General features: G+C 40.1%; 1 protein-coding gene across 3 annotated transcripts; it reads left to right on the plus strand.

Moving 5' to 3' along the window:
• Window positions 1–10,827: 10,827 nt before the first annotated feature.
• tfpia (tissue factor pathway inhibitor a) lies at window positions 10,828–59,857 on the plus strand. Of its 3 annotated transcripts, none has more exons than XM_080290541.1 (7): window positions 10,828–10,987; window positions 32,596–32,799; window positions 50,633–50,809; window positions 53,273–53,326; window positions 54,050–54,124; window positions 57,267–57,449; window positions 57,846–59,857. In XM_080290541.1, exons 1-7 carry the CDS (start codon window positions 10,909–10,911, stop codon window positions 57,932–57,934), a joined length of 861 nt encoding a protein of 286 aa, XP_080146667.1. In that variant the 5' UTR covers window positions 10,828–10,908; the 3' UTR covers window positions 57,935–59,857. The 3 variants fall into 3 exon arrangements, with proteins under 3 accessions (XP_080146667.1, XP_026000906.1, XP_080146668.1); XM_026145121.2 differs by having other exon boundaries at window positions 57,282–57,449; window positions 57,846–58,558; XM_080290542.1 differs by lacking the exon at window positions 54,050–54,124 and having other exon boundaries at window positions 57,282–57,449; window positions 57,846–58,083.
• Window positions 59,858–61,372: the final 1,515 nt, after the last annotated feature.

The following is a 61,372-nucleotide window of genomic DNA, read 5'->3' on the forward strand; positions in this document are numbered from 1 at the left end:
AATCCCACCTGAGCTGAACTTTGATCCAAACTGGATCTGACAGAATGAAGTGGTTTTGAGTAAGCCTTTATCCAAGTCCTCTGCAGAGAATGGCAGCAAGAAAATGAAAAGGAATGATGGTTTTAAAAACTCAGACTTCAGCCCACTGAACACCCACAGATGCTGAGCAAACATGTTGGTTAACTATATGTATCACATCCTCTAACCCAAAAGCACACGCTTAATGTTTAGAAGCATACAAAGTGTCTTCAGGGGAAGGTGCTTCAGTATTTCGGCAATACATAATAAAATATATTAAAAAATACACATATCCACCCGTGACATTATCCATTTATCTATGTTGTTTCTAGTTTCCTGCTGTGAAACCTCAAGCTGAGGTCATTGCCATAATGACTTTTCAGTCGAGGCATTAAAGAATATGCTTTTTGGCTATACTAAATGGAAGTCTTCATAATAAATAAGACTTGAAAGTAGTGGCCATGAACTCTACGAGAAAGCAGTGGAGACATTTTTTTTAAATTGATTTTTATTCTTTTCTTTCCATTTTGGATTACAGGAATAACCTCCTGCTGACCATAGGAGAGAAATCAGGCAGAACTGATGACATCAACCAACCTACGGCTCCTATTGTGTTTTATTGTAGTTTTATAATACTTTTATTAGCACTAGTCATGTGCAGCAAGTTTTTAAAAGCTTACAATTTAACTATAGTTCATGGGCTCACCTTTTTCCAGACGCCATATATTTGAATGCTTCAGAAAAGAATCACTCCGGGACTAACTATACAAACAAATTCAGCGGGTGCACTGTTCAGGACTTTTTTTATAGCGAGTCATCGAAGCCAGAGGGCAGCGTATTAATGACTAACCTCGTGTAATAAATGAATCATCTCAGGGGTTTTCTCACTGAAGTTTGGTCCATTTGCAGTATCTTTTTCCTGCCAATGATTGCTTTAATCCCTGTCCTCACATTTTTATTGAGGGGAAACAATTATGTTTATCCTCCATCTTCCCTCATCTGTTTATACATTATCCTAATCATTGGTAGCCACCAGTTAGCACGCCATTATATGCTAGCTAGCCCAACTTCAGTGACCCTACAAACATCGCTGCTATTTAGTTTTCTCTCTTCATTTATGTCCAAAAAGCAGATAGCAGAACCGTACGTCCTGGTTCCTAAGAAATCCCTGAGTCAGAACATGGTATATCATCTTTAGACAGAAACTAGAACGCTAACTTCCTGCTACATCTTTGTCTGTCTTTTTCATGGATGCCTGGATGTTAAGCAGGATTGTAATACCTGGGAGAGCGGCCACTCTGATTATTTTATTGGAGATTTTAACTCTCAGTGATACCACAGTGTTTGTTTGAGTTTGGGAATCGAAGAAGAGTTTGGACTGGAAATGGCTAATGATGTTAGACTCAACCACTGTACATTGTACCTGAAATATCAAACATAGCTACACAAGGAACTGGGATGGAATGGTATGTGTATCAGTATAAAAAAATCCTAGTTGAGGCAGATTTAAGAACTTAATGTAGACATGAATAATTTAAATAAAAGATTTAACTTTATACAAAATCTGTCACTTCTGGGTACTTTAATTCTACTCACTCCTCATTAAGTCTGCAAAATGTTTTTTTACGAGTAGCCCCTCAGATATATCATATGGACCTTGATTTTCAACCTCCTGTCTGGGAAGTTGTATTCTAAAGGATGACAAAACCGTATGAGTAAAAAATTATGACAGCTGCAGTGGTTGCTGTAAAGCTGTGTCTTGTGTTTTATACCATGAATCATCTTTTAGCTAACTTCAGCAATCCAGTGGGAAGAGGAACCAAAAGCAGGACAAAAGAGGGTGAGTAAGAGTTCAAAATCCAAGTCTTAAAGTTGAGGTCATACGCAGGCGGTCGGGCGGTCTAGCAAAGAAAGCCAGCAGTGTCATGGCCGTGGTTTAAAACCTTGTTTCCTGTTTTGAATCCTTAGTTAATATAGGAGTTACTATTTGGGTTTTCCTGTCACTCCTCTGTGTAAAGTTTCGGTTTTTGTGTTCATTGTAATGTTTGGATTCCTGATTTGACTTTTCTGTTACTGTAGTCAAAGCTCTGGTTATACTGTGCCTCCTTTTTTTTTTTTTTTTTTTTTTGCCTGTCCCGTTTGGCTCTTTTGCCATCAGAATTATTGTCTAAAGGCAAAGAAAGATGCCCAACGGATTTACTTTACCAAATTGACCATCCCAGCCTTGCCATAATGGTCCATTTGATTCACCTTTTATTGTTTCTTTTATTTTCACTTACTGAATACGGGACAGACTTGACTGGAGGAAAGAAGGGGAGAAAGAAAGAGGGAAAGAGAAACAGCTGAGAAGAGGGATGGGGGAGAAGGGCAAAAGACAAAAACCAACAGAATGGACAGGGAAAAAAAAAAGAAAAAAAAAGAAAATGCATATACCAATCACCTGGATCACCTGCTGAGAAAGAAAAAAGAAAACAAGCAGAAGAGAACAAGAGTAATAGAATAAACAACATCACAATGATATATGGGAATATGACAGTAAATACTAAATATTAAACATTATTGTGCAGCGCATGAGATCAACAGAACACAGTGTGCTTTGAGGTAGGAGCCAAAAAGGGTGTAGTTTGTGGGTGTGATCACCCGTGTGTACACCTGTGAGCATGGACGCGCTTGTTTTTTTTTTTTTCATGTAATGATCTGCTAGAGGGTGTGGGGGGGCCACAGCCCCGTCCTCCAGGGCATGAAGCAGGTATGGAGGAGATCAAAACTCCAGACATCCAGAGGCCCCCAGAACACAAGAGACCAAGGAAGACCAACAGAGGGGCAGCCGCGCCACTGTCCCAGAAAGAGCTGAGGAGAGTCCCAGATGAGGGTTCACTCAGCAGCCGCGGAGCAGAAGCCAGGGGGAGTTTCAGTGACGCGCCCGTGAGTTCTGCCGGCAGCCAGCTGTGCCTGAGTGACTGAGCCCCAGGCCGAGAGGGGGGAGATAGACCTCCAAACCTTGGAGGGCCTGAGATGTCCCCAGAGAGGTGGCGTCTGATACCCAACCTGACATATAGACACAGACATACAGGCACACACAGATACAAACATCCATTCCCACCCTCATGCTCTCATATGCACTTACTCCACACTCAACCAACGTGGAGACAGACATAAAGAGACGCTGTACACACGATCACACTCCCCAAGCGTACTCTACAAACCGGGTCTAGGTACCCTTGCCCCTGGAGGGGGAACTGCACCCAGACCCAGGTGGTGTTACCCTTTTCCCTGCTGTGCCTCCTGCTGTTTTACTTTATAGTTTCTAGTTATGAGTTTTAGTATTTGTGTTCTGGTTCATGACTATTTTTAGTATTTAGCAGGACCTGCCTCTCCGGTATTTGCATCTTGGTCTCCTTTTATTTTCTTGTCTTGTACTTGTTATGTATGCTCTGTATTCATGTCTCCTTTAGTTATTTCCTGATTTCTTTGAGGATTTGTTTTATTTCAGGTCCTGTGTTTCCTTTTTTCCTGTTGAGTTGTCTAATTTTGCTCCTTTTATTTTCTTCTTTTTGTATCCACTTTTACTTCGTGTTTTCGACTTTGTTACTTTCCGTACTTTTACATGAGCCACATTAAAGATTTATGTTTGTTAAGTTCTCATATAAATACTTTAACATTGTTATCCATCCCTTATTTATTCCATAATTATTCCAGCATCTTGTTGTCTACACTATTAAACAATCTGGAAACATGCTATACATGCTGTTATTGTTTATAGTATCTGTCTATTCTGTTAAGTACATTGAGGGTCATTTCTGTATTCATATACTTGGTGAATAAAGTTTATTCTTATTATGCAGACAGATACAGCAAAATAAACAACTGTACATTTAATTTTTGTAAAATGTTACTTCATCACTTAATTCCTTTTGTAAATATACTCTAAACAAAGTATAAAAAATGTGAAATCCTGAAATTATATTCATCTTCAGACAGATATCCAGATAGTCCTTGAGAACAAAGCACAATGTCAGCCTTTCATCCTTTCATCTGCTAATGTCAGAGTTCTTCTTTGACACATTGTTCCAAGTGAGAAATATTGAGGTCATGATATCGTGGGAAAATTAGCATAAAGAAAATTCCATCAGAGCTTTCCTCCAGATTTGACCATGTGACTTTTACTTTCTTTCATTCTTAAACTTTCCACACAGAACGTGGGGGACTACAGAGACATTGCTTCCCCGAACAGAGTGAGTAATGGCTCTGCATGATTAGTCTCAGAGACAGGCACATTCTTGTCCACTGACATCCCACACATGTGAACAAATGCACAAAGCAACCACCACACTGGCTACGTACCAAGACTGTGGACTGTTCACTCGGGTTTTTCTGCCTTCAGGGCTCATTTTCTAAAAACAAGAGTGTATCTGCCAATGGCTTAAGATAACTCGCCTTTTATTTTCCCAGTGTGGTTTCTTTTGTTTCGGGAACCTTAGAAGTGAATATCATCATCAAGACTGAATGGGCGTCTCTTTATTGCATCTTCACTACAATAAATCCGACTGTTTGTTTGTGTGGTCTCCAAAGTAAGTCAACAAATGTATCGTATTTCTGACAGTAAAGAATTGTCTACTGTAGGTTAGGAGATACGGCTAAACTGTAACAAAACATTGAATATATGTAGTTCTTCTGAAATACGAGGCTTTAATAATAGTACTGACATTATAATATGTTTTAAAACTTATATATGTGCAAAATACTGCACTGGCACATGTTGATTGCAGAAATGAAAACACAGAAATGATAAAAAAAAAAGTTTAAGGAAATGATGTGGCATTGTGGCTGGAATATCATTCAACAGACATGGAACCATGCGAGTCATTCATCACTGGGGAAACTATTTTGAAAGCACAGAAGTGTAAATATAGTTTCCCGGTCTTTCTGACTGGAAGAAACTGGACGTCAGCAACTCTGTCCACTGGGAAAAGTGAGATCGATTAGCTAAATCCACAGAGAAAAATTAAAAAATGTAAAAATGACTATGTAAGAAACATGAAATATTTTAACAAAACAGTCACAGCCGAGCTCAACAAACTAAACTGAAATTGAAACCCCACTTTTCATGGGAAAATGCAGCTTTAGCTTTGGTTTTGTAATCAATTTCCATCAACCGATCTGAAACAAGAGTAGAGGCGGGTATATTGCTCCATATGGGATTACTCAGCCAGGCAACTTCTAAAACAGCGTGCAACAACTTCTCTGAACATTTGTTAATAAAGGTCAAGTGATGGTGGTGATAGCTGTCTGATTAGCACACTGCATGGACATGCCTTCACAACAATTAGGACGAAAGAAAACAAGGGGTGGAGTTGGTCAAAGATGTTTCAATTACAAAAGAGAATCAATTGCAAAACATTAAAGATTTTTTATGGTCAAAGTAGCTTGAAGTTTTATAATTTAACCACCCATAAAATGTCAGATTAGCAGTTTAACTACGTTAATATGCAAATAGGAATATATTTGCAGAGTAAATTTATGCCACAGCATTACCAAAATGATTTGTTCATGTTTCTGTAATGGTTAATCCACCGGTATGTCTAAGCTCTTTAATCAAAATGAAATTTTAATGCTAAAATGGACCCCAAAGCGCTTTACACATTCAGTCATCCACCCATTCACACACACATTCACACACACATTCACACACTGGTGATGCCAAGCCACATTGTAGCCACAGCCGCCCTGGGGCGCACTGACAGAGGCGAGGCTTACTATTATTATTGCTGTTATCGTTAATTTTCTAATTCTGTTTCATTAAAAAGCTGGATTTTTTTTCCTGAACAAAAAAAAGAAGTTTTAGTTTTTGAATGTTATGCCTGATTTATTTCTCAGAGAAGTTCAGTGTGCCACCTTAAAACTGGGTATAAAAAGTTTGAATCAGAGAAGTTAGAAATGTTTTGTTTTTGGTAGATTTGCAACAAGGTACGCATCCATGTAGTCATTCATGTGTCCATTTTTTTACAATAGAGTGGCAAATTTATAAGAAAGATGACAAATTTGCCAGGAATGACTCGAGACCCGCAACATCCTTGGATGAGTTTTTCTTAAACATTTTATAGCCCTTCATGCCCCGCCCCTTTTTTCCTACCTTCAGTGGCCCTTGGTGCAGCCATGGTAATGAACTTGTGTTGGGCCTTATGATTTGTATCTATCTATCGATATATATATATACATATATATATATATATATACATATATATATATATATATATATATATATATATATATATATATATATATATATATATATATATATATATATATATATATATATATATATATATATATATATATATAATTATTTATTTATTAATTAATTTATTAATTTTTTAACTTTAAAGTTGGGATTTATTTCATATATCCTAACTAACAGATCTATTCAGTGTATCCCAATGTACAACTGGAGCAGACAGGGAGGCCGCTTACGCACAACGTTTGAAGCCCAGTTTACTGATACTATCTCACTGGCACCGATTTCTGTGTGAATGAACAGCTGGCAGCTTTCACAGGCACATGCTGGTATGTCTTGTAAACCAGCCAAGTATGACATAAAGATCTGGTGTGATTGCAACATTCCTGTTGCCTATACGCAACTGAAATATATTATACACACTCTTTTAGTGTGGTTGGTTCACGTGCTGTGCCAAAATAAATAAATAAATAATCAGTATTTACATTTTTTTTTACTGTTGTGCAGACCAGCAGATGAACATTGGGCTCTACATTTGGTTCACTAGCTAGTTCCTCACTTGATCTGTCTGCTATTGTTGCTGGTTGTTGTGTATAGTTGGTTTGTGGATATTCTTCTGTGAAACAACTATTGCTGATATAATCAAGGTTGGATAGACCTGAGGTCTGTAATCTGAATATCGACTTATCCAGGTAACTTTAGGATTAACCTTGGCTTTTGTATAAAGAAGGTGGTGCACTACTTATAAGGTTACATTGCCATGGTAACATGCTGCAAAACTAACCTCTTTTTTGAACAGGTTATATTCCAGATTAGAGATCAGCAGGTATGAAATCACCATCAACTCACTAACCATGAAAATAGTATCACCACGCCTGGATGATCCCTCAGTGTCTGTTTTTGAAATATTGTCTAAAGTCTCTGTGTTTCCTCAATGAGCATAATTTTTTTTTTATTGTCCTGTTTGCTGAAAACTGTTCTACAGCATTTTCATTGAGCTATAAGCATTAATACAAAACAGGGCACCTACTTGTAGGCTATTTGTGGCTAGGCTAATTTGCGCATGGCCTGTTGTAAGCCTGCATTTATTGATATATTTATTCTTTGCTCTCAAACCACAGAGTGCCACAGAGGCTCCAGCTGAAGGAAGCAAAAATAAAACTGTCTTATGTACATTTAAAAATTAATTTTAATAATGGGTGATAGAGTAATGGGTGATGATAGATCAGGTTCTGAAATAGGACAAACTTTCTTATGACACTAGCTCTTTTTCAGTCTTAAGAGCTTAAAGCAAACACACATTCATACAGCACTTTTTATACTAAACTGCAGTGCTTTTCCTCTTACACACACACAAACACACACACTCTTGTAGCTACCTTGACTGCAGCTGCTGTGGTGCTTTCAGTCTGCATTATGTGCTTAACCTCTTCACCCCCGCCCCCCATGAAATAGTTTTATCTTCCTTTGTGCCGTCACCGATACAGTTGCCTATAATTGTGACTGGTCAGACACTGCTGGCACCTCCCCATTCATGTGTGTTAACTTACAGAGTTGACAACCACCTTCAAGTGACACTTATCCTGAGTCCAGATAATGGAAAGATACCCGGAGCATGCTGAGCTCTCTTCATAGTAGAAGCCTCAGGGAATAAACCATAAGAATGAGGGTGGGGTTCTAAAAACAAACAAAATGGGGAGGATGCAAACACACTCCTAGTTGCTAAGGAAAAATAAAAGAGCACATGAATGATTCATTTAATGCAACACATCAATCTTTCAATCGATATTAATGAAAATGCATTCACTTGAACCACATGCACAATATGTTTTGAATCTATGTGAAAACACAATGACATTGGTCTATGAAAAAGGAAATAGTCACAGTTTACTAAGGGTGTGTTAATGTCACATAGTCATACAGTTAATAGCATCTCCATAGGGGTTTCACCCTCAACTATCTTGGTTTGTTTTATTTTCATCATTTTATTGTGAAATAAAAAAAATCTTCCACTTTTCCCATTTTGCATCACACACATAAACTTCCACGCAGTCCCTCCAGGGAGCTGACCAAGTCTGACCACGATCCTGCTGCCGGCTGTTTACGAGCTCCATGGGAGCAACTGGGGTTTAGGAGGCTGGCTTGATGGCACCTCAGAGAACCTTTGGGGAGAAGAAACAAATATTAACTTTCCCTGCAAAGATTTTTCCAGCTGTTCTGAGGACTTGAACTATGACCCGCTGTCAAAGTCTTGTTCGGAAAAAAAAGTTTGTCTTGGCGACTGGAGAGAGCTCATAAAGTTTTAGTGGATCAGTCAGTTATGGAACAATGACAATTTACTTTTTGCTTCCTGCTTTCTAAACACTAATGTAATTCAGTTGATCAACTGCAAAATTTACAACACATATTTGTCTAAAAGCCCAACTCTCTAGTCAAGCCTTTGGGTAGTATGAAGTGTTTATGGTTGTAGCATTCAAGTAAATGTCTCCTATGCACAGATTAGTCATTAACACCAGTTTCTCAGGCTTCAGTATTTTCACAAACCATTTCCTTGTTAACAGTTTCCTGAAAGAAAAGCCAGAGAAAGAGTCATGCTGAATCACCTGAGCTCTACATTTGTTCTTTCAGCGATTCAAACTCATTGGTCAGACTTCTGTTCTGATCAAAATCACACCAGTTGCCACCACATTTAAAATAACAGAGTATGTTTTGTCAGTGTTCATGTTTCATGGCATGTTTGAACCTGAATCACAATCATTTCCTGAACCTAATCTAAATAGTTTTACAGTGTAAACCTCACCTGAAAAACAACTGGTGCCTAAACATCCAACGAAAAGCAAGAGTAAGGGGAGGGGGGGGGGGGGGGAATCAGTGAATCAAAAAGTCACAACAAAGCAAAATAAAAAAGCAAACATAAAACTCATAAACAGGACACAAAGTGTAATCTCCTGGCTGACAAATACACTCTGCTGTCACCTCTCTGTCAACCCTAATGTGGATTTTATCACCTCTTTAGAGAAGACCATTTCTCTGTAACCAGTATCGCCATGAGTGGTGCATTAAGACACCAATACCAAAGAACACCTTGTGCTTATCTATAATGGCCCTGAGGGTGTGAACTATAACAACAAAAAGGAAAAACATAATAGCATTCCAGAAAACACCAAGACATAAAAACACAACATTATTCACTTTACTTGAGAATTAGTTAAAAAAAATAAAAAATTCTTGTTTTTGGCTATTTCTGTTCCTGTGCTACTCTGAGCTATGCCCTGTGAAAGGATGGAAGAGTAAAGGGAATATTTTAACAAAAGACATTAAACAAACTAATGTCTGCAGAAAAAATATTTTTAAACCTGAAAAGAATATTCCATAGCTTAAAAGAAATGTTTCCAGTTTACAGCAGATGAGATGTGGTGTGCAGCAGAGTTCGACTCTCCTTTTGGCCCGAGCCTTTCTGTGTGGGGTTTGTGTGTTCTCCCTGTGTTTGTGTGGGTTCTCTCTGAGGACTCCGGCTTCCTCCCACAGTCCAAAGACATGCTAGACACATGTCAACGTGTTAACTGGTGATTTTAAATTGGGCATAAGTGTGAATGGTTGCCTGTCTCTCTGCGTTAGTTGTACAGTACAGTGCTGTACTGTCTCCCTATAGTAGCTGGGATACGCTCCAGCCCCCCTGCAACCCTGATAAGGATAAGCTGAAGAGAATGGATGGATCCTAAAACAACATAGCATCTTAAGTGTTCACAGCACGGGGCAAACACCTTTAATCTCTGACAGATAAAGAACATCTCCACCAAAGTGTTCTATGTGACAGTCAAAGCACTGATTTTTTATTGTTGTTGACCCCCCAACTGTGACTCAAATCCTCAGCCTTGGCAGCAGTGCAGCCACCTGCATTTAACAAAGTGTGCTTTGTACATAAATCCACTGGGGTATTTAATGCAGTGTAATGAATCCATCCAAGTTATGAACATTTGTGGGGAAAAGAGGCTTGCAGACTGTAATTTCAGGCTATATGAGCCAACTCAAAGCTCAATTACAGCTTGTGTCACCAGAAGAGGCCTGGAGGCGCTGGAAAAAGAAGTGTTTCAGAATCTTTCCAAAGGCTCAGGTACACATTTTCTGCATGAAGCAGACAGCTGAGGCTCTGTAATGCACTTCAGATGAAAATTTCTCATCACAGGGAGATGAATATGTGTCGCATCTTTGCAGCCCTTGAGGAGCTGCAAAGATGCAACCGGCTTGATGCAAGTTCATGATTCCCGAGCGTGTGTGTGAGAGATGGATTTTCTCCCGCTGTAAAGTTTCTGGCCAACCCTCTTATTACTCTTGTTATGATTACATTTATGTAACATTATTTACTTGAAAAACATGATAAGAGACATAATCAAATATTCCCATCTTCATACAATCCATTTCAATTCTTTGTAAGTGTTATGAGTCAGAGTTTATTCCCTTCTATCGATATATCCCAGGAAATTATTGGGAGTTTCAGTGACGTAGGCAGTGTCTACGGTCTCAGTGTTATCAAACGGAAGTACTCACCCTCCCATACACGTGCACAATCGTGAGCGCGCGCTACAGCACTTCAACTTGTTGAAGTTTCCCCCTGAACTTTACATTCCGCGCGGACCTGCCCCCCGTTCAGCAGCATGCCTCTCTCCAACAAGTGGTGGATTTTGTGCGCAGTTTTGCTCTCCTGCCTGGTCCGTTTTGGGTCTTGCAGAAAAGGTAAGACGAATAAGACAAAGTTTGTATGTGTATATGCATGCGGGTTCTTTTTTAAACTGGCTTTAGTTAGTTCGCAACTTGTTTTTGTTGCTATACGACCGTGCTTTAGGAGAAAGTTCTCCTCGCGAACCTCGTGCGTAAAATACGACTACGCTCAGGGTTTATACATATTCACTTTCTTATATTTATCACTTAAGTTTTATTCCTGTTGAAATACTGCATGGATGTGTTAGGCATTAATGCGTGTTATTGTGTACAGCAGTACAGTCCTGTCCTATATTCATATATTCGTAAAGATTGCAACAAAAAACATTTTAGAAATTACGCGTAAATGTTCAAATGTACTCAATAGAAACTATTGTCTTTTTTTTTATTTACTTTTTTGCTTAAGAAGTATTACGTGTAAAAATCCAGAAAATGTTGAGACGTGACCCCATACTTTAATCAATGTCTTTACTGAGGTCCTGGCAACAACGTTTGTTTTGCTGTGTGTGACCTTTTAAAGTCGAGATGTGGCGTCTGGAGAGGCCAAAGTCCAGAACAAATGCAGTTCTCATACTGGCCACGACCCACACCTGAACCGCTTGGCACCTCCTCTCGTTCTGTCACGTCGCAACAACAGCCTTGCGAGCTGTAATGAGACCGATGGGATTGGATGTCAGATACCCAACAAGCTGTGAAAGGTCTGAGTTGTGGCAGGTCTGGTCCAAAGTGGTGAAGAAAATGTAGCCTAATATTCTGCTTTCACTTCTCCTTTCCTGAAAGCAAATACCGGTTTGGGTGAACTGTAACATTCACTGTATATCTTTAATGTCAGTGTCTGCTTTCTTCCTATCTCTCAAAGACACACAGCTCCTTTTTGCATCATTTCCAAGCATGGAAGGGACATTTTAAAGCTATAGTTAGAATTTGTAAGCCAGACACTTTGTTATGTTGACAAACTTGATATTTCCCCTGATAAATACACGTGTACATTTAATATCCAAGCATTTTCCTGGCTTCTTGTAAGATTTACATTTTAGTGAAACCCATGGAACAGTTTGAAGATGAGGGACTGCCAGCAAAGTTGATAGACCTTAATTGCAAATAGACTACGATAAAATTTTTCTTTGTAAAGATTGAATAACAACAAACTTAAAAACTGCTCTTAATGGGTGGCAACTTTCTAGTCCTTTGTCCAGAGGTGATTCAAAGGACTAGAAAGTTGCCACTTAAAATGCACATACATGGAAGAATGCATTGTTCTATTCCGTAACCAGAAACTAAGTCCTATTCCTGCAATATAGTTTATTAACTTACACTCAATGTTGGTATTATAAAAAGCCCTGTACACTCTCAAGACTGTATTCATGAGATGTGCTGTAATCTGTGAAAAATACTTTGTTATTGAGGCTGATGAATATGTAGTGGGTCTGTAGCTCGACTACAAATAATTACAAAACAAACTGAGGAAGGAGAAAATTTTGACTGACTGGACTTTATTTAGTTGGAAATGTGTTAAAGCCCAGTAATTTATTTTGTCAGCCTTCAATTTTTTAGGTCTGTGGGATATAGAGTGGAACTCGGTTGCCACTCCCTGTGGGTTTGAATGAGAAATACAGTCATGTATCATCTGCATATAAATGGAAAACAACTTTAAATTACATTGCAGAGGGGCAGATTTAGACACGTTTTAAAACTCCAGAGTTGACAAAACACCAGAATCATAACCTCTGCAATGATATAATCAGAGCAAAACACCACTGATATGTTCCCGAGTGACCCAAAACATAATCTTTCCAATATAAGCTGCGAGAGAATACATTTCCCTCCAATGGTAATTGAGAAACTAATTTCACTTGTACAGAAGAATATTGTGGAAGCAAGACTTCTTATTTTTCAGATATACTTTTGACATTTTAGCGTTTACTGGACTGGATAGTAAAGAAAGTTTTCAGAAAAACGGGGAGAGAGTGTTTGGCATTGCCACAAAGGAAATGGTCTTGGGTTGGCTCAAACCAGTCACTCCAGTAGCTTTCAGCATATAGGTCACCTGCTTATCCAAGCGTCCTATATCAGTACCCATCTAAGAGACATTATTTTCCCTAAACCATCATTTTCTATTTATTGATGATTAACATTGTAAACATACAGGTCTTTTTAACCTTAAGGCAAAAACTTTAAAAATACTAAATGTTTTCTTAAAGCCATACAGATATTGTTATAGCAAACACGACCAGGGGCATTTTTATTTTTTAGCCACCCAGTAGTATGAGAAAGAAAATCTTCAGTAAATACAGAGAGACAATTTGTGTCTATTGCCCTATAGTGGCCTTCAATGTTTTGCTCACAGAAGAACATTAGCTTTTGCTATTTGCATATCATTTAGGTGCTCTTGAGAGGTAATGCAATAAGGGATTCACTGAGCCAGTTTGGGACTAAACATCGGTATCATTGGAGCACAGTTCTGGTCGTATCACTAATCGTCTCATGAAGGCGTAAACACTGTCTCATTAATTTGTGGAGGAATTTAATTAGAAGCTCGCTAGCTGTTTGAAGTGGCCCTTTTATTAGAGAGCCTCAGGCCATAGAAAGAAAACACTGTAGCATGTGCCATCTTAATTAGCGTCTGCAGTAAGGAGCAGACTTGAGAAAACTACGAGCCTTAGAATGTCACTAAAAACATTTTACCACAAGATCATTTCACCTATAACTGGAAAGTCTTCTCTGCACTGACTATTATTAGCTACAGACTAATGTTTCATGCTGGCAGTTTCTTTAATAAGGAATGTTAGTTTTGTCTTGACATGAAGCTCACCAAAAAGTGGCTCCACTGCAACATAACCAGCAGCCTTTCCTCAGGGTCATATAAGCATTAAAATGCAAGAGGCACGAAATCTCTCTCAGTGACGTAATTCATTGTTCTGCCTCTGTTCTCCATTTGTGGATGTACCAACTCCTAGTTTTTCAAACTTTATACTTTCGAGAGAGAATTTTTTGTTCTGTTTTTTTATGCCTAACTTTTATGTAATTTCACTTTGCCATGCAGACTTCGTTATTTCTTCTTCATAACTGACCCTTGTGGTCTTCAATGTCCCCACATACCAAATGCGTAATGGAAAAAGTAAACAAACTTACAAATTTTCTGCATCCGAACTTGCCGTGTACTGTATGTGCACACTGTATGTGTTGTATTTTTGCAGGAAATTTGGCCTCAAAAAACACACTGTGAAAAGAAAAAAGTGAAGTTGGCATCAAGACATGATTAGCTGGTCCTGTAAGAACGTGAGATTCTGGGTACATTCAGTTCTCATGAGAAAGCAGCAGCAGGAAGAATTTCATGGTTTGATCCATGTTGAAGCTGTATCACGACCACTTTTATACGTTTTCAGAATGTCAGTCAAGCAATTTGAGGTCTTGTTGGCAGATTTGCGAGCAGATCTTAGGAGGTAGAAAAATGATTTCAGAGAGCCAGTTGACCCGGAGCATGGTCTAGCTTTGTGTTTGAGGTAAAACATTATTGTTTTACTATTTCCAAATCACTGTATATTTAGTACTGGTGTGCGATTTGAGTTACGAATGTGCTTGATGCCAAATGTAGTGGTCTGATTGGTTAGATCTTTTTGTGCAGATCCAAAAAAATCAACCGTGTTTCTAAAAATTCTAAAATGTCGCAAATTCGTCCAGTGAAATTATGTGGTTGGTATGTGTGGCTGCATTAAGAAAGGTGAGTCTGAAAAATGTTTTTAATGCACAAATTATTCACACAGGTTTTAGATGTTTTTACAGATGTAACTGAAGCCAAAAAGTGAAAATCCTAAAGGGAACATTTCTTGTAGACCTGCAGGTAGTGAAGAAAGGCATTGCAAACTTTTGTTAACTTGGAAATTGCTGCAAGGCATGAATATTTAATAACATAAATGGGACTTTAAGAACATCTAAATTGCCTCCTAAAAACATGGAACTGCATCACCAACAGAAAAAAAAAAGATAGAGCTTAAAAGTTCAGATTTGGAAAGCTTAGCACTCTGAGGATGCACTGTAAAAACTTTATGGAAGGACATTTATATAGCACTTTTCCAGGCTTACTGATAACCTAAAGGCACATTCTATAATAGAGCCAAGTCTCCGTAAAGATGTGGGCACAACAGACTCTGATTTCCTGTGTCTGGGTCTTATTTCATCCATTTTATTTTCCTGTGATGTTTCCTGTAGGCTGGGCAGAGGAACAGCTTTAGGTCCAAGCTGACTTAGCTTAATTCTTATCCCTCTCTTTCTGGGTCGATCACACTGCCTGCAGGGATTTTTGGACTGCATCCTCTGCCTGGCTGGTCAGATGATAAAGAGGTCAGCGATGGGCTCAAAGTCTCTTAATCCAGTCTCTGAGGAAAATTTTCAGGTATCTAGTGCATTGACTGTATCTACGTTTTGTTGAGTTCGTAACTTTAGTGATACCTACACAACACTACAAAAGACACCCAGTACTGCTGTTTTAAAGCCTTTTCATCATTGAGAGGGAGTATTAGGCTCTTAAACTGAAAAACATTCACGATTGTACTCTGTCCTGACCTGACATGGATTTACTTTCTATAACACAATTTGAACGTCATGTAAAAGACCTTTGGATGGAGTTGAACTAGTCTAAAGACCTGAAACTTTCTCTTGAACATGCTTTGAGATATGACTGCAACCTGAGACTTCTTTCAGTTGCTCCTGTTAGGCATCACGGCGGCGGGTCATTTGCCTCCATCTCAGCTTATCCCGAGCATCCTCCTCTGTCACACCAACCCGTTACATGTCCTCCTTCACTACATCTGTTCAGTTCAAGTCAGTTTGATTGATATAGCGTCAAATACAAACAACAATCGCCTCAAGGTGGTTTTTACTATAAGGTAATAGTAGCCCTACAATACACAGAGTAACAATCATACAATCAGACAGCCCCCTATGAGCAAGAAGAGTTGGGAAGAGTTAATCTCTCCTTTAGTATTCTTAGCCCCTAGATTTAAAGTCCCCGCTCTCACTTCCATTGTCTTACTTTTCCCTCATTCTTGCTGCCTCTAAACATGCCTTCCTCTTTCTACTTCCTCTGGCTTTGCCCAACAACTTTAACCATCAAACTGATGGTCAACGTCAGGAGGATGCATTCATCCAGATCATCAATTTTATGCAAAAGTTATGCACAACAATTTTACACCAAATGTCCTTTCTGATGGGAGCCTCTCCATTTATCCCATCTTGAGACCAGCAGTAGTGCATTGGTGTGTGACCCCCTGTGGCTGGGTTCTAAAAGACCTGCTACAAGGCTTGAAAATGAGCCAAAAGATTTAAATCAGCTACAACTTGAATTTCTTGAAGACAGGGTTGAGGCATGTTGTCTGCCATATTTCCATAACACATTAAATTGTTCCAGCACATCTGTTATTGTGGTAAAATATTTAAATAAATTTGCTTTTGTGGTGCTTTCTGTAGGGCGTGTGGTTTAAATAATAATGGTCATTAGTGGAATAAGCTGTGTGAGTCATAATAACTGGAAGTTGTGCTGTAACAAGATAATTTCGAGCCCATTATTCGCAGCCCTTGAGTGTCTTTCCGGTTTTGTTACTTCAGCTTTCTGAGCGTTGCTGCCCTGTGCGACACCAAAAACATAAATATGTGACAATGTTCTGAAGTGGAAGCATATTTAATTAAATACGATTGTTTTATGTGGCCTACATTTTCAGCTTTCGCCCACCACAGTATCACTTTAAGTTAGACAGAGTGTTAAAATTCTGTTTGAGGTAATGCCTCTAGCTTTGCTGGTTGACTAATTAAAATGTGTGCCTCATCTTTTTCTGTGAATATACAGTGCATATCGCTAAGAAATATAGCATGTGTAATTGTAGCCTACACACCTGCTTGAGCGGGAACCATAAACTCATTGTGATACACAGTTACATAATTTAATTGGCTGGGAACAGCTTCTTATTTTATTTGACCTCATGAACTTTAGAAAGTCAGAAATTTCAGAGTTCAAAGGTCCTTGCTGATTCATCTGCTGCAGAATATAAAACACCTCAGCCTACATCAGAGCAGCAGGAACGCTAGTCGAGAGCCTATATAACACCCGCTTAATCTCTGAGCTTATTTTATATCTATGTGACAAACACCTTAATGAACACTTAAGGTTGGGTTACTTAGGCCTTGATCTATAAAAAATGAGGACACAATGAGACAACTCAGTCACTGAGGAAGATTTCATATATCCATGCAATTTATTATTTTTGAACAATCGTTTGAATTTTTGTATTGATGTACTTGTCTTGATTTCATCTGTGCAGGTGTTCCACACACTAACTCCTCTGACTGTAATGCTATGATATTTTACATTTGTACTTACTACTGGCTTGCTGAACATAAGGATTCCTCTCAGGTCATGAGTATTTGGTCTTATTTGGAACAAGTTCTGGATGTTGTGGGGCAAAGATTTATTCGCAGCCTTGTACATTGTTCGCGCAGTTCTGAGGTCAACCAAATCTTTAAATTTGAGAATATTTAATTTGATAAAAAGTGGTTTTGATGGTTCTCTTGAAGTAGCTTTATTTAAACACCGAACTCCAATAAATTTTCCGTACACTAAGAGTAAGTAACAGTAACACAACATTTCCACTTTTGATTTATGATGTGCAAAATACAGATACTTGGAAACCCAGAAACATTCCAGTGCAAAGTTGTTCTGGGCATCAGATCTTTGTGCCGCTATTACCCTATTTTCAGATAAAAAGCTGACTGCAGTGCGTTTGGTGAATATACGTGTCCTTTGAGAGAAAATACCTGTCCACTCCAGTTTGACAGAGCTGGGGGGAGATGATAAATGTACTCTAAGGAGCATCCAGCGCAGGTTAATCGGTGAGTCCTGTGCACTGTCACCTGTAGAAGCTGGCAAACTACACTACCTTGGCTCTGTATTTAGAGGGAAGATGCTGTCTCTATAATCATTTCTCAACTCACCTGACAATATTTTGCTAGTGTGTTCTTTCACAGCTACAGAGGCATAGCCAGAACATTTGGAAATGCATGTACCAATTGCTCAATAGGAGGAAAAAGTGGCTCACCAAGGGATAGAAACATTACTTTCAGTGTACTAGCTTCCCATTATAGGCGTCAGTGAACACATGGATGTACTTTTTATTTAAAACTGTGTTGTTAAGTAATTTTAGGGCCACCCAGAAAAGGTTTGTAAAGAGACTCAAAGTCAGAAGGTCTTTTTTCCATTACTGAATATTCACTACCTGAAAAAAGGAATTCGTAATGTCTTTATGGTAAACAACAAGCAAAAATTTAGGTCTTAAATTGACTCTGAAGACTGGGATAATATTCTCAACCTGGGTCAGATTCCTTAAAAAAAGACCTGTTGCTATTCATAATTTTCAGTGACTGGCACAGAGACACGAAGGGAAAAATGTGTGCAAAAGTACAGATATTTATCTGGAACATGGACTTGGTTATACTAATAATTTTGTAGTTTTGGGATGTGAAAGACAAAAAAAGGATATTAATATTTTAATAATATATTAATAATAATTTTAAAAAAAGAGCGTCCTAATTAGCTAACCTTACTTAGGGTCGCTGTACTCAGTAGGTTGATGACGTGAATTTGAATCAAAACAAATAATTTCAGTCGAAATGATCAAAACTGACTGTCTGCTATTATTTGTGAACAGACAGAGTAGCAAGTTGTTACTGGCCTGGATTTAACAACCATCTGGCAAACCTGATAAAAATAACTGGAACACGTTGGAGAAAAAGCTTTGTTTTGTCCTCCTGGCTGACGCTCCTATAATGACGTGACGTAACATCACAGCTCCGAATTCCACTGGTGTCACTCTGATGAATAAAGACCATCTGTAGTTACGTAGGTTGTTGTTTTTTTTTTTTTTTTTTTAACAAGACATGTTTAATTTCTGCCTTTTGTGTTGTTGATGGTGTTGTGTCATTCCAGGTACAAAACCAAACAAAGCTGGCCTTTTGTTCAAAGCTTTTCGTCCCTTTATCTGTCCCTGCACAGTGCGCTCTATCTTGAAGGAGTCTGCGGCTGATGGAGCTTCCTGCAAGCAGTAGCAACATTATTAACGTTGCTGTAGCTTGCAGGAAGCTTTAATCTCGCAAATGTTGAGTCATAATTGCCATTTTGCACAGGGGGTGAATGACACCGACATGGGAACTAATTAGGTCTGTAGCCTTATGCCTTCGTGAATGACTCACATTTGTTTGCTGAAAAAGATAGTGCTATCCTTTTTCCTTGACTCTGGAAAGTTTTTGTAGCCGAGCTCAACTGGCTGTCTGCAAGTGGATAAGGCTATGGTAGCATTTCCTGTTGGTGGAACTGACAATAAATGTAAGGTTTGTTTAAGGGGGAGTGTTTCAGGAAGTTATGCATCTCACAGGATGCTGAACTTGTGGGAGATAATGGAAGTGGAAATATGGCTTGAGATATGGGAATGGTGGTAAATAACTTGTGCTATTGCATTATGGTAAATGGCCTGTATTTATATAGCGCTTTACTAGTCCCTAAGGACCCCAAAGCGCTTTACATATCCAGTCATCCACCCATTCACACACAGGTGAGGGCAAGCTACATTGTAGCCACAGCCACCCTGGGGCGCACTGACAGAGGCAAGGCTGCCGGACACTGGCGCCACCGGGCCCTCTGACCACCATCAGTAGGCAATGGGTGAAGTGTCTTGCCCAAGGACACAACGACTGAGACTGTCCAAGCCGGGGCTCGAACCGGCAACCTTCCGATTACAAGGCGAACTCTTAACTCTTGAGCCATGATCGCTTGCATTATTTCGTTTTATATATAAATGCTGTATTTGTGTATGTTGGATTTATGTTGCTGGGGGAAAAAAGAAAAAAGAAGAAGAATCTCTTTTCTTAAGAAGGTGTGCTGACTTAACTGTGCTCTAGCATAGCAGCAAATATCAGCAGAGTGGACAAAAGGTTTGGGGAATAAAAGACAGAGGTGAACCAAGTCTGAACCTGTTGGAGGAGCAGTCAAGCAGAATGTCTGATGAAAGGCCAATCACTTCTTCTGGTTTGTACCAGTTCAGACAAGGCACATGTGGATGATGGGTTTCTTGTTTTTGACTGCTTGAGGTTGATAGTCACTGAAATTGAGCTTACGCCTCTTTCGCAGTCCCATGCTGCTCAGACTGATCTGATCTACTGAAACAACTCAAATGAAAGACCCGAATGAAATGTGAAAAACAACAGAGTGAGGTTGAGCTTATACCAACGTTTAAGGCAAACGAAGGCGTCAGCTGTCCGGGCTCCGGGCTGCAGTTGGGTCTGTTTTTGTTTACCTTCAGCCGTGCAACCTTTAACTTAAATATTGCACACATATCAACACGCAGAGCAGTGTCAGGTTCAGAGCAAGTCCGTCAAATGCAAATCCATCACAAAAATGAAAACACAGCACACTCTGCACGAGTACACTGTCTTTAAATGCCACCTGCGATCTTGGCTTTGCCCCACTGGTACTTTCAAATCAAGTGCAAAATCTTTACACAAAAACACAAGCAAACTGTAACAAATCTCGATACTGCTACTCGTTGATATTTCAAACATTGTTGAATGTATGAACTGGGAGAGTTAAAAACATGCAATAAAAGGCAATGTTTTATTATGAGAAATGTGGTATTTATAACTCCACACTGAGATTTGTGAATATGTGCTCAGATGAACAGCAGGATATTGGTATTTCTGGGCTTCTGAGCATATTGAAATATAACAAATAATAAATTATCAAGTTGTATCTGAACACACTGTTTCTTAAGCCTCCCACTGTGTCTTTCTGTCTGCCATTTCTCTAAAAAATGAGTTTTCCATTTTACGCATAGTGCAAAGTCAGACACAATCAGTTTTTCCTTTGTATTTGTAACACCTCTGACTTATTCCCTACAGCTTCTTTCTTTTCCATGCACTGTAATGTGAACAGATTGGTACTGCTCAATTTTGAGGAACAAAACATTGTTTATTTCTCTTGTTTGTGGTTTTGTTATTCGGTTTTAGTCATGGCAAAGCCATGACCGGGTCAGCCTGCTGGGCGCTCCGGACTGAAACATTTCATTGTCGTCTTGGTTGTTCCCACGATTGCATTATTTATTTATTTTTCCACCTGCAGTCTCACCATTGTTTTGAGTTTTGATTTTCTAGTTGATTTTGTGAGTAAATTATTTGCAAACAAAACTGAATTATTGTGGTTTAACAATGATGCAAATACATAAATAGTCATTTCAACTGATGAAAACTCCACTAGGTTTAGAAATCATTGAACAGTCACAGCTGACAAAGCATCATAGCCACAGATTAAACATGTAAAAGCGACTAGCATCACTGGCACTGCGCAGGGGTTCGAGGCAAAACAGCACCAGAAAATGTTCAGTGAGCTACATTTTCATTCAATTTGTGTCTTTGGTGGACTTTTTCATGTCTTGCATCATATTTATGGCGAATTCTTGCAGCTGTAATGATGTTTAGAGATAATAATACTTGAATAGGAAAAAAAATACTTTATACGTTAACTATGGTGACAACTATGAAAGTCCATTTCCACCACCAAAAGAAAAAAAAACAATTATCCATAACTCGAAATTTCGAGTTAGTGCTGCCAATCAGTTATCTATGTGAATGACATCATTTCCTTGTTACCCAGAAGTAGAAGTTACCCTCCGCTACAATTGCTACAGCTAACCAGTATTACAGCCAGTCATGAATGCACAAATTGCTGAGTATTTTCAGCATGGCTTCACAAATGACGAAATCCTTGTGTTATTAGCTGAATCGTTACTATCGTGGCGTTACTATCAGCAAATGTACTTTCAAAAGCGCCAAATTGTTGCCAACCCGGTTTTGAGTGTGCATTCCTCTGCGCCATATCCTTCCAGGTAACAAGAAAATGACGTCATTATCGTAGATTACTGATTAGCAGAGCTAACTTGAAATTTCGAGTTACTTTTCTCAAAATTTTGAGTTAATAGGTCGAAATTTCGAGAAAGATAATGAGTTATGGATTGTGGTGTTTTTTTTTTTGTTTTTTTTTTTGTTTTTTTCCTTAGTGGCGTAAACAGACTTCCATGCAAAACAGTACCGTGCTAAGTAGCTTGCAATGCTGTATAATCTCAAGGTGTGTTCACATAGAAACTGAAGTTAAATTGAATTCGCTGTAATGTTTGTATTGTGTTGCCCTTGAAAGTCATAAAGCTGATTCATTGGAGCCTAACTGTCACAGGGTGAGAGGCTAGTTACACCCTGGACAGGTCATCAGCCTGTCACAGGGCGAACACGGAGACATGCAACCATTGCTCACATTCACACTCATTGTAATTATAGGATAACTGGTTATCCTAACCTTATGCACTCAGTTCGCTGTATTCAACATATTTGAATAAAAAAAGAAATTCTGTCACAGTTTTTTCTGTGGAGCTTTAAAAAGACATCATGTCATTTGTTAACCTCCAGGTCATGACCAAACCACTTAGGTGCAAAGTTGGGTTCAGGTTGCATTTCAGCCACCTGCTAACCAAGCATGTGTTAATTTTGATTACTGTTAGAGAGACTTAACCAAACCCAAATCATGTAATGCAGCAGTCCCCAACCCCCGGGCCTCGGACCGGTACCGGTCAATGAGTCGTTTGGTACCGGGCCGCGAGAGTTGAGGCTCAGGTGTGAAATGTGTGGTTTTCAGGGTTTTTATTGGTTTTCAGCGTTATTTTGTTATCGTTTTTATCGTTAACTCTGTTTTCCTGGGTCTTTTCCCGTGTGTTATGAATAAATCTTCTTTTTCAGTACCGGTACTAGTTTTATTTTGTCCGCAACACCTTAAAGGCCGGTCCGTGAAAATCTTGTCGGGCATAAACCGGTCCGTGGCGCAAAAAAGGTTGGGGACCGCTGATGTAATGGAATAATAGTGTTTCACAAAGGGGACAGTTTGGATAGATGTGAACCTAAACATACAGGTCAATGGAGACCAGCTGGCTGTGAAGAGATTAAAAAATAAATTAGTAAATGATCTCATTTTTCAAGCTTAAAATGTCTCTTTGTACTGGTTATATTTTATTTTCTATAAAACTGGTCTGCCCATGCTGCCATCCATCTTGCTAATCTTTTCAGTTGATAACATAATGGCGGTGACCATGAAACCGTGGATTGAAATGGTTGCTGCTGATGTGAACAAAGTGGAAATAAAACAAAAGTGAACTTTCAGTGCCATTCGGCTGCGTTATCCTCAGGTGTCAGTGCAGGAGCAGCAGGCATAATCCTTCATATGAGAGCATGCTTTCAAACTTAACTTTTAGTCTCACTTTGGCTCTCCAATCAGCAATAGAAGAAGGACTTCCTTTTCTCTCATCTGTTTGTCTGAATTATAACCTGCACTGTAGAAAAAGGCTGCTGTATTGATCTCCTAATCTAATGAGTGTATCTACTGTACAATCGGTTGAGGATGGCATTTGCACAGATGGGGAATGAGCCACTTTCTCTCTGACCCATTGATTCAGCTGCACCATCACAACCACATCAAAGCCAAAAACATTAATGACCGTAGTCCTTAGAATCCTTCAGGTTCTTTTCAGTGCTTCATTGTACCTGGAATATTGATGCATCTGGAAAAAAACAAAACAAAAACTTTTAGCTAAGTTACTTAAAACAGCCAGTATAGCAAACTGTAAACCTGCGTCATGATTGTGATGTGCAGGCCAGCATTGTTTTTCTTCAGTCATTTACACCTTCAGCAGCTATGGGTTGTCCTTTCTAAATTATGAGCTGTTTTTATCTTTCTTTAGAACAATAAATCCTCATATTAAAAAATGTAAATATTTCACTTGTACCAAATATGACATTTATGAAATTTTACCTTCTTGAATGATGGATGTGAGCGTGATCAGGGCTTATAGCTATGAACCAACAAATCCTGTAGCGAAGCCTCTGTACCTCTTTTTCTCTTTAACCTATGTTAGAGTCATCTGATGTTGCCTCTGGTTCAGCTTTGATATTAGCAAAGACATCTGCATTTGGGGGCTCTTGATGCACTGACACTACCCTGTAAAATATGCCTGGCTTTCATTGTACGCACTCTGAGATAATCAGGTGTGTTTTGGTTTTTTTTGTGTTACCCTGAAATAAATAAATGAACTGATTTATTCAGATATATAGTTCTAATTGGTTAAAGACAGCAGTTACAAGTTTTAATCCAATCCGAATGTGTTATATCAGCGTGCCTTGTAATGAAAGTTTTCCATTACTGGTCTCAACGCTGCCATTTCTGAGAATGATTTGGTTGTCATTGCCAGTGACGTGATGAATAATTGTGAGTCTTTTTGTAGCTGGGACTTCCTCACTATGGCAGATGGTGCTGTTGTATTTTCTCCCCCAGCGGCTTTTGCAACTTATGTCGAACTTATGCCTGCATCATTGTCTGCCATATGCTCCTTCTGGACTGAGAAGTCACAGTCTTCTCTCGAATTAAAGGGACCAGACTATAATTTTGCTCGTACCGATGTAAACTTAATTTCTTGCAGTGGCACACACAGGTGTGCAGATAACTGTCACTAACCTGCGGTTCAGCTAATCACACACATCCTATTAAAGTGGCATCCAGGAAACCTGGTTTGTCCGGTTGATTGGCTGAGGACCGGCTGAACCAGACTCTAATTGGCACTGAGTGGGATTTTTTTGGGGTCGGCAGTGTTTTGGCTTTGCAAATGTCACAGCACGGAATTGGAAGAATCACTGAAGCGAGAGGGATTTGTGGTTCCCACTATTGTTTTATTATCAAGACCAAGTGGGAAACGGGTAGAGGCTCAACTTAGATATTGCCAGGAATAGATAATGCCTTTGCAACGTGGAGTGATTTCCACCACTGAACTGAAATAGGAGAAAAAGTCTCTTCAGGTTTGCAAGATATATGAAAAAGAGTTAAAATCATAAAGAAAAGGCAGACAAAGTTTTTGGGTTTATCTCACCAGGCTCTCAGAGAAAGAGAAGAACAAGCTAACAAAGAAAAAGTGGCCCTGGGTTAAAAAAAACAACAAAAAAACAAGGTAAGTGGAGATAAGTGTTAAATCTGGCTTGGCATGGACAAATGAGTCCACAAAAGCTATCGAGTTGTGGAGCAACAATTATCTTGCTCATTTCATCTCTCCTCCCTCCCCACCTGCCACGCCATTACAGAGGTTCTGATTAAAAATGCATGGATCCCACAAGCCTTTTGGATAATTAAGCAGGTTTTCTTGCAGCCTAAAGCAAAGCTCTGTTGCAATCTTTTTTAGCAACACCAGATAAAACATACTATACACCGAGATAAACAGAGCTCTGCATGATAACTTTGGTGTAAGTTTGGCGGTTTTGTAAGTTTTAACTTGGGTATCTCCAGCAGCAGTCAAGCCACCAGTTGTGGCAGGGTTTTGTCTATTCTCTGTGAACTGAGCGATACAGGGACCCAACCCATGGCTGCCCAAACATGAACTGGTTCACTACTCACTCTGGCTTCAGGGTAGCCCCCGGTTTGTTTCCCGACCACACAACCTGAACTTTCAAAGCTTTTATTGTTTGTAGAAATGGCAACACATTTGCCCCGGAGGCATGAACGTGTCAGTGTTTCAGGGGGATTCCTTTGATCTGCTGGCGAAAATACTTTAAAAGGTGCTTGAGGCCATCTTTGATCTCTCAGCATGAAGAGCCATTGGAGGAACTTCCTCCTGCTTCCACGATTGATGCAGGAATCAGGTCATCTTTCTGTGGCAAAGACCCAGGTCTGTTGCTTTAATGAGCTGAATGTGGAATGATGTGCAGGATGATTTTTCCTGTGCAACCCTCTTTTTTTTTTTTTTTTTTTGCTGACCCACCCAGTATCCTGCCGTTTGTAGCCTCAACCACACTAAGCATTAATTGTGTACACTTGCTAAAGTGAGCTCTGCTCTGTTAATAGATTAACCGAAAACAATGGTTCAAACCTGTTTGTGAGAGTGTAATTCAAAATGACATCATCTGCAGAACCACCAAATCCACCAGTTTGAGTCTGCAAAAAAAGCAATGCGGGTGTGTGTCAACTAGATGTCCTTCCCTGATTTGTCCCTTTTTGCCAGAGCTGACAAAGACTGTTAAAGACCTTGTGTGTTAATGCCAAAGCATTCAGGGAGCAGAGATGTATCCTTCTGTGCTCTAAAAAGAGAACGAAACTCTCCTGAAACCTAGTTACAAAACAAATGCATGTTTGGAAGTGTGTATGTACGTGCGCACACACAGAGGCAGAAACGCATACGCAGTGAGGGTGGCCTTATTTGCTCTGAGGTCAGCTGTAAAATCTTGGGACACACTGTGACTCACTGACTCGCCCTCAGCCCTTTGTCCACTGGCCTCAGGGCAGGGCTCTGATAAACACACAGCATTTCTTAAGTCTCGGGCCTATCTACACTGGCACGCTGATGCATCCTTTTGATTTCTTCATAAATGTTTAAGCATATTGACCCAAGTGTTGCAATCCAATATCAGTTTTATTTATTGGAATTTGCACTTGTTAAATATTTACTGAGACGAGTTAGTAAAGAAATGAATTTTCCATAAGCAGCTTTTTCAAGCAATGTTCACCATTTTTTTCCTGTCTTAAATAAACTCACCAACTAAGTAATGATTATTTTATCTCATCAAGCCTTAAAGGAATGGACATAAAAAAAAAAAACCTCCTTTAAACTCGTGGATAATGTCACTGATTGCAGATTGGGTCCTCGGGCAGTGAACAGAGACATGAGTGAATCTGTAGTTTGTCAGGCTTTCTATGAAGACTGTCAGGGATGTTTCCTAAATCATTACTTCCACAGTTTGACGTACTGTTTTGAGTGCATAAGTAAGTAAACACATGGAGTACTCTATGAATACCTGAACTGTGTGCACACAGTTGTCAAATAGCTGAGCGTGGATTAGTGCAGACGTCTTGCACTCGTGCGTGAAATAAGATAAAGAACTTAAAACATATAGACTGAGCACGATGTTGGCTACATAGGAATATGAAAGCCTCTTCAGCCAGTAGAAGGCGGACTCTTTATCAGCACGCGCCATGATGTCAGTGCTACTTAGCTTGGCACTAATAAAATCAGACATTGTGTTGTTTAGTATATGTGCCTGATAAGTGTTGTTTTCAGTGCACTGGAGGCATTTCATATTGTGTTGATACTGTGGTCATTTATTCAGCTTAGTGAGTAAATGTTCTCTTTCTGCTGTTTCTTTTCAAATCTCAACGCATGGGGAAATGTTAAAACCAGACTATTTCCCTTCCTGCAGCGAACATTCATACAGTTGATGCTATAGATGACAAATGCACTGGGAGCTGTCAAAACTGTGGCATTACTCTGCTCTTTATCTTTGTTTTCCATCTTTATTTGTCTCACTTTCCCAAGCTTGTCTTTTAGCACATCATGTTTAACTGTCATCCTGATGATGGTGCGTGCTCTTTCGTATTTTCTCTTCGACTCTTTCATGGGTTGCCTGTTCTTGTTTGCTGCTTTGTGGTAATTCAATCCTCTTTGCAAAGGGCCCTAGAAATGAAGACACGGGATAATCTTCTGTTACACCGAACAAGCTGGGACTGGGTTTCAATCAGACTCAACCTGCCCAGGGAATTACAGAGGTGCTCAGCACAGCGCACATGTTGAGCAACTCAGATCTTTATAAGATAAGATAGAACTTTATTAATCCCTCGGGTGGGTTCCTCTGGGAAATTCGACTTTATCCGTCCATATGTGTACGTACAAATCTTGGCCAAGCTGAACTTGTCAGCAGTATTCAGAAGAGTAGCCATCAATAGAAATCTGACGTGCCTGAAATCTGCTTCCTGATTCATTACGCTCCATATTTCATATTTCAAGAAGCATGCTAATAGGTCCAAGGATTTTTCTGATGCCTTTTGTGAACAATATTTACTTACCCTCTGTTCAACTCTGTAGAGGATTCCTGATGACAGATCCAGAGCTTTGGATGGATTTGTAGATTGCTCAGGGGTGTGTGTGTGTGTGTGTGTGTGTGTGTGTGTGTGTGTGTGTGTGTGTGTGTGTGTGTGTGTGTGTGTGTGTGTGTGTGTGTGTGTGTTTTTTTTTTATTGAATTTTACCCCGGCATAAGATTTAATTTTAGTTTGCAAATTGCATCATGTAAAATACAGCTTATAGCTTTTTACATACATTTATTAATTTTTTGATCATAATATATAATTTTCCACCAAGAAAAACAGCTTGGGATTGACAAAAATAAAAACAATATTATTGCTGTTCATTCAGAATTATTTAATGTTGAATCTCTTTGGCATTTAGCTGCAGTTCTATGATGCTGCTCAAGAAAACCTGAGCTGGAATGAGGGTGACTAGAAGATTGCTCATGTCACGCCAACCACTCAAAAACTCTCAGCATTTCTTTCTTTAATGCCATCTATGTAATTAATTTCAGCCTTTTCTTCTTTGCGGCGCTCCTGATTGTACTTGATTGCACTGATGGGTTTTCCATTAAAAGGGTGCATAAAAAAAATAAATAAAGGAGGACTTCTTAATTGTAAAATACTGGAGGCAGTGGCAAATTTCATTTATGCTAGCCTACCATTGTTCAGAGGAAAAGCTACTGGGAATACCTGACATGACTCATTATCTGCATCCATAAAAGGAATGCTTTGGAAATGATCTTTATTCTAACTTTATTCTGAACCTATCAAGAAAAAAATCTGATCGTTGCAGGTCTGGTCATTTTTTCCAATTTAAAAAAAAAAACAAAACAAATAAAAACAACAAAACAAAACAAAACAAAACAAAAAAACAAAACAAAACCAAAACATTAAATGAAAATGCAGGATTGGGCAGGGGTCAGGCTTCAAATCAAAGGAACCGCTGTTGGCTGGCATCTCATGTAAGGTTTAATTATTAGATTTATTTATAACAGTCACCTCAAGGTATAAGGTAAAGATGCTGCAATAATAGAGAGAAAACCCCAACAATCAGATGACCCATTCTGAGCAAGCACTTGTCAACAGTGGGAAGGAAGGCTCAGGGAGGGGTGGCCATCTGCTGCAATCAGTTTAGGGTGAGGGGAGGGAGATAGAAAAAAGACATGCTGTGGAAGAGAGCCAGAGATAAATAATTACTGATGAATAAATAGAAAATGGTGTATGAACACACAGAAAGGGAAATGAGGCACGTGAGGAAGAAACACTCATCATGGGAAGTCCCCAGCAGCCTAGGACAGTGTAATTACTTGAAGGTTCAGGGTCACCTGAAGCCGTAACTATTTGCTTTATCAAAAAGGAAAGCTTTAAGCCTGAAATTAAAAACAGAAGGTGTCTGTCTCCTGAATCCAAACAAATTCTTTAAAGGAAGTTTTGAGTCACCACATGGAAGTGGCTGGAATTTTTTGGTTTCCCTGCAGAGAAAATGTCTTCAGTTGTGTTTCTTTTACACTGCCTCCCAATGCTTCTGTCTGAATAATGAACATGAGTGATAGAAGAAAAGAGTCCTTATTGCTTTGGTCTGGCTTAGACAGGAGGAGCAGAAATCAATAGGAGGAACCTGTTTCCTTTCCGTCTCCTTGGAAAGTCAAATTCTGGCTTATTGACCATTCCTATTTGCAAGACACTGTGTAACACAAAGCCCAGTCTGCACCATGTCTGCACTTTTATTTTTAAAGAATTTTTTGTGCTGTAACCATGGTAGCCCGAGGCATTCGATCTCAAAGAAGAGAGCAAACAATTGTGACTTGCCATCTTTCTCTTTAAAGTTTGTTCAGTGTGTTTCAGCACTAAGGTGCGTCCACATAGGCTGTGTGGGGTACCAGACAGACTCACTTCACCTATGTCAATGTGAAATTCCTCCCTGTCTGCTACTGCTTATCAGCCTCGGCAAGAGGAGCATGAACAAAAATACCACAAGACTCTTCAGGGAAACTCTGCTGGCCTCACCACATGCATTAGTAGTAACACAGGTCGGCTGGAAAGAAGGAGATTGGGAATATCTGATTGGTATCCCCAATGGCTGGTTGCAAGCTAGAATTGGACAGGTAAAGGAGGAGGACAGGCTGAAAGGATGAGCTGCTGCCCTCATTACCTTTCCTGGCAGAGTGACTGTTTGTTGACTGCTGTGCTGATAGGAGAGGGGTTAGGGTAGGTCCCATTAGAGGACCTGTTTTGATGAAACTCTGTAGCTTTCAGAAAACAAACCTTGTTTTTTCATCCCAGCTGCAAAAATCTAAAGTGGGTGATTTTTAAAACATCAATATATATATTACTAGATACATTATATAGCCTTGAAATCTTGTTAATTCAGTTCTGTTCCTTGTGTATGCTGGTACGGTAATGCAGGAGTTAACAGTGTCACTTTACTGGAAGAAGGTTCCTGGTTTAAGCCCTCCAGCCAGGAGAGGCCTTTCTATAATTCCACTCTGATTCCACCCCCCCCCCCCCCCATTTGCTTGTTAAGTTATCTGGTGAATTTGTAGTTGTCTGACTGTGTTCTTCCTGTGATGGACCGGTGATCTATCCTGCTTCTACCATGCCTCTTTGCCTGCAGCCCGCAGGAGATGGCCCTCAGTTTGATAAGCTGTAAAACAAATTGATCTGTCTTGTGCATTTTTGGTTGTTTTAACACTTGTCTTCACTTTACTTAGGATTTCCTTTTGTCTTATTTTAAGTAAGCCATTAATACAGTGGTTGCCTTAAGCATCTGAGTAAATGGAGGAAGACTGGGACTTTACCCCAGAAGCAGAGGCAGAAGTGAAAATGGCATAGGCACTGGAAATTTTGAGTGCTCACATGCAGCTCCAGCAGGAAATAGTTTTGGGTTGCATTGCATGTGTGAAAATGTCTCTAGAGAGCTCAGAACTTAACCAGTATTCTTGGAATTTTTGCCTCACAATGTGACTTGCTAATCAGATCTAGGACAAGTCCTGAGAGTGACAGTGAAAATAACAAAGAGTGACAAACGTGGCTATATTTACCTCAGACCTTCTCTGCAGAATAGGCAGCATAGGTGGAAATTGTCATGCATTCTTTAAGAATCAGAATCAGAATCAGAAAGGGGTTTATTGCCAAATGTTGAGCAGGTTTACAACATTAGGAAATTGCTGCGGTGCTTCAGTGCAAACATAGTGTCATAAATAGCACTTAAATAGACATGAAAAAATAAAAGTAGGGATAAGAATTAAAAGTGCTACGTAGAAAGATATGTGCATGAGCTATACATGAGATATATACATGAGAATAAGAATTAAGAGTGCTACGTTGAAAGATATATACATGAGTGCAGGTGGTGGTCAGTGCCAATCATGGAATGATGCAGTGAACACAGCGTACAAAAACAAAACAAAAGTAACGCACTGAAGCACCAGGGCGACCATACGCGGCGCCATCTTGGTTGAAGACAGTTGAGCACCACCACTTAATGGGGATCCATAGCAAAAGCAATCAATTTTTGTGTCCGTGTGCATTTGTGTTATTATATTTTTTTCATTGTGCAGGATTGCGCGAGTATTGATTCACACTCCCAGGTTTCAAAAGTCACTCCTCTCTGTGCTCGTACGTGAAAAAAGCAGGGAAGGTAGGAAACACTGAGTGAGAGATTGCAACACATCGATTTATTTATTACATTAGCATGCGCAGAATCCATAAAGACATTTTTAAATGCTGTGGTTCAAGCTCTGTAAACCCCTTTTGGACAGATATCCAACAAACCAAAGAGATCTCAGTGGGTTTTGAAGTAACTGCACTGCTGCAGGCGAGCATAACAGAGACCTGACCTAAAAACAGCAGGGATGAGGACATAGAAAGCTATTTCCCAGCAGCACACAGAGACAGTGATTTAACATTCGCAACGGTGGTTAGTAGAGCTCAGAGGGTTTCGTGTCACCTTTTTTTTTCATGGATCTGACAAAGCCAGCTTTTATAAATATTAATGACATTAGAGAACGCTGTCTGTGCAAAGCTCCATTGTCCACTGATCTTAAAAGTTGTGACCTCAACCGCCTAGTGATCAAGAAAGTTCACCTCAACAGGCCCGGTTATTTAACACTCTAATGATCCGGTCTCGCAGTTTGTGCAATAAATAATTTGATGTGCTGCAGTCCAAGCCATCGCTGTGTGCAGCATGCTGGGAAATTTGTGCTGCCTTCACTCAGTCTTTTCCTTCCAGCTGCCACCTACCGGGATCTGATCTGCTTTTATGTCGCAGGGGAGTTTTGCTGGTTGCTGGTGCTTCCTTATTTTCAGTGCAAGTCCAAAAAAGAAGTATGCAAAAAGTAGAAGTTTTCTTTTAAGTTATTGCATAAAAATAAAATATGTGAGTAGCTTTTCTGACTAAATATTTGCATATTTCTAATTATTTTGTCAGGTCACACGGCGTGCTGTTCTTGTGTCTAAAGTGTAAACGGCTGAAAGCTGACTGTCAGCCGTTTACACGAAAGTCTTTTAAAAATTATACTGCCATGCAACTTTACCTTATCTCAAAGCCTGAGGTTAGAGTTTGATGCTGTGACCTAATTTCTTTCCTCACAAAAAAAAAAAAAATCCACTTTACTGGATGCCAAAAGAAGCTGAGCACTAAAAGTTGTGTTCTTGTCCCACCACAGCACATGGAGTGCCAGCTGAACCCGTCATCTTCAGTGAGTTATGTGCCCTGAAGGACGAGCCGGGGCCGTGCAGGGCCATAAAAGACAGATACTTCTTCAATGTCGACTCCGGACGCTGTGAACTCTTCGAATATGGAGGCTGTGGGGGAAACCAGAACAATTTTGAGACTTTGGAAGAATGCGAGGAAACATGCCTCGTCTCGGGTGAGTCTAACTTTTTTGGCTGACTAAATGATTTTTTTTTACGTTTTTTTGAAAACTCACTTGAGCAGTGAACACATCAATCAATCAATCAAGGCTTTATTCACCACGTGCAGGTTGCCCTGCAGTGAAATGGGACCCCCACCCCTCCCCCGACCTTACACACACAACACAGACATCACATGGGGATACAGGTCGGAGATTGGTAGCGTTACAGAAAAACACTGAAATATACACTACAATGGGAAAGTACAAGAGGAAAAAAGAGACCTCTACTCATGCTGGGCTCCTGGGAGGACAGCATGAGAACAGGAAACAAAAAAACTCCTCTGCACAAAAAAGCACATAAATGTCCAAAGCACAACATTATGGAACACGTGACAAGCCACAGGGTTGGGTGGGGGGTGAGGAGTAATCTGAAGCAAACACAGCAGCCATCCTGCCCAGCGCTACCATTCCAGCACGGGCTCAGACCCGCCGTGTTCCCAGGAGGGAACAAGCATCAAAGGCGTTCGGAAAGGGAGGGGTGATGCGTGATCAGGGGTGAGGGGTGATCAGTGTATATGTATGTGTGTGCGTGTCCAGAGTTCAGCTGAGACAATGTCCTTCGCCCTGCTAGGCTAAGTAAACAGTCTTCCAGCCAACCTAGGTGGCCTTGCATGGAATTGGAAGGAACAGACTAGCCCATCGTTATCAGGGAGTTTTTGTTCGGCTCCAGCCTTGCGACCGCAGCTGGCACCGAAAGGGTATCCGCATGAAGTGATGGTGCTTTTTACTTTAGTGCGAACAGCTCATATAAATTTCAAAGCTGTTCTAACAGTCCAACACTGGTCTCTCAATCTCCCGTTGGAGAGCCGTGAGCTTCTCCATGATGTTATCAAACTTGCGCTCCGTGATGTTGTCATTCTTGTGCTCAAAGAGCCGATTCTGAGAACTCACGACCACAGTGAGCTGCTCCAAGATGTGATACAGTTTGCACTCAGAGGTCTTATTCTGAGTATTCATGGCAGCCGTGCGTTCTCCAAGATCTTCTCTGTGCTGCGCTCAATGAGCCCATTTTGAGAAACTCATACCTCGTCCCATCGTTTCAATCCCAGCGGGCAGCCTTGTGGGGGTTTGAACAGCCAGTTCCGCTTCCTTAATTCTTCGATAAGTCAGGGCCAAGCCAGCTCCGATCAGCAAGAACCCCGTTATGTCTGTGAAGGTTCTCAGTCATCCAGGTCATCGTAGTCAAAGGAGCTTGCAAAGAAAAGCGTCTGGACTTCTTTAAGTTACTTGAAGACGTTTCACCTCTCATCCGAGAAGCTTCTTCAGTTCTAAGGTCAAATGGTGGAGAGTCCCAGATATAAACCTAGTGGGAGTATCCCCCCACAGAGGGACAAAAGGACCCCCTGATGATCCTCTAATCGCCTGAGCCAAGGTGTGAAACTGGGTGTGGGTCCCAATCAGCCAGAGTTTCGGGTGTGTTCATTGTGAAACCTGGCCCCACCTTATCATGCGAATTCCTGAGAACCCTGTTACCATGGTTCCGAATAGGTAGATATCTTCAGCACTCAGGCTCACCCAAGCCCAAACTTCTCATTGAGAAAAGGGTGTCAGTTGCATTTAGGGACCAGATGATCAAATCCATAATTCCTCTTTTAGGTTTTAGAGAACAGACTGTGAGAAAGTGTTCCAGGGAAAAGTAATATAAAAAACACGAGACTAGACAAGGACACAAGAGTCTAAGGAGGGAAGCTAAGGGAGAAGAGGAGGAGGAGAAAAGTGCGACCGCCTTCGTCAAGAGCAAGAGCAGAAAAAAAGGACACCTATGACACACAGATAATTTTTCATAGTGAGCACGCTCAGACCGAGGATCGTGGCACTGTTGTTGTTAGCAAAGGATCATTTTTGTTTTCAAGGACTGCTGTTCCTCATTAGGCTTTATTGCCTCCTCGGGCATAAAATCCTATTATAAAGTCATTCTGTTGTTATGTTGCTAACACGGAACATTGCCAGCACATTAATTCTGAACAGTTTTGCAGAAGCCATCTGCTTAATGTATAAAAGAAAACTTGGAAGTTTCTGGGTCATAATTATGTATAATTTGACCTTTTTTAATGAAAACTACCCAGCTTGACCCTGAAAAGGTCACTTAAAAAATTCACAACTGTCACCTTTTTTACTAGAGGGTAAAGATCTTACAGATATTTGAGAGAAATCCCCAACAGTCAAATTACTATGGGTGACTGCTCGGGGATGGTGGGAAGGAAGAACTTCCTTTTAACAAGAAGAGACCTCCAGCAGAGCCAGGCTCAGGAAGGGCCTGAAGCCAGCTGGGAGGTCTTGGGAAAACATAAAATGTAATGACATTCAGAATTACTATATGAAGATACTGTTAATGCTGAAGTGTATAGAGGATGACCCAAATGCTGCACAAGCCTGCATACAAACTAGAAAAAATAAAACACAACAAAACAAGACTATTTGGGTGAATTTTAATAACAAACAATACCCAGCATAAACAAAGTATGGCTCAGTCCAAAAAACAAACAAAAAAACATTAAAAACATTTAGGAGGAGTAAAATAAGACCCGTAGACATGGCTGTTTATACACACTGGGGTTGATAAGGAAGGTGGAGACAGGTGGGGAATGAGGCATAACTAAGCGTAATCATGATCCAGGAACTAGTTATCCGAATAAATCAGAAAATCACCGACAACCATTATTGATAAAAACACTGTGACACACAGAGGTAGTGGAAAGATGTGATTTTAGTGGGTCATGGGAAGTCCAGCAAAGCAAAGTCTGTAGTAGCATAATCAAGGAGGGCTCAAAGTCACGTGGCCCAGCCCGAACTATAAGCTTTATCAAAAAGAACAGTTTTCAATTCAATTCAATTTTATTTATATAGCGCCAAATCACAACAAAAGTCGCCTCAAGGCGCTTCATAGATACAGAGAAAAACCCAACAATCATATGACCCCCTATGAGCAAGCACTTTGGTGACAGTGGGAAGGAAAAACTCCCTTTTAACAGGAAGAAACCTCCGGCAGAACCAGACTCAGGGAGGGGCGGGGCCATCTGCTGCGACTGGTTGGGTTTTAAACCTAATCTTAAAAACAGGCGAGAGACTGAAGCCAAACAAGGAAACGGCTCCTTAGAAAATTTTAGCATGGTACACTGATATCCTCGTCAGATATGACATTTGAAATTGGTTGTAATTTTTAGGCAGGAGACAAAGCTACCTTGCAAGTAGCTTTTATCACTAAATGGTAATTACATTAATAACAGAAAATCAGGATTTTTTTTTTTTTTTTCCAAATTGAGAGAGCTGCAAAATATTAGTCAGTATGCATTTAATAACTCCAAATGTGCTATTATTCACATGCTGAAGCATGAATTTGCATCATTAGCCTGTCTATTGTGTGTAAAGGACATGAAAATGAAGGAGCAGCATTGTTCTTGGCTTTAGAAACTAAAAACTGTGCTTGTTTTTCCAAGGATTATAGCAAGAAACATGACTAGGATTAGCAAGGTATTTAGCTCCATGGGTGCTAAGGTATCGGTACTTGTGCCAGCCACAGAAATCTCTAAAGTATTCGTTATTATCAATGCTGAAATATATGTGCCATATTTCACTTTTGCATTCAGGATGTGATGCAAAAAATGTATTGAGGGAAAGCTAACAGAATATATAAGAATCTGTCTATCCTTCAAGCTCGGGTCCTCTACCCGAGGCCTGGGATCTTAAGGGTCCTGCGCAATATCTTAGCTGTTCCTAGGACTGCGCTCTTACCTTCACCCTCCACATCTTCTAAAGCTCTTCGCTGAGCCCTTGGTATTTCTCCAGCTTCTTGTGTTCCTTCTTCCTGATGTTGTTGCATATTGATTCTTTCAGTGCAAAATATTAGTGTTCAAAAACAACTCTCTGTCACACTAAACAGTTATTTCTATAAAAATAAATGCAGTGTATAATTTAACCTTAAGCTAGAAAGCAACATGGGAACACTCAAGTAAAGTACCTTTAAATTGTGCTCCTGAATAGTAAGTAAAAGTGTTTACTGACATTTCCTTATGAGACCACAAAAGGATCTTGTGGAATAAAATAGTGGCTTCCTGCTGTTGCAAGAAGCCACTTTTAGTTGTTTTAGTCTTGAATGGCCTGTGAGCCTGCAGGATAGCTGTTTGTCTTATGCTGGAGCTCGGGATTACCAGTTACCTGTAGACACAAAGCTAGTTAGTCCCCTATGCTGGTGTCACAAGTTTGCATTTCAACAGACAAACACCCATTTTTTTATCCTCTTTATATCCCTGCTGTCTGGAAATAATATTCCAGAGCCACACCTCTGAAATCTCTGGAGCACTTTAAAGCCTTACAGGCCTCGTGTACATAGTTAAGGTTTCTAAGCCCAAAAATATTTTAATTCCCCAAACTGCCAAAGCTGTGTTCAACATCTAAAAGTGAAAGCAAACAGGAATCTGCTTACATCATGCAGTCACGCACCACAAACTGCCGGTAATAGGTTCGTCAGAGGCAATATAGTCATTTTAAATTGCATTTAGATTAGATAAAAACTATTACTGGGAAACGCATGCATCAACCATATACAGTGGGGCAAAAAAGTATTTAGTCAGCCACCGATTGTGCAAGTTCCCCCACTTAAAATAATGACAGAGGTCAGTAATTTGCACCAGAGGTACACTTCAACTGTGAGACACAGAATGTGAAAAAAAAATCCATGAATTCACATGGTAGGATTTGTAAAGAATTTATTCGTAAATTAGGGTGGAAAATAAGTATTTGGTCACCTCAAACATGGAAAATCTCTGGCTCTCACAGACCTGTAACGTCTTCTGTAAGAAGCTTTTCTGTCCCCCACTCGTTACCTGTATGAATGGCACCTGTTTGAACTCATCATCTGTATAAAAGACACCTGTCCACAGCCTCAAACAGTCAGACTCCAAACTCCGCCATGGCCAAGACCAAAGAGCTTTCGAAGGACACCAGGAAAAGTATTGTAGACCTGCACCAGACTGGGAAGAGTGAATCTACAATAGGCAAGCAGCTTGGTGTGAATAAATCAACTGTGGGAGCAATCATCAGAAAATGGAAGACATACAAGACCACTGATAATCTCCCTCGATCTGGGGCTCCACGCAAGATCTCATCCCGTGGGGTCAAAATGATCATGAGAACGGTGAGCAAAGATCCCAGAACCACACGGGGGGACCTGGTGAATGACCTGCAGAGAGCTGGGACCAAAGTAACAAAGGTCACCATCAGTAACACACTACAACGGCAGGGAATCAAATCCCACAGTGCCAGACGTGTTCCGCTGCTGAAGCCAGTGCATGTCCAGGCCCGTCTGAAGTTTGCCAGAGAGCACATGGATGATACAGCAGAGGATTGGGAGAATGTCATGTGGTCAGATGAAACCAAAGTAGAACTTTTTGGTATAAACTCAACTCGTCGTGTTTGGAGGAAGAAGAATACTGAGTTGCATCCCAAGAACACCATACCTACTGTGAAGCATGGGGGTGGAAACATCATGCTATGGGGCTGTTTTTCTGCCAAGGGGACAGGACGACTGATCCGTGTTAAGGACAGAATGAATGGGGCCATGTATCGTGAGATTTTGAGCCAAAACCTCCTTCCATCAGTGAGAACTTTGAAGATGAAACGAGGCTGGGTCTTCCAACATGACAATGATCCAAAACACACCGCCCGGGCAACAAAGGAGTGGCTCCGTAAGAAGCATTTGAAAGTCCTGGAGTGGCCTAGCCAGTCTCCAGACCTCAACCCCATAGAAAATCTGTGGCGGGAGTTGAAAGTCTGTGTTGCTCGGCGACAGCCCCAAAACATCACTGCTCTCGAGAAGATCTGCATGGAGGAATGGGCCAAAATACCAGCTACTGTGTGTGCAAACCTGGTAAAGACCTATAGTAAACGTTTGACCTCTGTTATTGCCAACAAAGGTTATGTTACAAAGTATTGAGTTGTATTTTTGTTATTGACCAAATACTTATTTTCCACCCTGATTTACGAATAAATTCTTTACAAATCCTACCATGTGGATTCATGGATTTTTTTTTTCACATTCTGTCTCTCACAGTTGAAGTGTACCTCTGGTGCAAATTACTGACCTCTGTCATCATTTTAGGTGGGGGAACTTGCACAATCGGTGGCTGACTAAATACTTTTTTGCCCCACTGTATACAGCAATCAAGATTGTACAGAAGGAAGAGGGCAAGAAGGAATGGCTTTTATAATTCAATTCAATTCAATTTTATTTATATAGCGCCAAATCACAACATAAGTCGCCTCAAGGCAAGCAGTGTGCACATAGGCAGTGCTTGTTTATCTGTCTGAGTTGCTCGAATAATTTTAAGATGGGTACAGATTCACCTCCGTCTTGCCGTAAAAGATTTGGGATGACTTTTTCTGGCTCAATTAGAGTGAAATCAACAATCTAGCTAAAAATACTTTTTGTCCCACTGGGTTCTGACTAGGAGGGAAGATTTTCTCTATGGTAGCGTTCCCAGGTAAAATCAAAATGCAGATGTAAAATTGTGGATATTTATAACACTGCTGCGGCTATTTCTCTCTCACTCCTCCCTGAAACATTGTGTGAGATGCCTGCTGCATATAGAGAAGATTGCAGATACTTCTATAAATTCCCATTAGGCTGTTGATAGCATGCAATCAGTGTTGCCATAAAGCACACCTGCTATTGTGCGCCAACTGTCGGATTGCAAAACAGACAAGTCGAGATGAGTTGCTTTTTTTCAACTCCCTTTTTTCTTGATGAGATGGAAAATTTTATAATCTTCATTATTGCTAAACTTCGCTTAACCTCCACGCTGCAAGACGCAAGTTCAAACACGTTATGCGGTAGCTGTTTTTCTGTAGTGTGGCGTGACTGGGCTTAACGGATATACACACACGCACATACAAAAAAAGCTCAGAACTAAATCCTGAGTGTACTAAAAGTAAAGGTAGAAAGGCCACTCTGTGTGTGTGTGTGTGTGTGTGTGTGTGTGTGTGTGTGTGTGTGTGTGTGTGTGTGTGTGTGTGTGTGTGTGTGTGTGAGAAACTATGAGTAAAGATGGACTAAATAAAAGAAGTGACAGGACCCCTTCATTGATCCATGCTGTATCCTCCCAAATCAATTGGTGACGGTGAAAGCACCGTGACACCTGCTAAGTGCAGCCTTGACAGCACAGCAATACATCCTGCCACTCATTGCACTGCACTTAGCTTTTGTTAAGTGGGACGAGGGTAATATATCATAAAACTGTCGCACTTGAAAAGCAATCAAAGCCGCGATAATTAGACCCGTTCACAATTGGAAGTTCAATTTATCCACAGTCAGGTTGTGCCGCAGCGCCTCACTCCAGAAGCACTTCAGGTGAAATCTGAAGTATGTGTTGTGAAAAACACTTGAAGTCGAAAAAAGCAAATTTGGGAATGGGTGAGGAGCAGTTTTGTCTCGGTTCTGGAGCTGCGTGCAGAATGTATAGCATATAAATAATACACTTTTAATACTGAAGCATGTCTGATCAACGTGGAATATGTTTCTCTCACAGTAAGAAACCTTTACTTTTAGCATGTTATGGGATGCTTAATGCAGTCAAACAAGAGGATCATGAATGGATTTGCATCCTCCAACCATTGTTACATACAGGAAATGCCTCCATTTGATCCACACTATTGCGTGAGGCCACAGGATAACTGGTCTGTGTCTAAAGTCTCACACAAGTTTGAAACTTGCAGCCTTTTGGTTATAAAGAAAATATCACTGCATTAAATGCAGCTATAAATGTAACTTATCTGTATGATGGCATTTAAAGGGCACTTCCAGGACGGCCTTTATTGGTTTTTGGTTGAACAAATAAAAACATGTTAGAGCGCACTACAAGCAAGGGACAGCGTGTAGTGGTGGCTTTTATCTAAATTGAATCGCACTTTCAGGAGTGTATCCTTTTTTCCAGCGCTGGGTGATGACTTTGGTTTAAACTCAAAGTCGAAACTACAATGAAAGGAAATAAGCCAACAAGTTCCTGTTTCATTTGTGTTGATTCACAGCAGGCTTTAAATGCTTACACACACAAATATAAAGGAATCTGGTGCGTGTATCATTCAAGAGCTTTAACTTGGTAACTATGTTAACTCAATACTTTTCACTTACGTATTTCTTTCACATACTGTATAGGTAAGATTGCTTTAAACAACTCAAGCCATTCATAACATAGTCAAAGGAGCTTGCAAAGAAAAGCGTCTGGACTTCTTTAAGTTGCTTGAAGACCTGAAAGACAAAACGCCAAAACACAAACTTAACAATGTGGTGTATGCTGTACAGTGCAGCGAGGAATGCCCAGACCTCTACATTGGAGAGACCAAACAGCCACTTCACAAGCGCATGGCACAACACAGAAGAGCCACCTCCACAGGACAAGACTCAGCAGTCCATCTGCATCTTAAGGATAAAGGACACTCTTTCGAGGATGCCAATGTTCACATTTTGGACAGAGAGGACAGATGGTTTGAAAGAGGAGTGAAAGAAGCCATCTATGTCCACTGTGAGCGACCATCTTTGAACAGAGGCGGGGGTTTACGACACAAACTCTCTGCCATCTATAATCCAGTTTTGAGATCCCTTCCCAGACGCCTTAACGCCCACTCACATCCTGGGCCATCTGACCTCAGGAATTCGCATGATAAGGTGGGGCCAGGTTTCACAATGAACACACCCGAAACTCTGGCTGATTGGGACCCACGCCCAGTTTTCCACCTTGGCTCAGACGATTAGAGGATCATCAGGGGGTCCTTTTGTCCCTCTGTGGGGGGTCACTCCCACTAGGTTTATATCTGGGACTCTCCACCATTTGACCTTAGAACTGAAGAAGCTTCTCGGATGAGAGGTGAAACGTCTTCAGGCAACTTAAAGAAGTCCAGACGCTTTTCTTTGCAAGCTCCTTTGACTACGATGACCTGGATGACTGAGAACCTTCACAGACATTCATAACATAATTAAGTTGCTTTCAGGTCCACATTAGTAAAACGAATATCACATTTGTGGTATTCAGTCTGATGGGTTTGTAAATTAATTTGAAATTAACCTAAATTAGCATCAAAATTTCATTAGCACTACCTGTTAGTGTGCTCTCCACTATCCAGTTGGCCTTTTACAGGATATGTTTGTTTGTATGATGGAACACATTAAATCCTTCACTCAGCGACTCTGTATGGTTTTGCCAACAGGAATACAAAGCTAGACTTTTTCACAATGAAACCTTGAAAATGTCATCACTAAATCTCAGGAATCAGATCTTTAAGATCCAATGTCTTCCTCTGTGTTTTGACTCATTCTGTGCAACAGGCCTGTCAAATCAGCAACTCTTTATTTCTCACAAACACTGCACACGGCAAAAAGTCTGCACACTCTGATTTGATTTATGCCACCTGTCCCTTCTAAACTTCGTTACACCAGATGACAAAGACATAGACAGCTTGTTGAGAATCTTCTTGTAAAGGTCAGAAACCGATGTGAGGAACATTGTGGCTTACCCCAAAAAATCACCAGGTCCAAAACTCTTCTTTTAGTTTGCTTTGCCTTTTATAGCTAAGCCCGCAGAGGTCAGGGAGACAAACAAGGGTTTCTCTGTCACTGATGTGCTTATTTGTACTTACCCCTTACATTCAGCGTGTGAGCACAGCTTTTTATACACCAAAGTGAAAAAAGAGATAGCAGCAAACCTGTAACTACACAAACGGTATTATATTGCTGGAGGTCTTTGAAATGTCAAATTTGTTAAGGGTGTGGAAAAGGCCTGTGTACTAAACAACATCATTATACAAGGGTAAGCTGTTTTTACATTGTTTTGCAGTGACTATTTGGGGACTGAATTATGTTTTGGAGGTGGTTAAGTAAACCAGTAAATAATCTTACCCCCGAAATCCATCATTTTTGTTGATTTGTTTATTCCTCATACTCCAGCGGTGTTTATGTATGAAATCTCAAAATCATAGAAATGTATTGTTTTTATTAATGTTTTACAAATATGTTGTGACATTATTATGCTAGATGAAAATTAGCAAAGGCAATGTTGTAATTTCCAGATTTGCCCTCTCACTGCTGCTGGACACAGTGGTACAGAGGTGTGTTATTTAGGCTGTGACATAATGATGTTTGACAGGTTAAAGGTTTAGTTCGTTTAGTAACAGCATTTTCTTAAAGGATTTTTATACCACCTCATCTGTACTGTACCTGAGGCTGTGGATAATTTGGAATTCAGTTATAGTTTATGTAATTTTGTGTCAGATGTTACATTTAAGAGCAGCAGAAAGCTATTTAGAGCACATATTAGGCAATATTTGCAATACTTTAAATCAGAATCAGGATACTTTATTGATCCCTGGGGGAAATTATTTTTTGTTACAGTGCTCCATTATAAACCAACATTAAGACAAGACAGACAATACGCTAACTAAGAATAGCACTATATATATATATATATATATATATATATATATATATATATATATATATATATATATATATATATATATATATATATATATATATATATATATATATATATATATATATATATATATATATATATATATATATATATATAAAAAACACCCAGCACGCTCCTGCGGGCGGTTTATCCTTCAAGCTCGGGTCCTCTACCAGAGGCCTGGGAGCTTGAGGGTCCTGCGCAGTATCTTAGCTGTTCCCAGGACTGCGCTCTTCTGGACAGAGATCTCCGATGTTGTTCCCGGGATCTGCTGGAGCCACTCGCCTAGCTTGGGAGTCACCGCACCTAGTGCTCCGATTACCACGGGGACCACCTTTACCTTCACCCTCCACATCCTCTCGAGCTCTTCTCTGAGCCCTTGGTATTTCTCCAGCTTCTCGTGTTCCTTCTTCCTGATATTGCTGTCATTCGGAACCGCTACATCGATCACTACGGCCGTCTTCTTCTGTTTGTCTACCACCACTATGTCCGGTTGGTTAGCCACCACCATTTTGTCCGTCTGTATCTGGAAGTCCCACAGGATCTTAGCTCGGTCATTCTCCACCACCCTTGGGGGCATCTCCCATTTTGACCTCGGGACTTCCAGGTTATACTCGGCACAGATGTTCCTGTACACTATGCCGGCCACTTGGTTATGGCGTTCCATGTATGCCTTGCCTGCTAGCATCTTGCACCCTGCTGTTATGTGCTGGATTGTCTCTGGGGCATCTTTACACAGCCTGCACCTGGGGTCTTGCCTGGTGTGATAGACCCCAGCCTCTATGGATCTTGTACTCAGAGCTTGTTCTTGTGCTGCCATGATTAGTGTAGTGATTAGTGTGTGTGTGTATATATATATATATATATATATATATATATATATATATATATATATATATATATATATATATATTAAATGGCTGTAAAAGAAACATGTGTAGTTGTAGCAGTAAACAGTGTGTTAAGTGGATGCGTTGTACAGGGAGCCACAGGCAGGAATGATTTCCTGTGTCGTTCAGTGGTGCTTTTCGGTAATCTCAGTCTCTCACTGAACGTGCTCCTGTGACTGACCAACATGTCATGGAGTGGGTGGGAGGTGTTATCCAACATTGTCTTTATCTTGGACAGCATCCGCCTCTCCGACACCACCTTGAGGGAGTCCAGCTCCATCCCCACAACATTGTTGGCCTTACGGATTAGTTTATTAAGAGTGTTGGCATCTGCGACCCTCAGCCTGCTCCCCCAGCATGCAACAGCATAGAGGATCGCACTGGCCACCACAGACTCATAGAAAATCCTGAGCGTTTTCTGGCAGATGTTGAAGGACCTCAGTCGCCTCAAAAAATAGAGACGACTCTGGCCCTTCCTGTAAAGTGCTGTGGTGTTTTTAGCCCAGTCCAGTTTATTGTCAATGTGTACTCCAAGGTATTTATAGTCCCTCCACAATGTCAACACTGACCCCCTGGATTGAAACAGGGGTCGAGTGTTTCCTGGTCTTCCTGAAGTCCACGATCAGTTCCTTGGTTTTTGCCACGTTGAGCTGCAGATGATTCTGCTCACACCACGTGACAAAGGAGTCGACCACAGCCCGGTACTCTGTCTCATCATCCCTGCTGATGCATCCAACCACCGCAGAGTCATCAGAAAACTTCTGAAGATGACAGGTCTCTGTGCAGTGGCTGAAGTCTGTGGTGTAGAGGGTGAAGAGGAAGGGGGAGAGGACAGTCCCCTGTGGTGCCCCTGTGTTGCTGATCACCTTGTCAGACACACACTGTGGGAGACGTACATATTGTGGTCTTCCTGTCAGGTAATCAACAATCCAGGACACCAGAGAAGCATCCACCTGCATCGCTGCTAACTAATCACCCAGGAGGGTCGGCCTGATGGTATTGAAAGCACTAGAAAAGTCAAAAAACATGACCCTCACAGTGCTTGCCGGCTGGTCCAGATGGGTGTAGACACGATTGAGCAGGTAGATGATGGCGTCCTCAGTTCCGAGACGAGGCTGATAAGCGAACTGAAGGGGATCCAGGTGTGGTCTTACTATGGGTCGCAGCTGGTCCAGGATGAGCCTTTCCAGGGTCTTCATGATGTGGGAGGTCAGTGCCACGGGCCTGTAATCCTGGGGGCCACTGGGACGTGGCGTCTTTGGTACAGGGACGAGGCGTGATGTCTTCCACATCACTGGGACCCTCTGCAGACTCAGACTCAGCATAAACAGTTTATGAAAGACTCCACACAGCTGGGGGGCACAGGTCTTGAGGACGAGGGGACTCACTCCGTCTGGTCCAGCAGACTTGCCTGAGTGAAGTCTCCTCATTTGCATCTCAACCTGGTATTGAGTGAAGGTGATGGGTGGGGGAGGGGTGTCAGGAATCTCACAGGAGGCAACAGCGCCATGTGAAGAGAGAGGCTGGCACAGTGGTGTGGCTCTGGATTCCAGGCTGACTACAGGTGAGGTTGTGGGAGCATAAATGCAAAAGCACATCCAATTAGGTGGCCCAATAGATGTATGTAATATCAGTTTCATGTACTAGAGTTACATCAGCTGCCCTGATTCTGTACCTCTACAAGTAGTCTTTTGTTTTCCCTAATCTGAAGGGTTTCCAATGAACCAGTAACCACAACGATGAGCATGACTGTGATTAGTTCCCATCTAATTTGGGTTTCGTATGTTTCAATTAGAAGCTTCAATGTGGAGTTAAGGAAAATAAAACATATGCAGTAAGCAAAAATGCCAAACAATTTCTAGTTAGAGCTTCTTATTTAATTTCTTTATACCAGTGAATTAATATATTGAAGCAGCCCTACAGTTGGTGAGGGAAATTCCCCACTGAAATCCATCCATTTAGTCTTATGGGAAACTGTTATGAGCCTTTCCACTGTTCACTGAGTCGGTCGGCCTGAGTCACTGGCAGATGAATTGCTAATGAAAAGAAAATGTTTTCAATAATAATTAGTTGCATTCTTGCTTAACTAACAGGCATGTGCAATTTTAGAAAGTAATTCGGGCCTTCCAATTATTGAGTTTTTTGACATTCTTTTTTTCTGCTGAGATAAGACAGACACTCATATAATTTTCTTCTCCTCGCAGCTCAGCCTGCAAGTGCTGACCTTTATCAGTGCTTATAGGCTGGAAGCTGCATTTATTTATTACTTTTCAATCACAAAAATAGCATAATGACAATTTAATCAGAAGCATATCGCAATATATATTAAATGAAAAAGTTGCTGTTGAGATCTGTGTCTGTCATTATCAACTGGAATTCACAGGCTTCAATTATTTTTCCACCCTGAGTTTGTTTATTTTTCTTTATTTACTCTTCCATTACAGATCAGCTGTCTTTTCTTTCCACATGAGGCTTTACTGAGAATGTGTAAGCACAATAAAGACCTTTCAAAATACGGTGACGTGTACTGACAAAAAAAATATGAAGGAAGAAGCAGAAAGAAAGTAAATGAGCAAGCGAAGAGATAAAGAAGCGATGGGCTGATCTGAAAGGTAGTCTAAATATTCAGCTCGTCCCATCAAAAGAGTCATTGTACATTGTTCCAAAATCTCATCTGTCTCCTCGTTCTGCAGATAACATTTAGGCAAAATATGAAAACATACATGTTTTTCTTTTTTTCTCCACACGTAATCCAGCTCAGCCCTCAGAATCTTTCACGGCTATCTTAAATATTAAAGTGTGCTTTGCTGAATGATGGGATGCTCTGTATGATTCATACCCAGTATTTGAGAAAAAAAATAAAAATAAAAAGCTGACCGATAATTCTCAAAACACAAATCATCTCTGCCACCTTCACGGCTTTAATAGAGAATTGTGCATTTGAATTATTCATCGCCGCTTTGCTCTGGTGAGTACGCAAGCCTGGCCCTTTGGCACAACTCTTTGCCCAAGCTTTTAAGTCAAAGTCACCTCATGAAATGTATTTAGATGTTACAATGATAGCTTTTTAATCACAGTCAGCCTTCAGTGGAGAGTGATTATTCAAAGACTTAACAGATAAACCGAACAGACAGTGTGCGGCTTTAAGATATCACTTGGCAACCATATTAGTCCTCAGATGCTTGACCACAGTGACTTTAGACAGGTAGCAGCATTTATTTACGCACAGGTCAGAAGTCCCAGCAGAATTCTCATTTGGCTTCGAACAAGAGTGATTGATTTTGTGTTTTCTTGGCTTGTTAGCCAGTAAATCACACTCTCTGGGTGGCTAATTGTCGCAGTCTTGATGGAAACCAGTGATGGTTCAGTCTGTCCATTTAACTGTTGATGAGCTATTTCAAAGAGTGCTGAAGTTTTTAAGCTCAGACTGTGTGTTTTACTTTATCTGTGCAATTATGTTTCCACGCAGCTAAAATATCACTTGAAGTAAACATTTATAAGCATACAGCTGAATACTAATGGATCAGTAGTGTGCTGATGACATGGCGTGCTTCCACCGATATAACTGCTGATAACTTTATGGATTGGTCATCAGGGTGCTTGGTTAAGGTCAGGGAAAGACCAGAGGAGAAACAAACAATGCTCACGTTACTTGAGAAACAAAGTGTTATTTACTTTTGTTTAAAACCACAGTCCGTTCGTAACCTTAGCCAAAGTTGATTCTGTTCATCTGGACGTAGCGTGGGAAAAACGTTTCTCGTCTAAGAGACTTCTTCAGTCTCCAAAGTGTTTTCGTTGCCTAACCTGAACCATAGATTGGTATTGTGAGCTGAGTGACCACCATCCACTCAGACCACCTTGATGCAGTTCATCATTGCAACTTCATTATTAAAACAAACAAACATGTCTCTGCATACATGGATAAAATCTTGCCTGGTTATCTACTAGACTCACAGGAAGCAGGCAGGCTGATGGTTCCCAGATTGCACCAAACGTACTGGAAAAACAGTTTGATGTAAATTCTTAGAGATTGGATCGACTTGTTTTTGTAATTGAGGTTTACTAACTGAAATGAAAGTGCCACGATCAAATTTGTTTACAATCTTTTGCTGAAACATGTCATTTTTTTGTCCATTCTTTAGACAGTGCAGTTACATTTCTGCTTTTGGATAAGCTTTGCACAGGGTTTTTTTAAAGTTAATAACAATATAATATAGTTTGCTTTTCACATATTCTAACCTATTAAAATCCTTCTCCAGGTTGTCGTGTTGTTATTCAAGTAACACGAACACAAAATCTGATCTGAACATCCTAGTGTGTGACTAAAGTACCATTCAAACAGTGTCTTCACCGGTCCATGTAATGAACACATTTGACTGTTTTGTGCATAATTTACTCAGAAAATTAGTCTGGCATATTAAGTATGTTTTTGGAGACTGTGAGATCTCCACTAGAATGTAAAACAATAATTTGTGGGTTTGATGACAGCAGATGTTTGCACTTATCAATCCACTGATGTGAGGCTTAAGATGTTTACTTAATTTCTTTCACTGCCTTAACAATCTTTGGAATAAATATTCATTGAATAAAATGCACCACAAGTGTCATTTTAGATGTGAGGATAAAGATAATGATTACACTTTGATGATTATGCTTTTGCACCACGACAGGCATTTAGAGGATCCCATTACAATTTGATGTAATTGCAGAAGTATTTTGATAAGTGAATCACACACACACACTGTGTGTCATGGACTGAATGACTGAGGGGGCTTAGAGGCACATGTTCTACTCTGTGAAGAGCCACGCTGATCAGTATATTGACAGCTTGTCGAGTTGCACCTGTATTAGTTGACAATGCCTGTCTAATGCAAGCAGTGCATTTCATAGTATAGCCATGATTGGATTTCAGACTGAAATCAAGCTTTAGTCTGTTGCTTGTAATGATTTGAAGTTTTGTGACGGCTCATTCAGTTAATCAGCAGGGTTCCCACATCCTCCCATCTCTGCAGTGGTCCATACTGCAGATGTTGGGAATTTCAGATTAAAGACATGGTGACTGCTGAGTGCATGCATAAGCATCCTTAGCTGGATTACCGAGTAATAAGCTTTCAGTTAAAGGCATAAAGCATAAAACAAATCTGAGATACTGTGAGTAAAAAAAGACACACCGGAGCAGATTCAGAATTTAGATGAGCATCTAACTGTAGCTCAGAGGTGTAAGACCCTGGGCTCAGTACTCTGACACTCGAGGGTGATATTATACGCAACAAAAAGTGGAGAAGGGTAGAGCTGAAGTAAGAAGTAGAAAAGATATGATAGAAAAGAAAGCAGAGCCTTGGCAGGAGGAGGGAATGTGGGTCACCAGGGACAAGGGAACATAAGGAAGTTCTTGCTGGAAATGTTGACTCTTTGCCTTCTGTTGGATTGTATCTGAAACTTGACTGGAGAAGAAATGTCACTGTACCACTGGGGAGGCAAAAAGTGGGACAGACTGCCCGGTGATTGCAAAGTGCTTCATGGCATGCAGTCAATTTACTGCACCTTGTACCACGTACTGTTTTGAATAGGTTTATCTTCCCTCCCTGTGTCTTTGGTGTTGTGCCTGCTCCTTTTTTCTGTTTGGCAATTCTCATAAAGACATGTTTAATTGGATAGCACTGAACCTTTCTGCTCAAGGCATTGCTTCGTACGCATATAAGGAAAAAGCCATCACTGGCTTTATCGGATGGTATTGCATACTTTTGAAAATAATTTGCCACTCAGTTAAACTACATTCATAGCAAATGAAAACCCAACTGAAGCAGCAAAGTTAATTGTGTTTCTTTTTAGTTTCAGTTGGCTTTTTTTTTTTTTTTTTTTTTTTTAAGGAAATCAATTTCAGAGTCATTGAAGCTTTATGTTCTGAATAAAAATGAAAGAAAGTGAAGTACCATTGATCCTACCAAACAAAGTGATGGTGGCTCTATATGTTGTGGAATACTGAACACAGTTTGGCTCTTCTTTGGGACTTTCTTTAATGAAGAATGAACGAATGAAGTTTCATTGTCATGCATTTTATATTTCAGATAGGAGTCAAATATGGAACAAAACTATGGACTTTCATGACTCAGAAAATGAACTGAAATGTCCAAAACCATTTTTAAGAGCTTGAAAAAAAAAGGTGTCTCACGTATTTAAACCCTAGTGGGGTTTGTCCGTCGAGAGGCGGTTGCTGACCTACTATTAATCATGTGTGCTGTCACATGATCCAAGGTGTGAAAAAAGGTGTATGTCGTTACACCAGAGGGTTTGGGTGAAACCTCTGTGACACCTTGCCTCACCCTATCATACGACATATTAAAGTCATATGCTATTATTATTACTATTTAGCAGCAAATTAATAATTACACGTTTCAAGAGAATTTATTGTAACTCTTCCCTCTTTTACTTTCTTAGATAAGAAGAACCCATGTCATTTACCCCAGGCTCCCGGTCCCTGTCGAGGGCTCGTGTCACGCTTCTTCTTTGACAGCTCGAGTCAGGAGTGCAAGCAGTTCTATTATGGAGGATGTTTTGGCAATGCCAACAATTTCAGGACCATGGCTGAGTGTCAGGCAAAGTGTCTAAATCCAGGTAGGGATGCACTTGCATTCACTAATGCAGTTCACTGACTGTTGTTTTGAAGCGTTCTCTGATTTCTTCCATAGTCATATCTGCTTTTGATGAAGTCCTACATGAGGACCCAAAGATCACAGCCTTTCATTACAGCTTAATGGTCTTTATCCTCTGTATACAGAGAGTTCTCTAATCTTTTCATAATGTTAGAATCTGTAAAATTGCATGTAAAGAAACATTATTTTTTCTCCCTCACAGAGTGGAGAATCCTTTATTTTCTTTGCTTACTTTATCAATCATTTTCTTTTGAAAGGTTCCGCTGGCATCAAATTGTATATCAGCACGTTATTTTAAGCATGTTATATGTTGTCTTTGTACTGATTTTGATTAAACACATGGTTTGAATAACTTGTAAATCATTTGGATTTTGTGTATATTTTACACACAATAGCTTTCTTTTATTGGAAACATGGCCAGTTGCTGTGCATCAACAGAAAACCCATTTCAGTGAGGTGACATAATCAAAATAATTCTACCTCTGAAAATTAACTTTGTGATGACTTTTAGCTGACCGTGAAATCACATTCCACCTTGATTTAGCATTTAAATGGTTTTAAAGTGACCAAAGCATACTCAATTATACCAGACTTTAGGCATAAGTCGTTTAAATATTGAAATTTTGAGGAAAATAACGAGCAAGTCGCTCGGCTGTGACCAGTTCTGCCAAAAGACCATGTTGTAGAGAGAATCGATTTTAATTCCACACAGACGAATGTTTAGTTTCATTTATAGACAAAATGTTTGCAAAACAACACCTTTTCCCAGCTGATGCTAATGTAATTAAACGTGCTTTAATTATGATTGATCAGGGGGATATACACTGAACAAAAATATAAACGCAACACTTTTGTTTTTGCTCCCATTCCCCATGGGATGGACGTAGAGACCTAAAATTCATTCCAGATACACAATATAACCATCCCTCCCAAACAGTGGTCACAAATCAGTCCAAATGTGTGGTAGTGGGCACATCTGCTATATTGAGATAATCCATCCCACCTCACAGGTGTGCCACATCAGGATGCTGATCTGACATCATGAGTAGTGCACAGGTGTACCTCAGACTGCCCACAACAAAAGGCCACCCTGGAATGTGCAGTTTTTTGCGCTATTGGGGGTCTGGGGACCCAGAACCGGTCAGTATCTGGTGTGACCACCATTTGCCTCATGCAGTGCAACACATGGTCGCATGGAGTCTATCAGATTGTCAATTGTGGCCTGTGGAATGTTGGTCCACTCCACTTCAATGGCTGTGCGAGGTTGTTGGATATTCGTGGGAACTGGTACACGCTGTCGTATACGCCGGTCAAGCACATCCCGAACATGCTCAATGGGTGACATGTCCGGTGAGTATGCTGGCCATGCAAGAACTGGGACATTCTCAGCTGCCATCTGCCCTGAACAATGTGAACCATGATTCATCCGTGAAGCGCACACCTCTCCAACGTGCCAGACGCCATCGAATGTGAGCATTTGCCCACACAAGTCTGTTACGGCGACGAGCTGGAGTCAGGTCAAGACCCCGATGAGGACGACGGGCATGCAGTTGAGCGTCCCTGAGACGGTTTCTGACAGTTTGTGCAGAAATTGTTTGGTTGTGCAAACCAATTGTTCCAGCAGCTGTCTGGGTGGCTGGTCTCAGACGATCTTGGAGGTGAACCTGCTGGATGTGGAGGTCCTGGGCTGGTGTGGTTACACGAGGTCTGCGGTTGTGAGGCCGGTTGGATGTGCTGCCATATTCTCTGAAACGCCTGTGGAGACGGCTTATGGTTGAGAAATGAACATTCAATGCACGGGCGACAGATCTGGTTGACATTCCTGCTGTCAGCATGCCAATTGCACGCTCCCTCATTGCTTGTGGCATCTGTGGCATTTTGCTGTGAGTCAAAACTGCACATTCCAGGGTGGCCTTTTGTTGTGGGCAGTCTGAGGTACACCTGTGCACTACTCATGATGTCAGATCAGCATCCTGATGTGGCACACCTGTGAGGTGGGATGGATTATCTCAATATAGCAGATGTGCCCACTACCACACATTTGGACTGATTTGTGACCACTGTTTGGGAGGGATGGTTATATTGTGTATCTGGAATGAATTTTACGTCTCTACGTCCATCCCATGGGGAATGGGAGCAAAAACAAAAGTGTTGCGTTTATATTTTTGTTCAGTGTAATTAAATTTGTTCCAACTATAGTAGGTCTTGATGCTCAAACATCCAGGTAAAAAAAATCCCCAAAGGTTGATTCTGTTCATCTGGATGTAGCGTTTTCAGGAGGAGAAACATCATGTCCAGATGAACAGAATCAACTTTTCGAGATAAATACAGCAGGACTGATGTTCTGTGGATGGCAGTCGAGACACATGTTCTCAGATGTTGCTTTTCTCTTTTGTCCGTGTCAATATGGTGAACCCTACCACAGCACCAGAATCTCCTTCTCCAAGAAAAGACGATGTTCAGCCAATCATCGAGACTGGTAACGATGACTGTACACTGCACTCTGCCTATCTTCTTCTTCTTTCACCTGTTCCCTTTTAGTGTCATCACATCAGGTCATCTTCCTCCATCTCACCCTATCCCTAGCATGCTCCTCTGCCACACCAGCCTTCTGCATGTCCTCCTTTACCACATCCTTGAATCCTCTTTGTGGTCTTCCTCTTCTCCTCCTGCCTGGCAACTTCAGTATATCCACTATCTCCCACCTGCGCATATATTCAAACCATCTCAACATTGCCTTTCTCTGTAATATTCTGTGTCTTAAGTAACTGATAAATATAATTATTACTGATGGCATCATTCCCCTTGCAACTGGGATTAAAAAAAAAAAAAGAAAACAGTAAAAACCAGAATGAGATGGGCGATTGATGGAGGCATTCAGCCTATGTTGGCATGACTGGAAGCAGAAGGAAACAACATGTCCAAAAATCAGTAAATACTGCACAGATGGACAAATTGCTATTTAGTAATAAGTAGTTACATATGCATGTCATTAGTTAATTAAAGCTTTAGAGTACCAATTTTTTAATTTCATAAAGACGCAAGTAAGCTAATTCCAGTCTTTATGTAATCACTTTCCTGTCGCAATTCTCTGTTTTATGCACAGGTGCAAAATTTGCATTAATGATCACAACTGAGTCTGACAAAGGAAGCAAATTTATTCACTGACTGATTGATGGCTTCCCATATTGTTGCATTTCAGGGGAACAAATTGCAGGGGAACAAATTGCAAATGCACCGTTGGTGCAAGGGAATGACACAAATCCAGAGACAAACGGTAAGAAAATTCCACATTTTCAAGGAGAACTCAATGAGAAATCTTGGATGTAGCATTTAGAATTAAGGCTAATTTGATTTTATTCATGCAAATTGGTTGTTAGGTTACTATTCTTCATAACTCCATAAACACAGAGGCTACATTTCTGAGAACAGCCAGGATTTCACTCAATGTTAGTCTCATAAAGCCAAGTAACACGAGTCAAGAATGTGATATCAATAAAATCAGCCGGCTGTGTAGCTGATTGATGAAGTAAACTTGATCAGTGAGAAAACTGTGAAAAGCTCTGCGACTAAGATACAGTCAGACAATGAAGCACAAAGCTAGAAGCAGTACACGTAGTTTTCATTTATTACACAGAGTATTAGACATGTGGGATAGATTAATGGTCACAAGGCATGATTAAATCACTCATCTTGTCCTCAGTCATTGTTAAATTCTGAAATATGCTCAGACCTGAAAGTAAGCAATTCCAAGCCATTTATTAACTAGAGCAGTTTGTGCTGCCAAAAACTTTTTTGTTATAAAAAGAAGAAAAGAAATTGTCAAGGTGCAGTGATGCATAGATGGTAGACAGCTTGCAGAATTGCTTTTGTTGTGAAAAGCAAAGGGCAGAAACGGAGTGCATCAGTGTCCTCTTCCCACAACTCGTTTGTTACTTTCCCACTCACTAATTTTCGGTGTATTCGCAGTGTGGGAGCATAAATCACAGCTGTCCTGTTGCAAGGCTGTTTTGTACAGCTTGCAGGAAAGAACTGGGAGACCCTGGCTCGTCTCCCATCGCCCTCAACTCATTCAAAGAGTTATAATTCTAAGAATTCAATTTCACTGTTGTCAAAAATATTGAGTAGAAGAGATTCAGGATAAGTTAGCCTCTGTAGTTCCACCATGGAATCAATCTTTTTCTTTTTGAGGGTAATTCTTTGATTAAAAAAAACAAAACAAAAAACCCAAAGAACTCGTTGATGTAATAAAGTGTCTCTGAGAAGTAAAGTTGGTATGAATGTTGATTTCAATTCATTAATCAGGTCTTTAAAAGACAGATTTAGAAAATAGGTTTTGGTGATATTTGATGTCACAGTTCACTACTACGATGAACCGAGTTTGACTCTCAAAGTTACAAAAGCCAGAAATGAGCATGAGAGAACGTGGTGTGCATGCTGACGTCTGTCTGCCAAGCAGATGTTGCCATGTTGAAATCAAAGAAATCAAATCAAAGACTGACATCTTGTGGCTGCTCAGTGTAGCACACACTTTGGCTCTGTGGATCTCAGACTTTTTCAGGCATGAAACAGTTCTGGGCAGCTCCTCCGCCCAGAAAGTCATTAAAATCATCTCATCAATAACAATAATAAAAAAGGGAATATAAACTTGAAATTTAGCTAAATAAAATAAAACACAATAGCATCATGAAAACCCTTTATATATTTGCCAGGTTGCCTGCACCCAGTTATGTGCTGTGACTAGTTATAGTTTCTCTGTTTTTGTAACACGGGACATGACAAGTAACAGAAGACCACAGTTTTTCCAGCAAAGCATGTTTATAAAAAGCAGCTGTAGAACTCACTGAATTATCTAATTAATTATTTTTATCAAAGAGAATTTGCAATGCAAACAGTGGCATGACTGGCATGAAACAACACTTTGGGCACCTCACAGCTGTGTATGAGAACTCAAAAGTCGGTCTGATGGGAGCTTAAATGAGCTTTAATCTGCCAGCTCCAGAATACAAAGTCTGTGTGATGTGTGTTTGTGCCCATCTGGACATATTGTTGCAGATAACGGATTCATAGGCAGTGCGGGGGTGTCATTTGTGCTGTGTTTTGCACACTCCCAGGAGCATCTTTTGTGTCCTACATGTGAGAAAGGACAATATGAACAATGCCCTGACCTGGTTCTACCAACATGATCTATTTATGTGTGAGAACTTGTCATACTATATTATGTTTGGAAGTTTAACACAGTGGTGGAATAATTCTTATATATTAACTGTTTGCCTAAAAGACTGAGGCTTTGTGGTGATTTAGGGGTTTGAATTCCTAGCCAGTATATCTGAGTTTGGGTTTCAGACCCAGTGTCAGAAGTTCTTATTGTTAGGCTGATTTCTTTATCAAATGAGTCATTTTTGAGTATTAGCTCTGATTATTATTATTTATTGTATAGAATTATTGCTTTTTCGTGTGTTTAATTCTCTCGGTGTAAGCAATTCCAGGCCATTCTTATCCTCTATCTTGTCTTTCTGTTTATTCCTTTGTCCTGTAGTGTTCTCCTATATCCATCTTCATGCATAATGTGAGTCTCATCTCTGTGTTTAGGATAGGTCTTTGAGGTTTAAAGGTTATTATTATTATTATTATTATTATTATTATTATTATTAATATTGTACGCTGAGATCATTTTAATTTTTGTCTTACCTGACCCTGGATTCTCACCTGTGTTAACTGTGTCACCTATGCCTTGTTCCCCACCTGTGTGTGTGTATAAATAGTCCTGCCCCTGTGTATATATTGTCCTATCGTCTTTTGTCATTGTTTCCTGCAAGCCCTCCTGTGCTCTCTTGTGCTTCTGCGGTTTAATTTCAGATTTTGGGCTTTGTTCATTTGCGATGTAGTTTCACCCTGAACAAAATCACTTTTTGTTGTTGATCCTGGATTTCTCTGCAGTGTGACATTATTTTTGGTGACCTTAGCTGAGCCTAGCAAGTTAAATACTGAGATAAATGCTGAACTGTTAAGGTCACTGTTTGTCAGTGAAAATAAGTGTGCATCAGTAGTGAAAAAGAGTCATTGCTCATGGGTCTCCAGTCAGAATATGGAATATGGCCCTACTCTCACCCAGCAGAAAACTACAGAAAAAAACAAAGAGGATGGCTTACACAGCAACTTCCACTCTCAGAATCTGTTACTCCAAGACTCAGCCTGAATATGCCGGTCAAAATCAGTTTCAGGTGGATGAAGCCTAATGCAACAGTACACAAACAGGAATCATTCATCTTCCTCACCTTCAGGCTTGTGGTATCTTCAGCTTATGTCTTAGCTCTCTAATAAAACTAACATAGATCTAATTTAATCAAAGAATTATGTAACATTTTAAGGATGAAATGAAATAAAGTTGGCTGTTTGCTGTTTCTTGTGATTAACAGACTTCACTCTTTCAGAGCTGTGCTTCAGACCTGTGGACAAGGGGACATGTAGTGGTTCAGAGAGCAGATATGCATACATTCCAGAAAAAAAGCGATGCCAGTCATTTTCCTACAGCGGCTGTGGAGGGAATGAAAACAACTTCATAACCCGGAGACACTGCTTCCACAAATGCATCAGAAAGGGTAGGATTATTTTAAGAGATTCACTTTAATCCAATTCTGTTCAGTTTAGTTGATTTATATACTGCCAAATCACAACAGCAGTCACCTGAAGGCACATATGTTGGTAATAAACCTACAATAATACAAAGAAAACCCCCAACAATCAAACATCCTCCTATGAGCAAGTACTTGGTGACAGTGGGAAGGAAAACCTCCCCTTTAACAGGAAGAAACCTCAAGCAGAACCAGGTTAAGACCCAGGATGACCCAAGGAAGACAGGACAATCTGGAACTGATCAGTTCCAAAGTTTGGCGTACCATGGCATGCTCATTCAGTTAATTTCTTTTTCATTTGTTGTCTTTAATTATTCCATTTTAAAAATCTAATATGAAGACATTTTGTGGTTTATGTTGCAGGTCATGGGAAGAGGATGATGATCCGAGTAAGGAGGAAAAACTTACACAACATTCTTAATTACTCAAGAAGAACACTCGACTCTGCGTGAGATTCTACTCTGCTGTCAGCTGTATTTATGCCAATATATGTTTTGTTTGGGCTTTTTTCTTTTTTTTTAGCTTTATGCATGTTTTTTTTTCTGCTCTGCAGCCAAGTCTGCCACAACCCCTTGACATCATTGCTCTGCCTCTGTGTTTATAGCAATATGATTTTCTTGACTTGTTGAAACATGTTTATTCATCTCAGGAATAATTTGAGCTTTATGTCATTTAAAAACTCTGTTAATTTTATTTTTGGTCAGACACATGAAAGTAATGCTGTGCTGCACTGTGCAGTTTGGAGTCATTGTTTAGAATCTGCATCTAAATGATGTTCATTAACTGAGATCGTTAGAAGAAAAGACTGCGGGATCCCCCTGTGGTCTAGATACTGGTGGCGGTAGAGGAGAATAAGCAGATGATGATGACGCTGATAGAGAATTTGGATCAAGCTCAAGGACAACCCACACTGGTGGACATGGGGAGGAGCAGGAGTAGATTACAATATGTTGTAATGGAACTAGAGGAGAAGCTGGAGATGGAGAAGCAAGGATATCAACAAGAGGAATGTCACAGATTGGCTCTTTCTTACTGAAATGAAACACATTTTGAAATAAGGGGGGGGGTCACTTTTTGAAGGAAAAAGTGTGACAAATGAAGCTAAAAGTGACACCAAAGAGGGATGACGTCCTTTCGTCCTAGATGAAGGTGAAGAATAATGATTGGACCCTGAAAAGAAACAAATGAGGGCAGACATTTCAGAGGATTTATTTTTTGAAAAGAAAAAAGCTTCATAAAAACAAACAGAGTTAGCCACTGAGAAATATCATAAAGAGCCTTGTCCTGTTTGCTTGTCTGTGTGCGTCCCTTTGCCGCTCAGACTGCTGCTGCCATGACCTTTAATAAAGAGCTGCCATACATGAATGAAACATATACTGAACAGCTATAGCGTATACATGATGATCATGTCTTTATGTCTTTTCAATAATAACTTGCTCAGAAAAGGGCAAGCATAGTATCAAAGAATAATATTTCTGCCTTTCATTACAAAACATTAAAATTTATGACCTTAGCAACAGCCTGAGTGACATACAGAGACAGATGAGCTTTGATATCGCAGCAGGATAGTCGTGTTTTCGATTTACATCAGAATTTATGGAAAAAAATATAACATCGTACAAGCAGACTTTGAAATAATTGCTACACCGTGCTGCTGAGGACGGTGCTCTCTGTTGGTGTCGTTGTACGTCAGGCAGCATCTCATATTCTTCTGTAGCACACTTGGCTTGGGATAACAGATCTTGTGTAAAAATGATTTTTTAATTACCTAAATTTGATTTTTAATGAATTAAACTTGTTATTCGCATTGTTTCTATGGCTTATTGACAAAAAACATTTGTTTGGCTGATGTTTATGCTCTGGGCACTAATGCTTTGCACTGCAGTTATTATATGTATACATATTTTATGTCTTTCTATTTTTACGATCAGATATTATCGTTTCAATATAAACTTCTCACTATAGCCTTAATGGGAATACATCTAATGCATATTTACTGTGTATGTACAGCAGCTGATGCTATTCTACTGTGGTATTGGCATAGTTTCTCTTCAGTGTGAACGGCAGCATTAAAGTTGTGCACAATTCTTCGTCCAGAATTGAATTTTTTTTAAGCAACTCCACAATCAAGAAACCATCACAGCTGTAAATCATTGTGAACAGGATAATGACTGTATTGTTGTTTGTTGTTGATTTTTTTTATGACTTTAAATCAATGTTTTCAAGCTTTGGAATGTTGTTGGTAAGAAAAGCCAGAAGGGGGCAGTGTTGTGTAAAGAAAGACGTTTGTGAGCAGCAGACGAACAGTACTGTTTACTGTACATGGCTGTAATGGATGGGACTGAAAGTTTATATAATACATTTCAACAATCCTATTGTGTTTCGTGTTTATTTACTCTCTTTCCATCTCTTTTAGTTTGAGTGACAAGTCCAGAGTTTTACACTGGAAAACAAAGAATAGCAAAATGGCCTTCAGAACTCTAAATAAGACAACAGAAATCGTTTAGAGTTGCAAGAATTGTCAACTGAACTATCAGCTTTATAACAACATAAAGCTGACAATTTACACCCTGCACAACAGTCCGTTATTGTTGTGCAGGGTGGGGGTGAATTTTTTTAAGCATCCTTCTAGGTTACCTCTGTTGTAGGCTAGTGCAGAATCCACAGCCTGCATATTTTCAGTGGAATCTGGGTAATTTTCAAGACTTGATCTCTGTTTTGTTATTGATTACTTTATTACGCTATTTTTATTCAAGTCTGTAGAAAATGCTTTCATAAAGCTGCACAAGACAATAATTTCAGAATGTCAAATCAATGCATCTCATGTGAAAGACATTCTCTATACTGACAAACCCACTGAGACGTATCACCTGATATAGTTCTAGTTTTATAGGATGGAACTTTCTCCTGTTTTGAGTGAAGAAACACTCTTGAACCCATACACAATCATCGTTTAATAGTTAGCTGGTAAGCTGCTGGAATATATCGCTCTCATCTACAATAGAAATATAAGAGTGGTGCAAGAACTTTGTAAGTCTTTTTCCTCTAAAATGAAAAGTGGATCCAAATCATGCTAGCTAAGTGAGTCCAACAGCATAACAGAGACACAACATCCCATCAGTGCAGGATCAAGGGTTCAGATATTTCCTTCAGTCTGTTACGCCTCTGTTTGTGTGCTTTACCAGCTGGCGGTAACCCTCGTTGTGGCTGAAATCACTCAATATCAACTGAATTCTGAGTGTGTAAATCCACTTTGACACCGTGTTCAAATCATAATCTCACAGAGCAATTCCTTATAGTTTACAGAAAATGCAGCCTCCTACAGAAACACATCTATAAGTAAATGCTAATGAGATTATGTTTTTACCTGTATTTCTAGCTTATAATACAATAAATCCTCATCATATGTCAGATCCCACAGTGGAATAATGTTTGTCTGTAGCTTACTTTACTAGAAAGTGTCGATGTATATATGTGGCCTGTCAAGAAAACACATTCCCCTGGCAGTAGACTCATTTTATCGGTGCATATATGTTTATGGCTTTAGAAAGCATCCAGTACTTTCATAGCAGCAGTTTGGTTTGAAACTGCAGCTGGTTTGAAACAGAGAAGGTCAGAGAAGCAAAAGGGATTCAAAAGCTACAAAAAGTGCTTTTACCTGTGTGTGATCAGTAATGACCCATCCACCAAATAACGAAGAATCCATTTATAAGAAATGTATGAATGCGTGGTAGGCTAGATGCACAATTATAGATCACGGGTAGAAGTAAAATAAAATATAAGCCGATGTCTTAACCCAGCCATAAAGGAAGAAAATTAACAAAAATGGAGGCTTAGACGTATGCTTTAAATGTCCCCGTGTTTAAAATGATCCATTTCATTGTTTCTGC

Source organism: Astatotilapia calliptera, chromosome 16 (assembly GCF_964374335.1).
Source record: "Astatotilapia calliptera chromosome 16, fAstCal68.1, whole genome shotgun sequence".
NCBI lineage: Eukaryota > Metazoa > Chordata > Actinopteri > Cichliformes > Cichlidae > Astatotilapia > Astatotilapia calliptera.

Coding starts and splice junctions, on each gene's coding strand:
- tfpia (XM_080290541.1), top strand. CDS start 10,909: ATGCCTCTCTCCAACAAGTGGTGGATTTTGTGCGCAGTTTTGCTCTCC. Junction 50,810..53,272: donor GGCAAAGTGTCTAAATCCAG/GTAGGGATGCAC, acceptor ACCCTACCACAG/CACCAGAATCTCCTTCTCCA. Junction 53,327..54,049: donor TCAGCCAATCATCGAGACTG/GTAACGATGACT, acceptor GTTGCATTTCAG/GGGAACAAATTGCAGGGGAA.